Below are 72089 nucleotides of genomic sequence, written 5' to 3'. Positions count from 1 at the left end.
CATCGATAATACTTGTGCAAATTGATTTTCATTCCTTAGCCATTTGATTAAGAGATATTACAATATACTCTTATCACTATTCATACCATATATTTTCTTCCAGGAGATGATTAAATATTATGCCCACTTCAATGACTTCATGAATATGATTTTACATAATTTCCTTCAAGTAAAAGTAAAAATTTAAACATCTCTTTTGATTCTCTTCCTTCAGCCTCTCAGCAACCAAAATAAATCCCATATCAGTGCACTGACACAACACAACTGATATAACATTTACACCAAATTGTCAAACCCCATAAACATAAAAGGCAAATTACGCATAAATTACCAACAAAACAACCAAAATAAATAAAACCCAGAAAAAAATTCAAGAAACCTAGATCAAAACTCAAAGATCAGGACCAAATTAACAAAGCAGAACCACAAAAAAGCCATTTAAAAAAAAAGAAAAAAAGACACAGTCATAAACTTCAAAAAAAGCTGACCTTTGGTGGAACCAGTGATCAGAACGTTATAAGGAGGAAGCATGGGCTCTCTAGTATTAGAGGAGGAAGAAGATTCAGCACATACAATCTGAGAGCTGAAATTCACAGCAAAAGGTTTTTGGTTCTGGCGGGAAGAAACGGACAGAAAAGTGTAACGGTTGAATTGAGGAGTGGAGAGGTATGGTGGTTGAGAGAAAGGAGGGTGATGGGGTTTGGAGAAGAGAAGAGGAGAAGAGAGTGATGGGAATGTTGTGAAGTGGAGATAAGGAGTCATCGCCATTGGAATTGGTTCAAGACAAGGAACTCAAATCAAATGGATAAAATATAAAATATAAAATATAAAAGAGGAAGCTTCACATTCACAGTATATAAAGGCAGAAATGGAACCATGGCCCTCAAAATTTTAAATTTTATTTTAATAATATTATACATAAGCCAATATATATGAGATAAATTTACTATTTATCCGTTTGATTTTTGTTTGACAATTTTTTTTTTTTTTTTTTTTGAGTGGGGGTATGACAATTTAATACACAAACTTCAAATTGTTATATTTTGATCCCTTAAGGTTTGGACAAAAAAATAAATAAACTTAGGAATTTCATTGTAATTCAAAGTTAATGAGGTTAAATTGTGATAAAACCAAACCAAAATGGGATAAATTGTATAATTGAAATTTTGTATACAAAAAGAAAATTAAATTCATTTGAATAGAATCTTAAACATTTTCATTTTAATTCAATCTATGAGGATCAAAGTATAATAATTAAAATTTTATAGACTAAATTGTGATAGGATCAAACTACTAGGAGTAAATTGTCCTAATGTATTATATATGAGTTTAAATTTTGGTTTCAAAAATTACCTATGATCGCCTTTAAAAAAAATCAATTATTTTTTTGATGATTGTTTTTTATTGTCAAACTAAAATACAAATTGATTTTTGTTGTACGCGATAGTCGAATCTTAGATCTCTTATTCAAGAATAAGAAATTTTACTAATTAAGCTAACAAGAACTTACAAAATATTCAATTATTCTTAAAAAATAAATAATTAAATAATTAAAAAAAGAAAAGAGGCTAGCTAGCATGAGGTGTAGCTTTCTTGCAAAATGGGAAGCGAAAAATAATCATTTTCGTTTTAGCTAGTTAACAAATTCTAAGCTTTTGTAGCTACTAATTAACATCTCATAATATTTCCAATAAAAACATCCACAGATTAAATTTCTCTCTCTCTCTCTCTCTCTCTCTCTCACAATTTTGGGCAACAAATTAGCAAGCCTAAGACCCATAAAGTCAGCCTAAAGCCCACTGCCAGTGAGAATGAACACCTAAAATTGTTAACTTGGGCCCGCCAAATTATCCCAAGGCCCACCTATTTTACTAATTAAAAGGACCAAGTTTTCATTCAAATTGGCCCGTCACCCATGTAAATTAAAGCCTTAAAATTGGTCCAATATGGGTCTTCAAAATAACACATAAACCATGAAACAAAGCCCACAGCCAGTGTGCAACATGTGCAGTTTGCTAAATAGTAAGGAAAATGCGAGGGACACAACAAAAAATCCCACAATTTTTGCCACAACTTACCATGTGGAGAGCTATGAATGGTGGAGGTCAAATGGTAGGTCCACACCTCTATCACTCACAACTCGCCACGTGGCGAATTGTGACAAAAGTTTCTCTAACATTGCTCAAATAATAATTCTAGTAACACAACATTTCACACACACTTTATCAAAACTGTCCTACATGATAGACTGCAATTAGCATAAAAAAAATAATAGGTCCATGTAATAGTGAAAGATGGTCAATCACAAACTACCGCATAGAATAATTATGACAAAATATTAAATATATAGTACTAGGTGTAAACACAAAATTTCTCAAAGTTTGAAAATCACAATCACCTCGCACCCTTGATGTGATAGTCACTCCACAAGTATAAATGCTTGTGGGGTGTGGGGGGTAAGGGCCGAGATTCAGGTCTTTAGGAGGGAGCTTCACATATATATACACTTAGATTAGGTTAGAGTAGAAATTCTATCTTGTATCAAAAAAATTAAAAATTAAAAATCAAACAATTTGAAAAGTGTTCCACAAATATATTTTTGTATTAATCAAGTAGCATGTACAATCTCTATTTAGATTTTTTTACAAAAGAATACTCCTCTAATTCTATCTTCTTTGAACTTGACCTGATAAGAAATCCTCTTGGCTTTGGTTAGAAGATGGATTGAACGGTCTTCACAACAAATCTTTTTCTTTGAGCTTGTTAGAGATTTGTTGCTCTTCAAGTTCTTCAAGTCCTTCAAATGTTCTCCTAGTTCTTCAAAACTTTGGCTTCTTGAAAACTTGGGTCCAGAAAATGATTGGAGATGTCCTCTATTTATAGTGATTTCAGAGGATAAGCTCCACTTTGAATTAATATGATTGAAGATATATAGTAGACTCTGATTGGCCCAAATTTTAATTAGAGATAATTATTTCTATTTATCTATTTTGATAAAGATCATATTTTGATAAAGATAATAATCAACAAAGATAAATAATTATCTCTATTTTATTTATTTTAATAAAGATAATTATCAATCAGTAGGAAATTTATCATTATTTTATTTATTTATTTCAATTAAGATAATTATCCATCAATTTTGAATATGAAATTTATTTTTATCTTGCGAGCCAAATGATATGTGGCAAATTTTAATATACCAATGTGATGTTAATTTGGATGATACATGTCATCATTTGTTTAATTAATTTAATGACACATAAATTTAGAATTTATGACTAAATTTTGACATGGCATATTGTAATTGGCTTGACAAATTTTTGCCTTATTCATAATCCCAACAAAGAAAACCCCCATAGCCAACCCATGAAGATGCCACTAACATGCCCACGTGTAGTTCAAAAAGGCCTAAATAAGCCCTACAAAAATTCAATGTAAGCCTGCCCATATCTAAACAAAAAGTTCTTTTACCACCATAAACAAACAAACAACTCTAACAACTCTTTTACATGACTAAATGTAATTGATTATTTTTTATTTTTATATGAACCAACCATTTTTTTCTCTACTAATCATAGCCAATTACATGGAGAGTTGCGACAAAAATTATGCTTTTTTTTTTTTAAACTAGATTTTTTGGTAAACATATCATCGTTCTTTTTTATAAACCTTCTTTTATGTACATTACACCAGAGTTTGACCTCTCTCTCTCTCTCTCTCTCATAACAAACTCTTAGTAACCCTTATAACTTAATTCCTCCATTCCTTCCTCATGGTTGGCTACATATCATGGCTCCATAACCATGCCCCACTTCATAGCTATGGTTGTTATTCTTGCTTTTCTGATGTATGCATTCCAGAATTGGTGGTTTGTGACAACAACAACAATGAAGTTCAAAACACCTGCTGCTCCCTTTGCTTTTGTGAAATACCATTGTGATGCAAACTCAGACTTCCCTATAGAGTGTCATGAATTCTTCAATGGGCTTGAACCAGCTATATCAGCCAAGAGTAGAGATGAGTTGCTTATGGTTGCATTGCATGAGACTGCAACCATTTTCAAAGAAGGTATAAAAGGAGCTCATAGAGCTCATTCACGGTCCACCATTACCAGAGGATGTTGACTATGCTTTCAATGACTATGAGGATTGGTTCATGATCATCGAGTCTCAGCTACTTGACTGCTACGAGTCTAGACAGGCGTTGCGATTAGGTCTGACTTGGAAAATTCGGAGCTATACCAAGATAGATGCCTAAAAGATATAATTGAGGCAAGCCCTGATTATAGGGAGAAGTATTCAAAGCTTATGAGCATACAGAGTGTTTGTCTACTGGCTTTCATGTTTCTTGATTGTTGCTGAAGTCAACCAAAGCCCCAAAACATAGTACACTACAAACCCCATTATTATCAAGATCACGAGGGAGTTTTGACAGACTTTTTAGTTACAAATATAAATGTTTATGTTGACAATTGTTTTGTGTGTGTCTATATATATATATATATATATATATATATATATTAATTGTTTGTTAACGTGTAATAGGCTATGAGCTTTAGGCCCACCTTGTTTACTTATATAGCACGCATACTTATACTACACACTCTGTCTCCTATATAAAGGCACTCATGTATATTTTATTACTTGGTAAATACAATACTATTCATTCAGTAATTCTAACATAGTATCAAAGCCACTACTCTGAATTTTTTGGTGTGCAATCTGCAATCCTGTCTTCTCAATGTTCTCCGCTGCCTCTATCGTCGACGTCACCATTAGAATCATCGTCACCGTCGTTGTCTCACACTGAAGACCACTGCCATTCTAGTTGCTGCCATAAAATTTTTCCATGATCCTCTCGTCGTCGATACCATCAGAATCGCCTTCTTCCGATCTACATCATCGAAGAAGAATCGGCGTCATCAGGCATCTCACGCATCGCCCAAAGTAACCTGCATCGAAGACACGCACCACACATGCTCCACGCGCCGTCAAACGATTTTGCTTACGCTCCACGCACCTCACGCACCCGCGCACCTCCAGAAACCTACTGACGTCATCTGTGACATCATCCTACTTACATCAGTCACCACGTTAGCCCTTGCTTACGTTAGCTGCCACGTCAACGATAGTCTCTACTTATGTCATCATCTACGTCATCTTGCTGATGTCATTGCTCCGCTAGTTGACTTTGACCATTGACTTTTTTCCAAAGTTGACTTTTTGCTGTCCAAGTGTTCCTTACCCAGTTTTTTGCCTAGATTTCATTTTTGCAGTCTATTTTTGCATATTTTGCTTCTAAATAAGGAATAAGAATAGGTCTTCTTTTTATTACAACAATCATCACTAACAATCCAACAAACATTTTTGCAATTTTTGCAAACGTATTGGCCATAATATTGAGATTTGCTATCAACGCAACAAATCAGCTGTTTCCATTTCTGTTGCTACTGTTGCTAACACTGAAAGTATCCAACCAATGGCTCCCGTCTCCGCAAAGTCCAAGTCTTATGGATCCACTATCACCATTTCCACAATTGACCTTCAAAACATCATCGTTAATACCATTCATATGGTTGATAATGCATCTTATTACTCTTCTCTCTCAGTCTCATCTGGTATGCCTCCTTCCTCTTAGCTTATGGATTCTGCTTGTTGCAACCACATGACATCCCAGTTATCCTTATTTTCTCAACTTGAACTTGCACCACACCCTCTTAATATTCGCACAGCTAATGGATCCACAATGTTTGGTCATAATATAGGTTCTATCTCAACCTTCAACCTCTCAATTCCTGTGGTCTTTAATGTTCTTAACTTTTCTTACAATTTATTTTCTGTGGGACAATTAACTGGGTTGGGTTATCGTATTACCTTTGATTATTCTCAATGTATTGTGCAAGATCTGAGGACGGGACAGTAGCTTGGGACCGGTCCCAGAGTTGGGCGTATGTTTCCCGTGGACAACCTCCGTCTTCCACATGTTGCTCATATTTTTGCTGCTGCTACAGTGCTGCAGTTTCTTCAATTCCTTCCCTTGCACTTTAGCACGCCTGACTTGGTCACGCATCCTCCTCTCGGGTACAACACTTGGCTGATAGAGGTTTGTTAGGTTCAATGTCCACAAAAATTTTGATTGTATTTCATGTCAGTGAGGAAATCAACCAGCTTTGCCTTTCAATATTAGTGAATTAATGTCCACTGATATCATTGACCTAATTCATTATGATGTCTGGAGGCCTTTCTCTGTCTCTAGTATTAGTGGATCTCGATATTTTGTTGTCTTTGTTGATGATTATTCCCGCTATAGCTGGATTTTTCACATGAAACATTGTTCTGAATTATTGCAAGTATATTCTAATTTTACAAAAATTGTTGAAATTCAATTTTCCAAACGAATCAAAATTTTTCGATTTGATAATGCTCTTGAAAATACTCAATATATTTTCCAAGCTATTTTTACATTCCTATGACATTATTCATTAACTAGCTTGTCCAGGTACCTCTTAGCAAAATGGTAGAGTTGAACGAAAACTTCGTCATATTCTTGACACTGTTCGTGCTCTCCTTCTCTTTGCCAAAGTTCCTGCTTCTTTTTAGGGGAAAACCGCTCTTTATGCAGCTCATGCTATTAATCGCATTCTCAGTCCTATCATCCAAAATCTTACTCCATATGAGCACCTTTTTGGGTCACCTCCAGACTATCACCACCTTTGCTTCTTCAGTTCTGCTTGTTTCGTTTTGCATGTTTCGTTCTTCTTCAACCGCATAAGCATAACAAACTTGAGCCTCGGTCTAAACTTTGTTATTTTCTTGGCTATGGCGAAACTCAAAAGGGGTATCGATGTTATGATCCTGTCTCTCATCGTCTTCGTATCTCCCACAATGTTGTCTTTTGGAAACATCCTCCTTTGTCGATTTTTCTCACTTCCGTGCCTCCCTATCTACCTCATCTATCTAAGATCTTTTTTCAGATGAGCCACATATTCACTCTATAGTTGCTCCTAATCCTTATATAGACTTCTCTGTCCAACCACCAAATATTTTTTACGCATCCCCTAGATCACCCTTTAATGAACAGGTGAAAGATGAGTAGGTCGGAGACGAGCCGCCTAACCCTAAGCTTGGGTCCCCTGCTCCTGCTCCGTCTGAATATCTTACACAAGACATTCTACCTTATCACTCAACTCAGGTAAGATCCATTCCTGCACATTTACTTGACTATCATTGTTACACTGCCCTTGCTACACTGCACGAGCCTCACACCTATCATGAGACCTCCATTTAGGGCTGTAAATGAACCAAGCTGTTCATAAACAGGTCGGGCTTAACTTGATAAAAAACTCGTTCATATGTGTTTGTTTATAAACAAGTCAAGGTTAAGCTTTAGTTTTAGGCTTGTTTAATAAACAAGCCAAGCCCGAGTAAAAAATATTGTTCATGAACAAGCTTGTGAACACCAATGCTCAATACAAAAGTAATAAAACAAGTTAATCCTAAGCTTATTTATGAGTTTGGTAATAAAATTGATATGAGCTTGACAAGTAAACTCATATCCTTCTAAAACTTTAATTAATTATAAGTTGAGACCACTCATCTAAACCAAATAGGTTAGATAATAAACTTGATATAGACTTGATAATATACTTGTTTGGGCTTGATATTAAGCTCGAGCTTGGCTTGACTAATGAATCAAGCCAAGCCAAGCCGAGCTCAAACTTTTATACTTTATAACAAGCTCAAGCCTAAACATTATTTGTAGGTTCGTATCAAGCTCAAGCCAAGCTTGAACATTCTACTTTTGCTATTGAGCTGAGTTTGAACATTCACTACTCGACAAAGCTCAGCTCGTTTACAACCCTACCTCCACTAATCCTTTATGGCAGATTGCAATGAAAGAGGAACTTAATGCATTATCTAAAAACCATACTTGGGATTTGGTGACTCTCCCCCCTGGAAAATCTATGATTAATTGTAAGTGGTTCTACAAGATCAAGACTTACTCCGATGGGTCCATTGAGCGATATAAAGCTCGTCTTGTTGCAAAAAAATTTACATAAGAGTATGGGATTGATTATGAAATGACATTTGCTCCGTTTTCTCGAATCTCATCTGTTCGTGCCCTCTTAGTTGTTGCCGCTGCCAGTAAATGGGACCTTTTTTAGATGGATGTCAAAAATGCCTTCCTTAATGAGAATTTAAGTGAAGAAATTTATATGCAACCCCCTCCTAGTCTCTCTATTGAACCGAACAAGATTTGTCACCTTCGACATGCATTTTATGGTCTTAAACAAGCTCCACAAGCTTGGTTTGTCAAGTTTAGCTCTACCATCTCTTGCTTGGGTTACATTGCCAGTCATTATGATTCTCTCTTATTTCTTCGTCGCACTGACAAAGGCATTATTATGCTTATCCTATATGTGGATGATATGATCATAACTAGTGATGACCTCACTCTAGTTGAACTTAAAGCGCATCTGGCTCCCTCAGGGGTGAAAACCATTGTTCAATCCCTCTCTTTATAGACGCTTGGTTGCCAACCTAGTTTATCTCACTATCACTCATCCAGACATTTCCTATGCTATTTACCAGGTGAGCCAGTATATGTCTGCTCCACGATCGACTCAGTATGCTATTGTTCTACGCATTCTTTGATACCTGAAGGGTACTATCTTCCATGGCCTTTTCTACTCTACTCAATCTCCTATTATTCTCCGTGCATTCTTTGATGCTAATTGGGCAAGAGATCCCACCGATCGTAGGTCCACCATTGGCTATTGTTTTCTTCTTGGTTCTTCTCTGATTTCTTGGCGAAGTAAGAAACAAACCCTTGTGGCCCACTCCAGTACTGAAGCAGAATATCGTGCCATTGCTGATACCACATCTGAGCTCCTTTGGGTACAATGGCTTTTTAAGAACTTAGGTGTGTCCATATCCTCTACTACTCCTATTTATTATGACAAATAGAGTGTCATTCGTATTGCTCACAATGATGTCTTCCATGAACGGACTAAACACATCGAGATTGACTATCATTTTATCCGTTATCATCTTGTCCATGGTGCTCTCAAGTTATTCTCAATCTCCTTTAAAGATCAACTTTCAGATATCTTCATTAAGTCACATCCTAAGGGACGCCTTCGTGCTTTGGTTGACAACCTCAAGTTGGTCTCACACCCACCTTGAGTTTGAGGGGAGTTGTTAACGAGTAATAAGTTGTGGGCTTTAGGCCCACTTTGTTTACTTGTATAGCTCACATACTTGTACTACACACTTTGCTTCCTATATAAAGGCACTCATGTATATTTTATTACTTGGGAAATATAATACTATTCATTCAGTATTTCTAACATTGTTAATTGGAAACACTAATTAATTTTTTACTTTTTAGTTAGAAGAATATTAGATATTTGATGACATATTACATATTTTGATCAGTAGACAAGTTGGGTTTGAAGTAATGTCACTCTAATCTTATAGTTTTTGGTTGGAAGCAAATTTTGACAATCATAGTTTGGACTAAATTTTTTTCTTATTCCTTTTATATTTTTGAAAATTTTGATGATAATCAAATCGATATATATATATATATATATATATATATATATATATATAAGTAGAGACCTCATGCAGGAGTGCATGAAGTCTTGCCATGTGACGCTCTAATTTTGCATTTAAAATTTTTTTACCTCTTTTCATTAAATATTTTTTATTGTTACCCAAAAGTTTACATTAAATTATATTTTACCGTTATCTCATTAATCTCCCATTGATTGTCTAACATTATACCACACATTTCTTTCTTCTTCATGTCTTTTAGTATACCCACCATTTTAGTATTAAAAACAAAAGAAAAAAAAATTAAGGACTAATAGTAATAACTAACTAGATAAGGCACTGGGGAGAGATAGAGAAACATGAAAATTTTGTGAACTATTAAATGAAATGCACTGTTTCACTATTACCAAAATAAAATACCTGAGTTTGACAAAGTATTTGTAAGAGATAGAAAGGGGAATCTGAGGGGCCACCACCTTTTTCATATTGGCCTCCCACCACCATCAAGCTGTTGAAATCTCTGAGTGGCCACCATCTCTTTCATATTGGCCTCCCACCACCATCAAGCTGTTGAAATCTCTACGGGTGATTTCTTTTTTTTTTTTTTTTTTTTTTTTTTTTTTTTTTTTTTTTTACCATGGTTTTAAATCATTTATAAGATACATGCATATGCACTTGCTCACATTATATTTTAATGTCGCACTATCGATGAGTGGAAGGCAGCAAAAGAGTTGGACATACTTTCATTTCATGGTATGCAATCCGTGAACACAACACAAATTAGTTGATTTTCATGGTCTTGTTACTCTTTTGCATTTATTTTTGGTTTCATGATTTAAAAAAAATAAAAACAACACTTACCTTGAGAAGGCTACAAATGTGTAGTGAAGTTACTAAACTAATTTTTAATATCTCAAAATGTATATATACATTTTTTTATTCAAATTTAAAGACCTCATGCGGGAATGTATGACGTCTTGTCATGTGACGCCCTAATTTTGCATTTAGCCATTTTACCTCCTTTTATTAAGTTTTTTTTTTTTTAATTTTTTTTATTGTTACCTAATAGATCATAGTAATTAATTTTTACTGTTATATAAAATATGGGCTGCTCTTGACAATTAGGCCAAATGTTATTCTCTACAAAATGGACTAGCTTTTAAAAATAGACCAAATCTTATGAAACCCAACCCCAATTATTACCTTATATATTATGACACAAGTCTAACCCTTCCCACGTGTAAATCAAAGCCTCTTAGCCACTTACAAACTCTCTTCCTCCTCCCGCACGTAAACATAATACTTCTAGAAAATTTCATTCTCATGAAATCATGTCTTCATTTTTTTTCTCAATTTCAATTCAATACGCTTTTGTCTATTAATAATGTTCTATGCAATTTACGCAGGCAAATTCTCTTTGTCATCAACCAATGCAACAAAAATATATATAAATCTTGATATTCCTAAGGTTGCTGAAATAATTGACGAGTGCATATTTCTAAAATTTAAAATAACAAAAAGTCTAATAAATAGCACATATTATCTTAAAAAATGTCTTTTACATAATATTTTCTTTAAAAAAAAATTAAATGATAGGAATGGTAAAAATCATGATCTTATACGAGAAATTCCAAAAATACAGACAAAACAATTTTCATTGGAGGATTTATCTTTAAAGAATATGAAGACAGTAATTCATTGAATAGGATCCTACGAAATAGGTTTGTTAATCATTTCAAATTGTACTCATCATTTATATAAAATAATAATAATAATAATATATCATATTATTTACATAAAAAAAATAATACATATTAATTTCAAAGTTCATTGCATGATGTGAACTGCTAGAGTTTTGTAGTAATAAGCAACATTGATACAATGATGGGTTGGTATTACATTTCATGCGTGCTTTGTGGAAGGAATGTCAAACCACAATCAGGATCATTTTGATGAAACAAAAACAAATTTCCCTACCCCAAGGTTAGAGGCACTCACATTAATTACATACTCTCCAAATATATATAAAATATTCATCTCACTATAACTCTTATATATACAATTGCAAACTACATCAAATACAGGATTCAAATTGAAGTTTTTTATACAACTAACAAAACAAATTTTGTAATATTTGATCAAAATGCTGAGAAAATCCTAAAGAAATCTACAAGAGATCTTGTTGAAAAATAAACTAAGATACAACTTATTTAAATTATTAAATTATTGCAAAACTATTGATCATAACATATATTAAATTCCTTATATGCAAATTAATATTGGAGAAAGAATCCCACATGATTTGAAGAAAATTTAGGAAAAAAAATGCATTTTCCTACTTCATTTGAATGAATTCAATTTAAAGGATGGTTTTAAAAATTACACAATTGATAAGATTTTTGATATCCAATCAAGAATCTTCCAATGTCAATTCATTAGTAATTAACACAAATGATGCAACAAAAGGAAATGAGTGATGAAAGCTTAAAAATTGAACAAATAGGGACAAACCAAACTTCAGACATTGAAGATGAAGAAACGAATGATGATAACATACCCCTCAACAAGCTTTACAAGCGTTTCCATACCGCAATAACAAAGTATTGAAGAAACAAAAAAAAAAAAAAAAAGATTTCGTAATGAAGCTCTTTATTACATCACATAATAATGATCAATAATATGGAATGAATTAATATGCTTTTATCAACTTTTGTTATACAATATTACTCCAAAGTTGTTGTTTTTTATTGCTCATTACTTGAATAGAATAATTGTAATGAATATATGTGTGCAATTTATAATTTTTGCTTCTTATGATGAACTCATTACTAACAAAATTTTGTAACAAATATACTATAATATATGTACAACATTCTCCAAAAAAAATTTTACATAAAACATTATAACATTATTCGTGCACTGCACGAGCAACTTACTAGTTGAATTTTAATTGTAGTTGGTTTTCTAGCTAAGATTGAGATTCGTAAATTAGTAGCAGATATTTCATGTCCATACAAGAAGTCAAATATTGTACAAAATTATTCTTAGATCAACATACAATTAAAATGGGAAATAAATGCATCATCAACCAAATATGCTCATAAAGAAATTGGGTGAATAAAATCATATGAATGCCCAGGAGAAAATTCAATGAACCTAAAAGCCTAAAAGATATGTATGTCTTAAATTCTTCCTCTTCAACCACTCAAAAGGTTCTATATACACATTCCATAGTACTATAAACTATAGCATGTTTCTTCAAGATAAAAAAAGCACAAAAGTACCAATAGAAACAATTTTAAGTAGCTGAACGCGGTTGTTGATTCACATAAGCTGACAATACACATGTGATTTGAGTCATAATAGCATTACATATTTAAATATGCCTCGTAGAAGACAAAAATAGGGGGATATCACAAGATCAAATATATTCAAACAATTTATCTATCATAAATATAAGCTTCTTGTAATTAACATTATAATTAGATGTACTGCAAAAGCCAATAAAGACCATTTAGCTTGAACTGAGGAATTAAGAAGATGACCCAGGAATTTTAATACACGCACTAAATAAGTAATTGGCTGCTCCTTTTTCAATATCCACGGTTTTAGAGCTTCTTTTTATTATCTTTCAATCTTTTTTGATGAACTATTATCTTTCAATCTCTTCTATCATTTACTCAATTTGTTGTTTATATTTTAGCAGAAAAATGATAATATAAATGTCAAATGGAAATATCAAATGCCATAAAAGGATAATATAAATCCATAACAAAAATTATGCTTTTAACAATACTAACACGACTACTACAATTAAAAGCATAACAATGGTTTCAATTCATTCATAACATTAATGACTTCTCAGTAAGATATCACATTTGCACCATCAAGTAAAGCAAGGTTCTCCATGTAAGTAGCAATAACTAAAGGATGTATAGCTTGAATACTAGTCTCCTTCTCATATAGAGTTTTGGGGTCAATTAAAACATACTTATCTTCCAAGCTGCAAAACTCTTGGGACTTCTTTTGGATTAAGAGTGATCCATACTTGGTGAAACCAATGAAACAAGTATGAGTTTTAATTGGTACAACACAAAGTTTATTCCATGATTCACACACACCGTACTCCGTCATCACCCATACACAACATAGCATGCCATGTGGTGGTTGTTCAAATTTTGCTAAAGCTAGTTTTTCCTTGACTGACGTAAAACATTTCCCATCTTTGAAAGAGTGATCATCAGGTAGAGGTAACTCTTTGAATTTCTCACTATTGACATCAAATGACAATATCATTTCAACATAGCGTCTCTTGTCCTCCTCCCTCTTCTATCATATCTAGCATCCAATGCAAATGTCCACTAACAAATGGGAATGGCTTAACACAACTAAATTTGTAGAAAATGACATTGGGTCTCCATGAGATTCCAATTCTTTTCCATGAATCTGAACTTAATGTATACACCTCAGCCTCAGGGGGAGGCATAGGTTCGGTAAAAGGCCTAGAGATCCTCACAACCTTGTAATCATTTTTTTGAGAATGGTGAGCAAATCCAAGTTTAGCAAGATGTAATTGGCCCAAACAAGTATCAAGCAACTTCTTAAATTTTCTAATGCTGGGGTTCCACAAGTATACATCATTAAACCCAAAGAATACATTATTACTTATGGAGTTTTGCAGCCTAAAATTGCTGAAACACAATAGTCCATTGCATGAACCGACTAAAAAGGCAAGCCCAGATTGAAAACTAAAGGGGATTTTAAACTCAGATATACCACCAAACGTGCGGTCACAAGCGACCTTCAAGTCTTGATTGTCAAGATTAATTGATGGCATATGTATGACATAACCTCTATTATGGCACAACAACATATTAAGGTGGGCGGAAATGAAATTGGGGCTGGTGATGCGAAAGTACCAGGATTTGCGAACACACCTGAATCTTAGGAGTGATTTCACGGGTAGCCTTGCTAGGATGTCCAACACGATGTCATCTAGGAGATGGTTCTTCCTCTGTTGGAGGATCGGTGATTGTGGTCGTGCTTCTTTCATTTGGGATATTTTCCACCACAAGAAGGGGATGCCAAAGAGAGAGAGTGAGCAACACTACTTTTGGAATTCACATCGATAATTGATGAGGGATCAATAAGTTTTTCAAAATAGGCTTAATAAAATTTTGTTAATTTTTCTCAACATTAATTCATTGGTATGCTCTCTTGGATGTATAAGTCTAATTAAATACTTTGCAAATGTATCTTTTTTGAACACTATATCTCGGCGAATCGCATCTTATGTTTGGTAGAGTATATTTGTTTGTGTTAACTGTTATACTTTTTCAAAGATAGTTTTTCAAGTTTCCAAATTTTCTAATGTAGGTCATAGGAAAACTAAAATTTGGTAAACAAAAATCCTTAATGAAAATTTGGCTTATTCTTAAGAGGTTGTTTTCTGTGTTTATTTTATGAAAAACATTTTCATTCTCATAGTTTCTTTTTCATGTTTTGAATTATGCAATAAATGCATGTTCTTAATTTTCTATGTGTACTAGATACCAAAAAAAAAAAAAATCTCCAACTCATTTTCAAGTTTGCTACCAAATACAAGAAAATGAGACATTTTTCAAGAAAATTTATTTTGGAAAATGACGCATTTTCCAAAAAAGAAAAATTGTTTTCTATCAAAACAAGCAAAGCAAATATCGTAAAACATTTTCCAACTCATTATACAAGAATTTTTCTTAATTTTCTACGTGTATCGGATATCATAAAACATTTTCCAGCTCATTTTCAACGTTGCTACCTAATATAAGAATATGGGACAAATTTCCAGAAAATGTATTTTGGAAAATGGCTCATTTTCCAAAAAAATTAAAATATAAAAAATGTTTTCTATCAAAACAAGAAGATGGGAGAAGCGTGGCAGGTTGGATTATCAAATCTATTTAGTAAGAAAAATTTAGGTGTTTAGCATGACAAGTAAAAATTTTCAAGCAAACCACCAAAACCGATAACCAAACTGTCAGCAACCATCAGCAGAGCAATGACTTTGGTGATTGGATTGCCAACACCTATGTCCGGTCTGATGGTTGGAATGGAAGTTTCAGTTATTGGACCTCTATAACTAAACAGTGTCTCCAATTATCAAAACCCCGACACCAACCTCTAGAGTGGCAACTTCAGCCACTGAAACACCGGCACAAATCACTGGAGCAGTGGCTTCTATCGTTGCAATTGTGGCTCCGATGATCAGAATGCCAGCATTGGCTACCCAACTTCTCGAACTGGTAACCTAGCCACCAGTTGGGATGAAGGGAAGCCACTGTATTTTTCTGTAAAATGTTTTACCAAATTTTTAAAGGTAAAACATTTTATAACTTCTATAAAGGATTTTACAATCAACATAAAATATTTACTTTACTTCAAAGCAAATGGAGCATTATCCTGTGGATAGGGTGGCGAAAAATGTAGCAATTTCATGTTACTTTGCATATCCATCCCTTTTGCGTCCTTTAATATATATAAAATGTTATTCGTATCAATTAACAAGTCAAATTGTCCTTTGGGTTGGATGTTTCATAAAACACTTGGAAAAGACTACAAGCAACTTACAAACTACCATAATAATGAATATAATCGATACCACTTTCATAACTAAAAATAAATATTTAAATTATCTTTTTGTACTTACGTAGTAAAATTAGCGTAGCCCTATCAACACTCTTATAAAGATAACAATTTTAAAATGTTCATTTTAAAAACATGGATTTTAAAATCCTAAATAAGAGTTTGGAAAAACTAATGAAGAAGTGTTATTTATGTCAATTGAGCCTTTGGATAACAATGATGTAAAATTGATATTTTGAATACAAATTATCAAAAAGATTTTTTTACTAATGTAGTTAAGGTTATCTTATCATTCTTTTAATAAAGCCAAAGCTAAAAATTGCAATATTAATAAAAAAAACAATAACAGCAATAACAATAAAGATATTCTAATCATTATTGTTAAAGAAATTTCATGAATTCATAGAGAGAAATACATTAAGTCATTAAAAAAAAAAAAAAAAGGATTTCATTGTATGTCACAAACAATTCACAATCTCCATACTAACCAATACATTACAACAAAAATACTATTACCATTATATTAAAAATATTCTAAATTAGAAATAATAAAAAAAATTATTGACAAGGAGTGAGAAGTAACGCTACAAATTTGGCAAATCTAATTCTTTTATGTCAGTTCAGTGAAAAAAAATAGAAAAGAATGTCACTACTAATAGTTATTTCATAAGAATTCATTACAAGTCAAATGCATTAATTTAATCAGCATTCAAATATTCTATATAAATATATTCTTATTCTTTGAAGATAAATAAAAATATCCGTACACAAAATTTACCCAATATATAAACACACATACATTTTCCCAGTAGGCCATTACTGCAATTCCAATGCCATGATACATCAAATTGCCCACCACCAATATCATATCCACCAAAATGTTCTCTTGAATATGGTTCTCAGCCACTAATGCAAACTCCAACTGAAAAACAATAATAATAATAATAATGATAGAACTAAATTATTCAATTATACATCTAATATACAGACATATTGTAAAGAGCAAGTCAATATTATAGAGCTCAGTTAGCACAATTATTAGATGGTCAAACTTGGTACTATGAAGTTCAGAACACCAAACCAGTAGCATACACTACAAACCCATATTGTCAACAAAACTAAACAAAACCACCTCCTCCTAACTAGAAAATTACACCAAAATAAAGCGAACAAACTCTCCAGCTAACCTACTACACTCCAACTCGAGGACTCAAAACTAATTAGCTGTAGAATTCAGAACAGCAAATCCAAAACAAAAGCTACAACACTATGAAGGTAGCAAGCACGAGATAAGTGATTCACCAACTCCATTTCCTATTTGCAAAATCTTCTTCTTTTTTGAGTGCTAACAACCCCACCATCACCAAACCAGTCATAACCAAGCTACATATTGTCTAACTGCCCCCAGCCATAACACCTTATCTTTCACATATAATACTGCCAATTGTTGTGATCCTTTCAGGCACAAAAGCCCCTATTTTACATTCTATTTCCAAAAGAAAAAAAAATCTTTTAACCATTTTTTCTTCAGTCAACAACTCAACATAATTTATTAAAATTTAAAAGTGTTCCTATAATACCCCCCCCCCCCCAAAAAAAAAAAAAAAAAAAAAGAGAGAGAGAGACTTTGAAGGTGGGTTATTTAAGTAAATCTTTTTGTGGGTCAATTTTATAATTAATATTATTAAGGGAGTTTTTAGAAAAATTAGGTTGAAACTCTAGCTATATATAACTAATTAATTGTGTTTGAGGAAGAATCACATCTATTCACACTATATGTAGCAATGTGTTGTGACATGGTTTGGTAGGTGAGTTTGGTTTAACTTTTTGAAATTGTGCTTTAAGTGTGTATTTGTTTGTTAAAGTTGTGTTGGGTGGGTGTCCTTTCTCTTTTGGTGTGTATTTGTTTGTTAAACAAGAAATAAGAAGGGCAATTTTGATATAACAATCAAAAAATCCAGCTGTAATATCACTACAAAAAACTAGGGTATAGCAGCGTTTTTAAACCGCGGTTATGGCCCCAAAAACCGCTGGTATAGTCCCAAAATGGACTATCTCGGCGCTTTTTTCCCTGACACTTCTTAGCATTGCCCAACGAGTGTGACAATAGGTCTCGGCAGTTTTGAAACCCTATCCTAGCACATTTTTAGAAGTGTTGGGATATCCTTCATCAGCAATTTCAAACCTTATACCGGTGCTTTTTAAATATGAAAAATGTCATTGTAGGAGCACCTATAATAGTGGTTTTAAAACAGTTGCTATAAGACTTTTTATATTTTTCTCATTTTACATTTAATGGTGGTTTTCGATACCCTATACCAGCGTTTTTTTTGCTTCTTCAAACCACTGTAATAGGTCAAGCCTACGCCTGCAGTTTCAAAACCGCCACGGTAGGAAATTCAAGGAAATATAAATATATCTTATACCAGCGGTTTCAAAACCACTGTAATAGGCCCAGCCTACGCCTGCGGTTTCAAAACCGCCACTATAAGAAATTCAAGGAAATAAAAATATATCCTATATCAGCGGTTTTAAAATTGCTATAATAGGCCAAGCCTACGTGAAATAGAAATATATCTTATACCAACGATTTTAGAACTGCTGCTATAGGGTGTTTTTTTTATTTTTTATTTTTTATAATTTCCAAACACTTATCATGCATTCGGATTGGGCATTTTGCCCAATCTGTGCGTCTGTGTTTTTTTAGTGGGTCCCACGGGTACTGTTCACTGACCCACAAAGTCAGCAAAACACAGATTTCTGGGTAAATTTGGGTCCCATAGCACTATTCACACCTTTAAAAATTATTTTGCTACAGTGTTTTCAGTAATAAATTTTCAATTTTCAGCAAATAAAAGGTATCCAAACACGCCCTTATATTGTTTTCTTGCACTTTACTTTAACATCCTGTTTATAGGTAATCAAAATACATTACCAAATACGCAAAAGGATCCATTGCAAGGGCATATATGCTAATTCACTATGAAAAATACTTACAATTTTGCGTTGCATTTTTTGGGGTCCATTACACAAACGCGATTTTCTCCCCAATAATCACATTTTGTAAAGCTTACCAAACACATAAATTTGCATTTTAGCGTGAGTTTGGATAAAGCTAAAACTTACTTTCAACTGCGTTTGCGTCAAAATCAACGGGCCCTATGCACTGTTCACGGGACCCACAAGTACTTTTTTTAGCAAAATTTTTATTAAAACTGGGTCTCATGGCACTATTCACATATTTAAAAATTATTTTGCTACAATATTTTCAATTTTCAATTTAAACAAATGAGCACGCATAGGAACAATAACAAACAATTTCATAGCCCTTCAAAAATGGATCCACAGGAAGTGCACAAAGGTAAAGTCCAATTGCTATAGATCATTAGCTAGATTGGGAAACAATTAATAAGAGTAATATATATTTCATACGGTTGAGTGCAACAACCGTACTTGCACACGGACTTTGCACTGAATTATGACTTACGGTCATGAATTAAATCACGAATTTTGTGCAAAGTGTGTGCGCGTACGGTTTGTGTGCAACAACCAAGTGTGCATTAGTATTTAGCCAATAAGAAAATTACCCGCACCAGGAATCCTTCAATCCCATCCTACCCTTCGTTAAAATAATTTTAATGCAGCCTGGGGCCCACAAAAAGCCTGTGCTGCGGCAGTATGCAGAAATCACAATGAAGATTTGCATTTTGTGCATAGAAATGACACAAGCAATAGATTCATTAGTGGCAGCATATGCTCAAGACTTGGGAGTGTCAAAGGCAATTAAACTAGACTATCCTAGTCTAATTATTTAAGAAGATGCTATTATCTTCATTCAGCCTATTGGCGATGTAGCAAAGTATTTGTTGTCTGCCAATGTGAACTGACAGGCTCAACGAATTTGTTTCTTATCTTTTGCCTCTAATACAAACTTACTTTTTAGTTTTTACACCCCACGCCCAAAAAAAGAAAAAGGAAAAAAAAAATTTTTGAGTTCAGCGAATCAGTTCCTGTAAATTACAAGTTATATTGTAATTAGACAATAAATTTACAGAAATCAATGTGATTCAGTTTCTTACTACATAAAATGTAGCCAAGAAATTGTCAAAATTGACCACCAAAAAAGATTCTTATATACATAAATCACATTTCCACTATCTCAACTACCCCCCCCCCCCCCCCCCAACACCCCCTTTTTTCCTTCTCCTCTACCATGAAAACTAAAAAAGAACAAAAAAAAAAAAAAATCCTAATTTTACAACTTTTTCTTCCCACTCTAATAGTACATGGTATATATATCACTGGGAGATTCATATTTCCTCCATTGATGTCAATTATTAATCAGTAACGAGGAAGCACGCTTGTGCAGTTAAGCTCACCTCTCAAATAATTGACCCTATACTATATTTTCATGTAAGGGCAACATTGCATAAACAGGGACAATAAACCATGGAAGGTAACATCTCAAATAAGTAAATTTGAGGAGAAGGCATCATCAACGGCCCTTTGATCTCCTGCGTTTTCCAAGAAGTTTCAACATGTTGTCAGTGACATCAGGTGGAGAGTGATCATCTCCGTCCCTACTGTTGTCAGAAGTGTGAGTCAACCAGGCTAGTGCCTCTATAGCAGCATCCCTCTCTGCAAGCTGCTTGTTTTTCTTGGGTTTCCCTACGAATTGCATTCCCTTGAACTCTACCAGCGCCCTGAACTCATTTGTCTTAAGGTGTTTCGTTTTGTATTTAGGGGGGCTGTGTCCTGCTCTCATCAACAGTGTTTGTAGCAAGCTCTTAGGATTTGTTCCATCTTTTGTGAACCTGTTTTCATTAGACTCCCTCGGCTTCTTGTTTTCACGTCCAAATACAAATCTACCTTCACATTGGTCCCCTGATACAAGCTCTTGAATTGCAAGCATAAGGTACTTCCCCTCCTTGTGAATGTCAAGGTTAGGATCTTCAAGCTGCATCATCACAAGGGCATTATGAGCAAAAACAATATCCATTAGTGAAACCTTCCTCTCATTTTACTTAAATAACGTAGACCATTACAATAAATAGAAAATGTCAGGCAGTAAGCAATATATCAAAATATGCTTGTGATGTTACTGTTGTTTCCTAACCTTCTTCTGGATATGAATCTCAAGTTCTTCCTTGAGCTTCAAGTAGCACTCCGCCATACTAGGATCGATGAAAAAGTCAACGTACCCATCCAACATTTTCAAATGGCCAGCCTGAAATAACAAGAGATTAGATACACTAAAATCCCAGACTCAAATTCCTTCAAAAAAACGAAAGGTATTATAGATATGTATATAGGTAATTCACCTGTACACCTTGGCTTAGAGCACCACCAAAAAGCATCAGTATGGAATCGGATACACCAGTGGAATCTCGTATGAAAACTGTATTGACCTTCACTTTTTCACCAAACACCAGCCATGGGTAAGGAATTGTCTGGTAATGTGCATTGACAGAATTCTGAAGCAAAACCCTCGTATATATCAAATAACTGCTCAATACTGAAGAATTTATGTGCATTGACAGAATTTGGAAGCAAAACCCTCACATATATCAAATAACTGCTTGATACCAAAGAATTTTGACAGGATCAAAATACCAATAAGAAATTATTATATCCATAACAACTGCATTAAAATAAGTCTTCAAAAACGAGTCTCGTTTTTTATCCAAAAACTTTTTCCCCATGAATTTACAGTTTTTGCAATCCAACAATTAGGCACTGTAGGGAAGTAAAAACCCACAACTTCCAGGATAGAAATTGAAGAACATCCTTGAATTCCCAAGTACACTGATAAACCAGAAAGGCTTTTAGAGAGATATCTGTCAAGTCCTCCCTTTGTCTCTTTAAAAGACAAGAATTTGATTTTACAGATTTCACAATTTAAAAATTTATGCACTGAATGGGCGCTCAAAACCCATAACTTATGGGATAGATATATAAGTATATCCTTGAATCTTATGTGCATTGAAAATCCAGCATGGTTTTAGGGAGACAACACCCCCCCCACCAAGGGTGTGTGCGTACAAATATATGAATGCGTATGTCAACAGATGTACTTATGTGCACTTACTAAGAAAAGGAAAGTTAAATATGAGAGCTTCCTAAAAAATTACACAAGTCAATTCAAATGATCCATGAAATCAGCTAAAGTGTTAAAAAAATCCCCACTTAATGCACCACAAAAGCCACCACACAAAAAAAAAAAAATCGAAAAACAAAAAAAACAAAAAACAAAAAACAAAAAACAAAAAACAGAAACAAACAAAAAAACACAAAGGACTCCAAATTATGAACAATTGTGCAATAGTGTGATAGATGGTTCACAGATTCACCACTTCTTTTGTACATACAACACAAATTACCGGTGGTGTATTACTCTTTTTAAGATTGACCTTCTTAAGATTGTCTTATAGTCATGATTTTACCCAAGGTAGCTGTTCACATAAAGAAAGGCACTTGCTTAGGCGTCTTATTACTCTGTATACTTTTCCAAGGAAAACATGTGCTGCTGGAGCCTCCTAAATAATCATAATAAGATCAAAGACTAAATTTTACCATGGCTACTCAGAAGCCATCTCACACAATCATTACCTCCAAACAAGTTAAGGTTAGTATAACAGGTCCATCAGAAAATCCAAGCCCTCCAACTCCCAATCATAAAAATTACAAATAAATCTCAGATTCCAACAATGAGACCCATCCTCCCCATGAAAACCAATCAAAGAAGATACTGAAGCATCTTTTCCCTCTGCAGCCACAACAGATCTCCAAAAGCAATCACTATCCTCACTCCTAAACCTAAAATCTCCACCTCCCCTTCTCCACAAAAAGTTCCTTTGAATCTTCTACTTTCTATTAGCCACATGAGTAGGTATAGTGAACCAAAAAGAAAATGTGTTGGGAGACTAAAGAGTGTACTTTTAAGTAGTGTAATACAGCCTCCCTTTGATAAATTAAAATTTTTTTTTTCATCCAGCCAAGCATCTCCATCTTTTCTAAAACTGAGTTTCACGTTGAAGTAACTTTAGGAAAAGAACCCAACATGTCTAAACATGTTGTATGCTAGTTTTTCCTTCATGTGTTATGTGGACTATTTGGGGCAATTAGCGGGCACAAAGGAAGACTTCTGATGGTGTAAGAGACAAATTTTGTAATCAAAGAGTGTCTTTTGAGGTCTCTGTAGGATTGGATGACTGCTTTGGGTAGCATACCCTAAATGTCATTTGTTGACTTTATAGATTTTTTTACTTTGTGATTGTATTCCTTTGAAAGGGATAGAGTCACATCCCTTGTAAGTCTCCTTCCCTTCTTATGTTCAAATAAAATTATTTACTTATCAAAAAAAATTTCCTCTCAGCCACAAATTATTCAGATGCCATTGACATTTGTAGTAAACCAGGCTACAGTTGCAGAAAATATACAATTATAAAGCTGTAGAGAGAGATTTTTCCTGCTTATCATTTTTGAACGGAAGGCAAAAATAAGCAAAAGGTATTTGTTTCTTTATGCTTCATTCCCAACCTAAAAGTACAACCCCAAAACTAGTACCACTATATGAACAAATAAGGAGAGTTTTATTGTAAGCCTCAATTAATATGTCCCACAAAAATTTAAGAATATGCAGAAAATGTAAACAGGACGTTTTTTTTTTTTTTTTTTTTTTAATCTAGACCTGATTCATATCAGCAACTCAGATATATTGTATTGTACTGTATGTTATGAACCATGTATCATAAAATAGAGACAACCATGGAAAACAGCTTCATCCTGCAGAACTGATCTTAAGAAAAAGGTCCCTTCTAAATAAGATCTAAATCATGTCATGTTAAATGAAATTTAGATGTCTATTGACATTGTATCATGCAAATTGGATTTCATTAAATCAGAATTTATAGCAACTGAGCAGATAAAATAAAAATTCACCTAAAGTCACTACCATTTAGTACCCCAAAAAATTGTTTTGGTAAGGAGTTGCCACTTTTACACTTACCGCATAGAGTAAAACCTGGCCATCATCCATTGTTTTAAAAGACATGGATGTTTCTCTGTGCTGCACATGTAGCAAGAAAACAATATAAGTCAACTACTAAACTGAGGATTTTATAATAAAAAACTGAAAGTACACTTCCATGTACAGATACCTTACCACAACAGATGCAATGCCAGGAAAGAGGCCAGAACATATAATTGCACGAACCAATGACTGGTTGTGACTTAGTCTGTTGTTAATGCTTGCATCTGCATCTACCAAGCCAGCATCTTTCAAAATGAAGCTAAACTGCTTTCGAAGAGAGTGGATAGCCTGAAGTGTTTGGGCAGAGAGGAAATTCCTCCAGCAATACTCGTATGCAGATCCTTCTCTTTCCGCATCTTTCCATCCTTCATACGCACGAACAAGAGCCATGTGATCACTGTAATCTTTTGCAGAAAATCTAGACTTTGCTGTCCCTGCCAACTGAATCAGAGAGGTAATAGCAAATATTAGTTAATGTGTTTCTCCACAATCTATGCGTGACAAGACAATTGGTAATTGGTAACTCAAAGGAACAATTCATGAACACTGGGAAAAATATTCAAGTGTGTATAGGTTAACAAGCACTGTAATCATATAGAATAAATGAACAGGACACGAAGTGACCAGTATAGTGCCTCAGTTGATACAAGTAACAGTTTATTCCTGCCTTTAAGGAGGTTAGCTTATAAATGTACTGACAAAGAGTTTAAGCCAGGAGTTACTAAAGTAATGTAACTTGTAAAGAGCCCTGACTGTTTATGCTAAGCTCCTGGAACTTTCCACTTTGAAAGCTCACAATACAATTACAAATCAATTCAATATTATCATCTCCCATCTGTACCTATTTAACAGATCTCTGGTTTCTGAGGGCCCTTGTTTATAGCTTGGACTTTAATTTAACTGCTTGAAAGTATAAGAAACTCTTTCTTCAACAAGCAAAGAAAAAGTAAATGAACCAACATCAGACGTTTATATAGACATCCTTCTCCTTATCAGCTAAACTTCTAGTTCATACCAACTAAAGCATCGTGAGCTTCATAATTATTGTAGGATAATTAGTAGAGCATTACATTTTTCCAGAATTTACAGAAGTCTTGGGTCAACTAGACCTGCTAGAGTGGTTAAACCACTTTTCTTTTCTTTTTTTGGCTAACTGTTAAACCACTTGACCCATCAATGGTGATTGTCATGGACTCCTAGGAACATGGTATCTCAAGCAACCAGGGTATCCTATAACTAGAAAGAGAAGAAAACAGAAGGAAATGAACATGTACTTGATGTTTGATATGAATATTGTAAAAGAATTGGCAGCTAAATGGCAAGATAATTATTCATTTCAAGATTCTTTTAGCAAGTAAATGTTTTCTTTTCATCTCACAGACCTAAGAACTTCCTCCTGCTTTGACCTCTAATTTTCTATAAAATTGTTTTGAACTCTTGTATAGCCTAGTTTAAGTAAAATGAATTGGTTGAATAAAAACCAGTTGCAATTAATTGGTTTGGGAAGGAAAAATGACAAAAAAAACTATCAGATAACGTTTCAAGAGGCATTATCCAATTAAGCATAGAGAACAGGAAGCAGAAAGAGTGCAATGCACTCTACCGTGGAATACTAATTTTAAAGTTGACACCACTTTTATTTTCTTTTACTTCTTCACATTGTCTTTGCTGATTAGTTTTACATGGCACAGATGTATACTACTATACTTGAAACAATGCCCAAGGTACATAATGTAGGAGCATAACCAAAAGTTATTTCAATATTTCATTTTAGATTTTCAGTGGATAATTTCAGATTGTAACATAGTTATTTGTTTAGTTTGGATTGGTATTTGAGTTTGGTTAGGATTAGTAGTTTATCATTATCATTTGTTTAGAATTATTGGATTAGTATTTGAAATTGTTTAGGATTATCAGATTAGTATTTGAAATTGTTTAGGATTTGTTTAGGAGAGTTTATCCTTATTTTTGTGATTCCTAGAAGCTGCATATAAAGCTCCAGATGATTTCTTTTGTAGGACAGACTATTATTATTATTAAGATTATTTGCAGAAATTGCATATTATTTGTTTGGTGGTGATTCCAAACACCTTAGGTGGGAAGCCTAAGGTTCTTCGGTAAGACTAATCTAGGTGGGAAGCCTAGGTTGTCCTACATCAACTTGGTATCAGAGCCCAACCCGATCGCCCCTTTCAGCAACCCAAAATCCATCGTTCTTTCAATCACTGTCAATCCAGCATCACCGTGAACCCAGCCTTTCAAGCCAAACAAGAAAAACATCTAGCCACTTTGATCAACTCTACGGCCCAACCACCCGTACAACCCTCTATGAGCAACACTCCAAGTATGCCTCACAAGATCTTTGCAATTACCACAAACCAAGCCGTTACTACTCAAAAATAGAGAATATAAATTCCACCCAAAAAAAAAAAAAAAATCAGACCCACAACTTCAACCCGCCAGATTGAGAACAAGAGAGTTGAAAGCCAACACCAAGCCACCGATCCCACCAACGAAATGACGCCATTGCACAACCCGCTGCCGACACACCGTCACTATCACTCCCACCATGCCGCTTCACGAGTTCCGAGATCTGACTCACCAGCTCCGATCTCTACCTTCGAGTGCCGTTGACAGTCATCGCCGACGAGCCCAGGCCGCCTCTTCACCGTCGACTCCAGCGATGTTTCGTGCTTGCTCCACCGCTTCTTCTCTTTTCGTTTTCCTCTGTTTCTAGTTTCTTTAGTTTCAGTGTTAAATGTTTCAATTTGACGTGTTACTGTTTGACACTGGTAGATTTTCGTTTTATATTGTAGTCTTTCTTTATTGTATTTCAAAAAAAAAAAAAAAAAAGTCAAAGGCAGAAAAGTTCCAGCAGACACTAGAGTTCAATTACAAGCCACGCTTATCAAGCCCCACATAATGATCAGTACAGAGCACCAGCCAAAGCCCAGATTACCAAGCCCATGTTAATTTCAGATTGTTGAAAGTCCATTCCAGTGAATCATGGTAGTCTCAAAAGCACCAATATTTGATGGACGTCCAGATCCATGGACCTTCATTAATTGGTTAGATGAGATGGATCAATTCTTTGATCAAATATGTCTGCCAAATGCTAATAAGGTTAGGTTCGCCAGGTTGAAATTGAGAAGTAGAGCTAGAGACTTATGGCGTAGTATTGAGAATAATCTCAAAGGAAGGAGCAAGCCTGCCATAACTGATTGGAATGAAATGAAACAAATACTTAGAGAGAAATATGTCCCCCAATGCTATCAAGAGAATTATCAACCTCAATCCTCTCATGGGAATTTTCTACACCACAGAGACAGTATTCAGCAAGAAAACACCTCATCCTTCCGTCAAGAACTCACTGCCATAGCTCAAGACTTAAGAAAAATAATGGTTTTACTAGACTCTTCTACTCAGAAAAAGGATGCTCAGGTTCCACCAAAGACTAATGTTGAAATAGAGGTACAAGTGCCAATAGATGATGTTTCAACATTCATGCAGCAAGAAGAACCTATTATAGAGTCTACACAAGAAGAGAAATTTCAACAAGTGAGCGAAGATTTAGAGGGTGCACTTGATGAGGAGGTTGATTCTGATGAAAGTGGTATTGAGCCCTTCATGATCCATGAGGTTGATGAACATCTATAGGTTGTTGAAGTCCAAAAGGTTGATACTATGATTCAAGATAAAATTGTGCCTGTTCAACACATTGATTTTGTGTTTCCAGAGGAGTTCTATGGTGTAATGGAATTGAAGGTTATTCTACTCTCAGTGCTTCCTAGGGTGATTTCTGATTTGAAGGAAGTATTAAGCACCAAAGTCTTAATTCTTCATCACTACAAAACTCGAGGTCGAGTTTTCTTAAACCAGGGGAGTATAATGTAGGAGCATAACCAAAAGTTATTTCAATATTTCATTTTAGATTTTCAGTGGATAATTTCAGATTGTAACATAGTTATTTGTTTAGTTTGGATTGGTATTTGAGTTTGGTTAAAATTAGTAGTTTATCATTATCATTTGTTTAGGATTATTGGATAAGTATTTGAGATTGTTTAGGATTATCAGATTAGTATTTGAAATTGTTTAGGATTTGTTTAGGAGAGTTTATCCTTATTTTTGTGATTCCTAGAAGCTGCATATAAAGCTTCAAATGATTTCTTTTGTAGGACAGACTATTATTATTATTATTGAGATTATTTGCAAAAATTGCATATTATTTGTTTGGTGGTGATTCCAAACACCTTAGGTGGGAAGCCTAAGGTTCTTCGGTAGGACTAATCTAGGTGGGAAGCCTAGGTTGTCCTACATCAGTACAGGTCTATGTTCATAATTACAGAGGTACGCATCAAGATAAAGAAGAAGAGGTTGAAAAGACTTTGATGCATCAACAGCTCATATGTTGAACTTGGTACTTACATCCTTTTTGTCTTGGGGCAAAAGGAAAGGATCCCTGACACTAAGCCCAGATACTACTGTAAGAACAGGATCAAAGCACCGAAAGACAGCACCCATAATTAGCATTTTCCCAAGCTTGGGATCTACTGGAAGCATGGACAAAAACTTTCCTGAATGGATATTACAAAAAGAAAAAATGAGTGAGAACAATGAATTAACCATTAAAAATATACAAATGATGAACACAATTAAGTACAAAAAGCTAAACTGACAAGAGTCAAGAGACTAACCAAGATTTGTCAGACTTTCCTTCTCATCTAGTGCCCCAATCATTTTCAGAAAATCAACGGCATTTTGTACCTGTCATCCCATTGAAGTTGTCAATTTACGCCATTGACTCAAAGGTAAATGATAAAATTGAAGTATCAAATCACTGCACTACTTAACATTGAAGGGTTACAAAAGAAATATCACAATTAAGAAATTTCCAAAACAATAATATCCAAATATTAATGACATGAACAATTAAAAAAAGGCATCATTTTCAATTAAATTTAAGTACAAAGCAACATATCAGTAAAAGTGCATGGGATAATCAATAAGCAATATTACTTACAGCCAATGGCTTTGGTGGCTGCAGAGCTGAAGACAAGAAATTTCCTATACTTTCAACTTGCAAACTTTTAATTTGCAAGCAAAGAGAGTTCAAAGGAGTTCTCAAAAGTTCAGGAAGCTGATATTCGGAGAAAGCTTCATAAACACAATTGGGGTACAGGTGGAAACATTCACCAGGTAGCACACGTCCTGCCCTACCCCTTCTCTGCAGCCAAATATAATCCGATGAAATATAAGATAGCCATTTGCAAATTACATGTATATCCGTAAACAAGTAAAAAAAAAAAATGAATATGCAACAGATAAGGCAAGAAAAGATGTCAAATAACTTCATAAGATGTGCTACATGCAATCAGCCACATACTGCCAACTCTTCAATCGGTCAGCATGAAATGGTTCTAGGTCATACAAATCACCAAGCAAGACCAGATTCAATCCCATAAAAGTCAACAGAACCTCTTACTCATAAACAAACATGTCCATACACATATCCACCAACAGGAAAATAATCATATCCAGAAAAATTTCTTTTTTTTTTTTTCTGATTTTAATGACCAGGAAATTTGAATTAAGGAAGAAAGAAAGAAATAACAAAAAAAATGAGAGCAAGGTTCACAGCATCCATTTTATCACTACATGCACAACAACAAACCAAAGTGGAGTAAGACCTAGTGATGCAAGACAAACCAAAACTTTGCAACAAGAAAAATAAAGATAGAACCCAGGGGTCAGCACCAAGCAAAGAAAACCACAAGGAGTCAACACCAAGATCCCATTATCTGTCTTCTATGTGGGAAGTAGTAATCTCATTGTGTTCTGTCACCGTTGGTACCCCCATTGAAGGAAGTTGGTTCTTCATTTGTTTAATCTGACTAGTCAAGTCTTGAACAGCTTTCATTAGATTTTCTAAGGTTGGCTCCGTGGTGGACAACAATGGAGTGGGCTTGGACTAGAAACTGCACTGCCATTTATCTTTTTTTCTTCAAATTGTGTAATTGGTTAGCTGTTCTTTTGCCTCATACTGTCTCTTTGATTTTTTGAAAAGCGCCAAGATAAGAGTGGGATAGATAACTCTGTAGATAAAATTGTGGTAAATATTTTTTTCTAGAGTTGGCTCTCATTTTTTCCTAAGTTTTAAAAAATCCTCAGGAGTGAGTATGGAGAATTCAAGAGCTCCTCCTGCTGTTGGTGGTCAAGGGGCTGGTTCTCTGGCAGTGTATGACCTGCAGCTCTCTCACTCCTCCCGTCCCTCTGGTTCTGGAGTCAATCCCACCTCATCTGTTGGTCCGAAATCCCTTCCAAATCTGCCTGTGATGCTAGGCCTTGTGGCCATCCTTGCCAGCATTTATTATGGTTTGGGCACTGTTGCCCAAGAGAAAGTGCGTCCAGGCCAGTGATTTAAAGAACAATAAAATTTAAAGTGAACCAATTATAGTTTCAGTACTCCAAAGCTCTACCAGCAACTCACGTTTTGGTGAGACCAACTTTGTCGTGTTCAATTGACACACCAAATGTTCAAACAATTGGTCTATTTCAAATAACCAAATGTTGAAAATCAATGGATTTGACTCTTAATAACCCAAAAAAAAAAAGGTTTCTCAAATATTACCATGGTTCTCTAAAATAAAAGCTTCAACAAGAACTTGGATTGCCAACTAGTTCAAATGCTTTGAACTGACCATTGTTTGGGCCTTGAACTGCTGAAATTTCAGAACACCCTTATTGCACACGTGTGGGATCTGCGCTTTCAATTTTTTACCAATTGGCTCAGATTTGGGCTATTTAAAAAAAAAAAAAAAAAAAAAAAAAAAAAAAACCTAGATCTTTAAGGGCCACTATTTTATTTTATTTTTGATAGGTAAGTAGGGATTTTTTTTTTTTTTTTTGGATAAGTAAGAAAGATGTATATTCAAAAAACTGCTCTATGCAGAAAAAGCATAAAACAAAACAAGGAGTACAAAAAAGAGAAAACAAAAATTCAAAGAAAATCAATTACAAAGAAGAGAGCTAAGGAACATAGGGATAGAATCGCTAGACGTGAGTCCCCAAACCTTAGACCAATCAAAAAGAGAGCCACAAAATGAAGCAAGCAGCTGGTCATCAAATCTGTCCTTGTCCTCAAAAGAAAATACAAAAATATCATATGGCAGGTCTAAGAGAAACTGGGAACTCAGGGACGGATGAACAATTAGAAAAACCCCAACACCTTGACCAATCAAAAAGCATGTGTTGAAACACAGATTTTAATTGATCCAAGAAGTTTGCAGTGTCCTCAACCAGGCGACAATTCCACTACTTCCAAACAATCCACAAAAAACAACCTACTAAGCCATGCTTCCCAAACCAATTCCTCCAACAAAAAACATAAATTCACAACAGACCCAAGCATGACCCAATGAATCCCAAATATCTGAAATACATCCCCCCACAAAGCATGGGCAACATCACTATGAAGTAAGAGATGATCCACTAACTCCCCATTACTTCGACACATACATCACCAATTCACTGAATGCAACCCTTTTAGGAACTTTATTGGTCCAAATATCCTACCATGGAAAGAGGCATTTAGTAGCAACTCGAATCACCTGATAAAAAGATTGAGTATCAAACTTGCCACTTCCTTCTAGGAACCAATGAATCCTACCCCTCGCCTCACCCCCTGAAAACCGAGAATAAATATGATCAAGAAAAGAGAAGGCTACCTCTAATTCCCATTCATGAAAATCCCAATGAAATCTCAAGTTCCAACCCCTACAATCCCCATCCACCAAGTGACCCAAATCATCAAAGATAAAAGCTTCCTCATCACCTGAATACGCAAAAAGATCGAGGTACAGAAGCTTAAGAGGAATGTCTCCAGCCCACGCCAGAAGAGAATATGATTACCCTCTCCAACTTCGAATGCCAAATGTTGCAAAAAACTATCCCATCATGCTCTTAAACCACACCCATGAGCCCCCCTACTAACTTTAGTACGCCACCCCCCTGTCCTCCGCATATTTGGTAGCAATAATCTTCCGCCACAAATGAGATGTTTCATGCCCAAACCTCCACAACCATTTCCCTAACAATGCTTGATTAAACTACACAACCCTCCTGACCCCCAAGCCACCCACATCAACGGGTGAACAAACCTTGTCCCATGCCATCAAGGGATGGTAAATAAACCCCTCCTCTAAAGCCTCCCACAAGAAATTCCTCTGAATTGTTTCCAATCTATCAGCCACATATTTAGGGATGGTAAATAAAGATAAATAGCATATTGGAAGGCTTGACAAAGTACTCTTCAACAAAGTGGGTCTACCTCCCTTTAATAAGTAGAGTCACTTACAACCCAAAAATTTTCTTTCCATCTTCTCCAAAATGGGATTCCAAATAGATGTAGCCTTAAACAGGGCACCAAAAGGCATTTCTAATATTTCAATGGCAAACTACCCACCCTGCACTAAAGAATACTTGCTAAATCATCCAAGTTACTTACCTCCCCAATAGGAACAATTTCACTTTTTCCCGCATTAACCTTCAAACCAGCAAGTAGTAACTGCTTATTTTCATGCCACTATTTTATAACAGATCAGATATCTGGAGTTTCAAGTCAGTTCAGGTAAAGGTGGTCAAATGGGTCGAGAGGGGGTCTGTTTGTTTCTAAGTGGATAAGGTAAGAACTCGTCAAATGCTAAAGAGGCAGGAGGCACTCAAATGGGGTGTGCAATCAATTTCCTTCTAAGATTTCCTCCATGGCTTTGCGGTGTCGTGCAAGATCAAAGGCTGCCAGTGGGATTGCAGTGGCACAACACGGGGCAAGTCTGTGGCACAGCATCGAGAAGGGACAATGGTAACTGAAGGACTTTTTTGTGTCAATTGGCCTCAGTATGGACACTTGTACAACAGCAGTGTGTGGCGGTGGCTTTGAGGAGCTTGAAATTTTCAACTAAGGTCATCGGAGGTAAGCGACCTGACCTTTTGCTGGATCAGGCTATGCAGGTTGTTGATGGGTTAACAGTGGCAGGCTCTTCTCTCTCTCTCTCTCTCTCTCTCTCTCTCTCTCTCTCTCATTTTTGTGGGTAGAAAATACAATGGGGTGAAGGGATTTTTTTTTACTTTTAATCTTTTCTGGTTTTGGCTTGACCAGCAATGCTTCAATAGCATCAAATGGACCCAATTTTACTGGGGTACCAAATTTGATGTAGGACAAGCCAGAATTTTGTAATAGGAAAATAAAGATAGAACCTAAGAGTCAGCACCTACGCTTGCTTGGAGTTATCACCAAGCAAAAAAAACACACCACCTAGGGTTAGAATCGACACTAGACCATAAAGACAATTTCAACATAAATTTTATTTATCAAAATAATATTCCTTTGATAGGAGTAAGGGATGCTTGTATCTCTGAGGTTTTGTGGATGCCAGATGGGGGTACTGTTAGAGTATGGGATTTAAGGTTCTATAGAGCTTTTGAAGATTGGGAGTTAGCTGCATCTTATTCTCTTCTCCAGCTTATCCAAACTCGCATTCCTCAGGGTGATAGGAGTGATACTCTTTGTTGGCGGTTGAAGGGTGATGGAAATTTTGATACCCGGTCTTATTACCATGCGATTCGGGGTACTTCGAATTCTTTGTTTCCTTGGAATGGTGTTTGGAAACCAAAGATTCCTAGGCCAGTGGCGTTCTTTTTGTGGACAGCTACTCATGGTCGGATCCTCACTTTGGACAATCTAATGCTTAGGGGTCGCCCATTGGCTACTTGGTGTTGTATGTGTTGTTGTGATGGGGAGTCAGTAGACCATCTTCTTCTTCATTGCCCTATTACTCATTCCCTTTGGACTTTTATGCTTCAGGACTTTGGTATTCATTGGGTTATGCCAAGATCAATGACGGGTTTGTTATCTTGTTGGCATCAGTGGCTCGGGAAACATAATTCAGACATCTGGAATTTGGTTCCAGGGTGCTTAATGTGGATTGTGTGGTTGGAACGAAATCGTCGTTCCTTTGAGGATAATGAGAAGATTTTGGATGAGTTAAAAGTTTTATGCCAACGTAGTCTTTGGGAGTGGTCTCGGTGTTGGGGTTTTACTGAATGTTCCTCTCTCTCTAAGTTTATGTCTTCACTTAGCTTAGTTTCCTGATTTCTTGTTTTGCTGTGTTGTTTGTTTTTTTTCTTCTTGTTCATCATCATGAACAACTTGTATTTTTCTTTTCTTTTTTCTCTTTATTAATAAATTTCTGATTACCTATCAAAAAAAAAAAAGGAGTACATTATTGTGCTCGTATAGACTACAAAACCTTAATTCAAACTGATGAAGGAAATATTACTTAATGAATTACAGAAAAAATAACCCTGATTTTAACAAAAATACTGATAATAAACCTACTTAGATACTAGGACCTAAAAATAATATACAATTGACCAAAAATACAATTACCTTGCAAAATTTAATACTAATAAATTAAAATAAATAGCTCTTTGAGCATCACACATCACCTAGATTATCAAAAGAAAGAAAGAATAAATGGATGAAAGCAAGTTGAGCTTCATAGCATGCATTTTATCTTTACAAGTGCAAGGGGAAGCCAATGTATATAAGCCTGCCTAGGATACGATAGACTTACTTGACGAGCAGATGCTTGTGATATCCAAGAAGGTAGCAGACAAGGTGTATTATTCAAAGCATCATAGGTAGTCTCTTTTGCTTTTCCACAATCTACCACAAAAACTACATCATTGATTGTTATACTTGCCTCTGCCATATTTGTAGCAAGAACTATTTTACGAACATTTGGTGGTGGTTTCTCAAATATAAGTTTCTGCAGGAAATGACAACAGAAAACAATGGATAATATGATATGAAATCAGCAACCCCATATGAAATGCAAATCATGTTACAAAAGCACATTATAAATGATACGTTTTAAACTACACAACGATATGAAAGCAAAATGAACCCTCAAAAGCAGCAAGAATTAGAGGCATGGTCACAAGCTTTGAATGCTATTCTTTCAATGTATAAAGCCTTTGTAAATTACAACTTTAACTGTAAGAAGTATTAATGGATGAATACATCCTCAAAAAGCATGCAACAATTATGATGCACCACTTCCGAAATATCATCAATAGACACAATACCTCAACCAGAATACCAAGTACACACATTTGAAGAAAGAGTTGATAACCCATATCAAACATCTGAGGAATATTTTGCACACAATCCACTAACAACAAGTCTCCTTGAACAAGTGATATCTAACAGATTCTCTGCACAAATCAATTTCACAATCCTGAGAATAACTTCAAAAGTAGACCAGTCAACCCCAATTTCTTCCAACAAGACATAATTGCAAACCTAAGCATTGTAATCAAATACATTTCTATACAAATTAGTATCACGAGAAAAGGAGAAGCCCCAATCACAGACCTCACTGTATCCAGATACTATTTAGTATTTCACCACTTCTGCAAAAAAGGTGCCTATTTTTGAGATATCCCTAACCATGACCAAAACTAGTAGTAGTAATAGTTTCTAATCTATACATTTTAATCAAATGCATTTCTATACAAATCAGGATTATATAAAAAGATGTACCAATCACAAATGTCACTGTATCCAGTTACTGTTTAATATTTTGTGGAGCAAGATAACAGGGATATGCCTCAAGTCAATGATCAGGAATTAAATGTACGTTTGGTTTTAAAATTGGGGCCAAATGGAAAGTGGGAGGTAAAGTGGGCTGACGTTGAGGAGGCAAGCCCAATGAAAACAGTGAAGTCCTTAAAACTATCAAGATGACATTGGGTCAATGGTTGTTTGTCCTGATGTATCTGGTACGACTGGGCGGGTGTGTGGGTTCGGATGAGGGTGGGGGAATGGATGTGAGCGTGTGCTGGAACTGGACTGTCCCTCAAAAGGAACTAAGTCTTGCCTAATGGGCTCCAGTGGGATCGGTTGTTGAGAAGGTGTTTTCTTTGGGCTTGTTGAAGTCTTAGGCCTCCAAACCATATTAGAAGCTAAGCCCACTAACTGGACAGAGTCTTTGAAAAACTTTTGGTTTATATCTGGGATAGTGGACTCCATTGTTTTCACTGGGCCTGCAGAAACCAACCCACTTTACCTCCCACTTCCCATTTGGCCCCAATTTTAAATCTAAACGTTCATTTAATTCCTGATCATTGACTAGAGGCGTATTCCTGTTATCTCGCTCCACAAAATCAGCTCTTTCCTTCCCCAAAGTCATTGGAGTAATTACGTTGTTAATCACTACGTTTTTGTGAGACAGTGATTCATGCAATTTGTTATTCTCCATCACCACTAGTGTTTTCCGACCAATGTCAACCACCGTGGTAGCCATCGTCCCTTTGCTACCCGAGGCTAAAATACTTTGTATTTTCTGGTATATTACCTTCCATTCCCATCGGTTCTTACCCTCCAGAATGACAATAGACCCCTTGCTATTTTTTGCCCCATATTCCAATACCGATATATATCGACCCCTCTCATTCTTATTCTTCTGAAATATCATCACCCACCCTGCCTCTCAAAAAGTTTTAACCACATTTTGTTCTGACGGTAGGGCAACAACTTCTTCCATAGAAGCACAAAACCACTGTATTCCTACCTTGCCAAAAATTATGTTATTCATGCTCTTTCTTAACCTTTCAAAAATTTGCAAATGACGGTTACTCCCACCCACTAATAAAAGCAATTCGTAGAATTTTGATTCTACTTGAAAAAAATTTCTGCCCCTACTTTCCCCATCTCGCTCCCTAATCCCTTCCTTTCTTGGTTTGGAAGGCTCCTTGGGGGCATGGTTGGCCAGGGGTTTAACTAGAACATGTAGATTGGACCTGTTTTACTCGAAAGATTTGGTCTGTATTTGAAGGGGGTGGTTTATCGATATTGGATGGTGGCTAATTGGGTTGGATGTGTGTGTGTTGGTTTGGTTGGTTTGTATTTGTTTGGGATGGTTTAGTTTTTGGTTCGAGTGGTTGGCTAGGTGGTTCAAAAAGTGGTGTGGGATGTGACTGGGGGATGGTCCTTGGAAAAAAGGGATTGAAAATATATTGGTAAGGAAACTGTTGTGAGAAAAATGGGTGGAATGGTATAGAGGTTAGAGGTGGTGGTGGTGATTGTGGTGATGGAGGCAAGTGAGAAGTTGGTGAGGAAGAGACGGGAAGAGAAGACTGAATTACATTAAGAAATTACAACTTACCAAATTAACGGGGTAAAAAAAAAATTAAAATTAAAAGAGAGAGAACTTATCTATTCACATATAACAAACTTGCACTTTTTAAGGACTTAGTGTTAAGAATGTATCTTTAATACAGTGAATGATCATACAATACGGAGGATCTTATGGAGGAAATTCAAATTGAAAAATATAGTCATGCAAGAGATAAGGAATTTTAATGGGAAATAAGATTTCCAAAATTTGTTAGGTCTTGGCTTCTTTTCTCCATGTGGTATGCATTATCATTATTATTATTAATTTTTTTTTTTTTTTTGATAGGTAAAAAATAAAAAATAAATAAATAAATAAATAAAGAAGAAAGTTTGACAGAACTTTTTTTTTATTGAGTTTTCAACTTATTTGACAGAACTCTTTGTACCTTTTCTAAGCTTGTTTTCTAAATCATATAAAAGAAAGTTGAGCAAGATGGAGGGTGAGGTTGTGGATTCAAGACCCATTAGGTGCACGTGTATTACCAATAATAAATAAATAAATAAACAAGAAACTTCTAACTGAATTTTGGACTCAAATGCAATATACTAACATCCATAAGATTTTCTATCAAATCCAGATATTGGTTCAAATAGTTCAATTCAAAATCAGACTCTACTGAGAGCTTACCAAATTTGACAAATTGACTCCCCTAACTATTACCATGATGTTTTGAATAATAAAATCAATTGACTAAAGGCATGGACAGCAAAGCTAACCTTCAAGCAGAAATGAAATTTCCTAAAACTTCATGATTTAATCAAATTTCAAGTCCTTATGGAAACCAGGAGACAGTGATAACCAACCTGTTCAGATGTTGCCATCGATCCATGGCATGTTAGAAGCAGCACCCGGTTAGGATCTCCTAGTAGGGGATGAGCTTTAAGTTGATCTCTCAAACAGCTAATATCCTCCCAACCAGTCATGAATACTAAGACCGCACCTGGTCTTTCCTTTCGACAGATATGACACAAAACAGCCTCAATAAGATTAAATCCAATGCATTCAGGCATCCAACATGCTAGAGAATCACGTGTCCTGGAGCTATACTTCTCAAAGCTTGATTTGTTAAGAGCATCCTGTGCAAGAATGACAAGATAACTAAGAGCATACAACAATAATCAGAAAAATCTTCAATCAGCTTCTGCCATAGTCTTGCGATTTTTTTTTTTCAATGGAAACAAATACATTGCAGTAATTTTAGTTTCCTTCAATTAAATTCAACCATTATATAGAACAACCAAAAAGATTAATTTACAAAAAGCTATTACTCAATTAATTTCTAGATGTTTCAGAGAACATTTAACTCAACCCACATGGAGGTCGACATGTGAGTTGGTGTCATCTATGCAAATGCAGTGAGGAGACAATGACCATCTTTTGATACATTAAACGTCGTGAGGAGACAGTGAGCCATCTTTCGATACATATTAGTGTGGAATTTGAGCTGCGGAGTTATGTATTTAGGTCCTTTGGGATTCAGTTGGTATTACCAGCTAAGGTCTTTGATCTATTATGTCGGTGGCAGAATGGGTGAGCTAATTATTCTTCAAATATATACAATCTTGTATTTTTACTTTTATTGTGGACTATATGGAGGGAAGGAATCGATGTACTTTTGAAAATGTGGAATGCACGAGGACTCAATTGCTTGCAATCTTCAACAGTTCCTTATATGAGTGGTCTTATGCTTCGGGTCTTACAGATAGTGATTCTGTTGAATCATTCAAAGAGTCATTATATATGAAAATAATTCTTTTCTTTGTAATTCTTTAGGCTCCTTCATGTCATTTGAGCATGAAGTGGTCTCTATTCAATAAAACTATTCTTATCTATCAAAAAAAAAAAAAATTTCTTCTCTTTTTTTTTTTTTTTTTGGCTAACATTTAGAATTTTCAATTTCTCCTTGTATCCACTCCTGTGAACCTGGATAGCACTCCTTTGCCTTTTAAAAAAAAATGAATTATTTACTGTTAAATAAAAAGGCATATTTGAGATCATTATTTGTGTGGTTCCGCACCTTTGGCACAAATGACATGCATTCTGTGATAGATCTTATTAATTTCCTCTCTTTTTTAATGTAATAATTTGACTATGTAATTTTTTAGGACTATTTTTTGAATACATCTTGTGTACATGTGGTGAGGTATCTCCTGCATTCTAATAAAATCTTATTCATTATAAAAGAGGGAAAAAAAATCAAGTATCAAAATGATCACAAATATCCCATGATCTTTATGCAAAGCCAATGCAAATTTTTTACCAAAATTTTGGATTTAAGATTTTTATATTACATTTCAAATGTTTCTGAAATACCCCATATGAAATCCAAGTTGTTGACAAATGCACATACCTCAACAAGGGCAGTAATCTGGCTTTTCCTTTTCCGTGGCACTAGCTGCTTCTGTGTTTTCCACATTTTGTCTTGGCCATAATCATCAATTTGGTTGAAAGAGGTCAACTTATATCCTGTCATTTCCAGAACATCTTCTAAAAAGTGTGCTCTCACTGGATATGTAAAGCCCTATAATATCCAAATGCAGTTAAATCATATGGAGAAAAACTTACATGAATTAGTCTTTATTTTACATGCAAAGCACAATATAAAACCTAAATGTAACTCTCAAGTCACTAAATAAAAGAATACCAAAATATATATACAGGACGCTGGCAGCTGAATTGTGACTAAAATCAATGGCAACATGGCATGTTTAGGGCTTATATTATGTGCGACTACTAAAAGTGAAGCAGCCAAAGAAGAAAAATAGAAGGCAATAGGACTGCTGGTAAATGTTCAAAATGATTGACACAGCTTGCTGCAGACTAGGATAATATGTTCACAAATCAATGTACTCATAAATGAACTCAAATTTTTTAGCTTACAGGAATGTGAAATGTTGGTGCTCCGCCAAAGTAGCTGGAGAAAAGCTCAGCATTTAGAGTGGCACTCATTAAAACCAATCTCAAATCTCGACGGCGTGGAAGAAGATCCTTCAAGACAATTAATAGGAAGTCTGTAAAAATGAAACCAAAAGAAAATTTAATAGTTATAATCAGTTGTTTCTTTAGCAAGTCAGATATTGAAGCAGACGTAATAGGAAATGCACCTTCATTCATGCCTCGCTCATGAATTTCATCAACAAAAACATGGGTTATACCATTCAGATTGCGATCACTCAGCAGCCGCCGAAGTAAAATACCACTGGTACAAAAAAGCAGATGGGTGTTTTTTCCTTTCATTCCCTCTAATCGAACTTTATAGCCAACCTACCAAAAAATTCTCTGTTGTGGTATAGCAGCAAGAATAAAAAGCTTTCAATCTTAAATGTCTATTGAAAAAAAATATAATGCTTGTGTCCATGTGTATATGTGTGTTTTCAAGGAGGCAAGGCTCACTGTATCCCCAAGAGGCTCTCCTCTCTCTGCAGACACTCTTTCTGCAACAGCCATGGCAGATATTCTTCGAGGCTGGGTACAGATTATGCTACAGAATGCTCCACGACCAGATTCTATTTCTGACTCTAATATATATTGGGGAAGCTGAGTGGTCTTACCGCATCCAGTCTCTCCAGATATTACTATCACCTATCAGTTCAACAACTTGTTTAGAATATCAGAATGAAATATGAAGATATATAATTTCCACAGAAATCTCTGTAATAAACTTAATATATGAATATCAAGTGTAACTAAGATAGCAAAGAAGAAATTGCTTTGCAGCAATTTGAAAATCTAATTCCCTCAAAAAATTCAAAGTACACATGTAAGTTGAAAAACTCTAAAATGCTGATCAAACCTCCTAATCTAGCATTTTTAACTGCATTGCACAGTAAATGGCTTCCATACTGTGGCCCAATATTTAGAATTGTATACAAAAAAAAAAAAAAAGTACATGGCAAATGATGCAGATACATTAAGGAAGAATAAAATATTTTAATATTTTATGTTGTTTTCTTCTTTCATAGTTGAGTTAGGGTTTTAATTGTTTTTCTTTTCCAAGTTAAATTGTTTTTCCTTTTTCAAGTAGACGTAGGTTTATTATGTCTTTTCCTAAAAGGAGTAGGAGAAATTCTATTCCTATAAATACTCTTTATAGAGAGGTTGATTAATGTTATGTGTGTTTTGAATAAAAGTTTGCTAGAGAGGTTTTCTCTATTACTGTGCCTATTAGCCTAGTGTTCTTGTAGAACTTAGGTTTAGTGGAAGAGTTGTAGTATTTATGTGTTTTAGATTCTGCTTCTACACGCCTACGCTGCATCAGCAAATCAAAACATGCAAATTAAAAATATAATTATATAAAATAAAACATTAAAAGTAGGCTACAGTCCTCAAATAAATCCAGAAGCTTCAAAAACTCCTTATTAAGAACAGAAATAAGATCCCAACCTGTAAGCCACATTTTTATTTAAACACCACAAGTGTGCTTCTGTGACACAAAATTGAAAAGTTGTTGCAAGGAAACAGGGGACTTAGAGCCCACGCAGTGTAAAAAGCAAAAATGAAAGTAGATCATATAATTGTCTAAAATAAACGGTATTTCCTCCAACAAGAATGGATCAAGAGGAGGTGTGGATCAAAATCCACTGGATTCTGTACCTTACCAATCAAGAAAAATATTGTCTAGAATAAATGTTGGCTAACACTGGATTCTGATTAATGGTAGTCCTTCAGATTTCTTTGGCAGCTCTAGGGGGATTCGGCAAGGGGATCCTTTATCCCCGTTGCTATTTGATGTTGTCATGGAGGCTTTGAGCCGTATGTTGGATGTGGCTGCAAATACTGGACAGTTGTCGGGATTTTATGTAGGTAATACGGCTGGTATTTCAATGATGGTGACTCACCTCTTATTCGCAGATGACACCCTTATTTTCTGTGATGCTATCCCTAATCAGTTAGTTATTTTAAGGGAGATATTGACTAGATTTGAGGAGGTTTCAGGTTTAAGAATTAATTTGGAGAAATCAGAGATGATTCCAGTTGGAGATGTGCACAATCTAGATGATCTAGTGGGATTATTAAAGTGTACGCATTCTTCCCTTCCTTTTAAATATCTAGGCCTTCCTTTAGGTGCAAAATTCAAGGAGCTCTCAGTATGGAATCCTATTTTAGAGAAGATGGAGCGGAGACTAGCAGGTTGGAAGAGGCTTTATCTATCTAAAGGGGGTAAGGTAACTCTTATTAAAAGTACTCTTTCCTCCTTACCTACTTATTTTCTTTCCATTCTTCCTATTCCAAGGAAGGTGGCTAATCGCATTGAGAAATTACAAAGAGATTTTCTTTGGAGTGGTATTGGTGGTGATTCTAAATTAAACCTGGTGAAATGGGCTGAGGTTTGTAGGCCTGTGCAGGTTGGGGGGCTAGGTATAAGACGTTTGAGAAATTTTAACTCTGCCTTGTTAGGCAAGTGGTTATGGAGGTATGGTATAGAGACAGATGCTTTATGGAGGAAGGTTATAGAGGCGAAATATGGGAATGTTTGGGGTGGTTGGTGCACAAAAAAGGTGACAAGTGCATATGGTGTTAGCCTTTGGAGGTATATTAGAAGTGGCTGGTTGATCTTTTCTAAACTCCTACGGTATGAGGTGGGGGATGGTACTAGAGTGAAGTTTTGGAAACATGTGTGGTGTGGGGATTGTACCCTCAAAAAGGCTTTTCCAGAACTTTACTGTCTTAGTAGGGCAAGAGATGCTTCGGTGGCAGAGGTGATGGGTTGGTCTGGTGGGAGGATTCATTGGGATGTTAGATTTCGTCATCCACCTCAGGATTGGGAGCAAGAATCTTTTGATCGGTTTATGGGCATTGTCTACTCTTCGACTGTGAGGGGGGTTGGCCCTGACAAAGTTTGTTGGAAAACAACTAGGAGTAGAGGTTTTGAGGTTAGAGGATTCTATCTTTCTCTCTGCCCTCCTACTCTTCTTTCCCTTGGAGAATGGTGTGGCAATCGAAGGTTCCTACAAGGGTAGCTTTTTTCTCATGGTCTGCTTCCTTAGGTAAAATCCTTACAACAGATAACCTTCGCAAAAGGCGTATTATTGTTCTTGATTGGTGTTATATGTGTAAGAGGTGTGGGGAGTCGGTGGATCATCTTCTTCTTCATTACCCCATAGCTTTTGAGTTATGGTCTTTGGTGTTTTGTTTGTTTGGAATTCACTGGGTTATGCCACATAAGGTAATTGAGGTGTTTGAATCTTGGCAAGGTAAGTTTGGACGTCACCGCAATATAGGCCTTTGGAGACTAGTGCCGCATTGTTTAATGTGGTGCATTTGGAGTGAAAGGAATGCTAGATGTTTTGAGGGATGTGAACGGTCCTTGCTAGAGATTAAATCTTTTTTCTGTCACACTCTCCTTGCTTGGAGTGTGGCTTTATCGCATTTTACTTGTTCTTCCATTCCAGTTTTATTTGATCATTGTAATTTTGTTTCTTGATTTTTGCCCCCACAGTACATCCCCAATGTACTCGGGTTGGCTACTTTTTTAATAAAATTTTTCGTTATCTATCCAAAAAAAAAAAAAAAAATCTAGCCCAATAGCATATCCAACTAAATCAAGAAAGCTATGATATAACCAATGTAAAACATGAACACCAAAAATACCAAATTCAGTCCATTGATTTCCACATCTAAATACATGATGGAAGAGAAAACCTAGAAAAAAAAAATTACATAACATAAAATTATTGTTCACATATATTGTAAAAGTGCTTTTTTATTAGTATTTACAAATGCACTCAACAGGTTTCAAACACACAACCTCACCCTCCACCTTGCTCTTAAAAGGAAAGGACGTGTCATTTAAGCTAGAGCTTATTGGTGTACTATAACAATATTGTTCACAGTATTGTAGCAACAATACTGTTCATGGAAATGTTAGCAGTTATATAGGCTGTGTTTGTTTCAGGTGAAAAACATACATAGAAAATATTTTACACCCGACTGGGTGATTAGGTGGACCAGAAAAAATATGTAAATTTCAGTTTGACCATAAAATTGGGGTCCCTACAGTGTAAAATCTTTTACAATTCTATTTTACCTTCAACCGAATTACACTTCTATTTTTCAGCCTCTACCCAAACCAAGAGAGAGAGAGAGAGGGAGAGAGAAGCTCCAACCGTGTGTATTTCCGGCATACATACATATTTTCTGGTAATAATTTTACGTGCAAACCAAACACTAGAAACCATTTTCTGGCGTATTTTCTAGAACACAACCAAACAACTAAAAATATTTTCCTTTTCAAAAAATATTTTCACCTGAAAAAATTTTACACTCAGAAAACATTTTACATCAAGCCAAACACAGCCTTAGAATTATCAATTGTCCTGGAATAATTAGGTTTTTTAAGACTATTTTGGTTTTTTATTTATTTTCATTTTAAGTTGATGTAATTCAGGTTATGGTTTAATGTTACTACATTTTCAGGGTTCCATCCTCTATTGAATAGAGGTTATGACAGTTTTGTAAGACAGCTTGGCTTTTATTATAAACAAAAATTTAACCTTTGGCTTTAAACTTAAGAACTTAATGTTTGCTTAATTATGCTCTTAAGAAGAGTTATCTCCTTTATTTCCCTCAAAGAAACCTAGACTTCGATGGACAATCTAATTAAATCCTTAATCTCATCACTTATTATTCCACGTTAATTCCCATCAAAGCCAAAGATGATCCATCCATTCGCAACGAAAAAAAAAAAGTTGCAAAATCTGTAAAATAGTAAGATATCAAACTCCGACTAGAGTTGATATTGGAATAAACATCTAAGTGCCTTAACAAATTTGAAGCTTATACGGAGATTCCAAAAGGGTGATTCCTTTGACATATCAAAAGGTCATCTAGAGGTTGAAAGCAATTAAATAAAGGAAGAAAATTTATATACAGCACGAGGAAATGAAGGATTAAAAATTGCAGGAATTTGTATAAATCTATAATGTCTGATCTGACAATGGAAATTTGATCCATACATATTAAAACTATGAAGAGAATGATACAGACCAAGCATGTGATGCAAGTCTCAAAAGTATTCTATTAGACATGGAAGGTTTGCATACACATGATATTTGATTATAGCCGGCATGATAAAATTTAGGAAGATTAGATGTTCTTTCAACAAATATCGCATTGTATGATGGGCTTGGTTCGCATTATAATTAAGAGGTGATATATGATCAAATATGGGAGAAGTTACAGCAAGGGTATAGCTTTGAAAAAATTGTAAGGATGCAAAGATGATGGTAGTCCAAAGTTTAGAAGAAAGCTGTCAAAAACTCAATGATATAACGCTACAGACCACCCTCAAAATCTACTAAAGAGAAACAAAATGTTGAATTTTCAGCAAAGGAATAAATTATTTGTTTGTGTTGGACACCATAGGAAGAAGGGTTAGAAATCATTTTTTAAAGATCTGATTGACCAGGGAAAATTTAATTAAAACTAGAGGTTTATCCACAAGCATAATACAGTACCATAATTATGGTCTGTCCATGACACTGTTGTAGGTATTTAGAAGTATCATTTGTGCTAGATGCATGTAGTCGTAGTAGTCAACTCAGACCAGATCCTGGCTATCCGAAAAATGCAGACTGTCTTTCAGTTTACTTTAACTTAAGTTGATGTGTCTGGCTAGGATTAGGTATAATTATGGGTTATGATTTAATTTTAATGTGACTAGGGTTTTAGGGTTCAATCAACTTATAAGAGAAGTTATGACAGTTTTATAAGACAGTTATCGTTTAGCCTTTGGCTTAAAACCTAAAAGTTCTCCAAAAACTGTTTGCTTAAGCAACTAAGAAGTGTTTGCTTTAGGTTTTAATGAACAACCAACATCTCGTGTCACTCCACCCTGTTTAACATGACCAAGAAGATAAGGAGAAAGGACCAAGCAGGATTTCTTACGAAAGAGAAGACAAATAGCTGAAGGTGAGGATGGAAGTTCTATAGTCAGACCTGATTTTGTGCTATTGCTTGGAGCAGCCTTTCTCTCTCCTTGAATGCCGGTAGAGATCTTCGGAAGTCCAGCATCTTCTTACCTTCAGGTGATTCCTGTAGATCAAAAGGTGACAAAGAGCTAAGAGGACAAATTGAAAAACAAAATAACACCATTACTTCCTGAGAGGAGAGAGAGTTATAGGATACAAAGAGCTAAGAGGGAGAGAGGAAGTGGGGGAGAAAGTGGGAAAGATAGTTATAGTTTTTTTTTTTTTTTTTAAGTATAGATAATTATAATAGCCCTAAAAATTTATTTCACAAAAAGGTTAGTTGTAGAAGAAGGGATTTTTAGGAATATTTGGTTTTTTTTTATATAAGTAATATTTGGTGATAAAATTAATAATTGAAAACTACCCAAGAGTTCTCTTACATAGTAATAGAGATGACACCAAATCAAAAAAATTTGATAGCAAACAACAAAGATTAGCAAATATACCCGCCAAGTTCTTTGCATATTTCGCATTCGCAAACTCCTTCTCTGAAGAACCTTTTCCATAACGGACCCATCTACAAAAGAATCAGTGTTCTCATCCAGATTCACATCTTTGACCTGATCAATGGGTTTAGCATCATCTGAACCATCATTTTCCTTTCCAGAATTTAACATGACTCGATCAAGGTGCTCCTGAAGTAAACCCTCAACCCTCCTTTGCAAGCTTAGCGGGATTACCACCTGCACAAATTGAGCATCAAAAGTTTCAAGGTCTTGACTGACATCACTCATAGTGGTAACATACATAAATGCTCTTCAAGAGCCACTGGAGTATATTACCTCTCTTTGCGGACGCTTATCATCCAAATCTGGCCTGTAATTAGGAAGAGGAACCTTGCTTGCAACAACCACTTTTCCATACAGTTCACTACAAGTACAATTAACAGTGTTGTAAGGTGAACTATGACCTACCAATCAATGTTCTGGACAGAAAAATCAAATGCCTATAATGCTTCTCTACCTGTAAAGTCCCATCCTTTTGGCTAGATTAGAGATTTGTTCATAGTCTCTCCTATCTCTCTTATCTCTGGATACAATCTCTTGGTCCTTTTCACTACGCAACAGCATGCTGAGCTTCCATTTCCACTCATCTATGTTGACCACCGAAGATGATGCCTGCAGTTATAAATACATTCTGTTAAAACTGCCAAGTAAGTTCCCCACATTTGATTTAAATGTGGTAAAAAGCTACTGCCCAGTGAATGGGTTCATAACCGATTTGATTATGAACTTCTGAAGCAAAAATCTTATATCTTATACAGCCTACTCTTCAAACTCCACACATTGACAATGTGCAGACTCATCTACTATCTATTCTCTCAGTTCCTTCCCTTACAAAATCAATGAGTTCCTAATTTTGCAAATCAATTATTTATCAAAAAAATATATAAATATATTTGTTTTTACTGTTATGGACCTATGCTCATTTGCAATCTAATGCCCATTTCCATAAAAAGGAAATAAATATGAAAACTTTACATATTTCAATGTCTCAAAAAGACTATAACAATTGCAACGTTGTGGATTCCAATTAACTCAACCAGTAAAATCTCTTGTAATCGAAAAAATAACCTGGCTTTGAATCTCACCTACCACAAAAACCAATTGGCCTCTTGGCCTAATGATGCCACAAGTTCAAATCTTATCATATCTATCAAATGTTTGGTGGCTTGAACTGAACCATTTTGCAGCATTAAGTAAAGAGTTGAGCTAAAAATTCCAAACCCAATTGTTCTTTTTTATTTTTATTTCTTTTTCCTACACTAGCTTATCAAAATAACTGAGAACAACCTCAAACTCAAATTCGAAGAAATGAAACAATCTTGTAACAAAACAAAACACACCTTATTGTTGTCGAAATCGCAGTCGTACTCGTCGTCAGAGAACTGTTCCGCGGCGTAGCCGCAGAAACCTCGGTTGGAGAAGAAGTATCTGGCATTGGATACGGAAGAAGAATGAGGAGAAGAAGAAGGAGGAGGGAAAGGGAGGAGTAGAAGGAGATTAAGCAAGGGGCGGTGGGGGCTTTGATTGTGAGTGTTGTTGGAGATTGAGATTGACTTGGCGTATCCAAAAAGGAGACCCACCACTGCTTTTGGATTTTGCATTCTAACGGAGGAGCTTCGGCCTTTCAGGCATGGCGGTTTTTGCCGAACGGTGCAATAAGAAACACAGTATAGAGAGAGAGAGAGAGACTAGTGAGTCTCTGACATGGTTTCTTACTTTGTTGCAGCAGCATGGTTTTGAGTTGGGCCGGGTCCAATTCGAGTTGGGTCTGAATTTGCCCCGTTTATCATAGTGACTTTTTTTAAGGTCAAAAGTAAAAACCAAAAAATAATAATAATAATATAATAATTTTTATCCCCACTAATTTTAGAATTTGCATTTTACATTCTTGCCTATTAAGTCAATACCAGAATCCCCCCCCCCCCCTTTTTTTCTAAATTCACTAGTTACAACGGGAGAGTTTCAATTATACAAAGCTCAAGAAAGAATGTCATTTTTTTAAATATTTGGGGAAAATGTTATTTGGGAGTTACCAAAATGTTTGGGGAATTTTTTGGGGCCCATACACATGTCGCACTTTATTACATTGGTGATTAGAGTTGAAGTTATTGGGGAGTCAAGTCTAAAACTCTCGGCAATGATCTTTACTGACATGTTTTCTCAAGACAAGGAAAATATGAAACATCATAATGAGTATATGAAATGAGATAATGAATGTTGTACAAATTAGTGATAAATATATTTGTAAGTCGAATATAACAAAAAATAATACTTTTGTATAAGAGAGAGTTGAAATAATAATGTACAAGACTTGTAGATTTGGGATTATTTGATTTTGAAACCAATTGATTGACTTTGATGAAAATGATGGTACAAACACAAGCTACTCAACAGTGGTGAAAAGTATTCAATGGTAATTGATGAGATATTATGCCAAGGTTGAAGGCATTTAGTAGAACTACTTTTAGGTAATTAGCAAATAACAACATGAATCATTTGGTGATGACACCATGAAAAAGATAGCGGCATAGTATGAGTTATTAAGAGGTTGTTTGGATTTAGTGTTTTCAATAACTCATCACTCTGTTTTCATCACTCATCATTCAAAATATGTGAGTCCCATGCATGCAACCCTTGTTTGGCTCTGTTTCCATTTTTTGTTTCCATCACTCATATTTCACATTTTTGAGTTATGAGTTAGTGAATTCAGAAACAAAAAATTGTTGTTTTGAGTTATAAAAACCGAGTTACGATGGCATGATGGTAAATTCCCTCACACTATGGACCCCATAGTCAATGTATTGTCCCATCACACCAACACATCACACCAACAACATTATTTTGAGTTCAAACCATTACTTCACTTTCTTTTCTCATTTCATTCACCCATTCCTTTACCCATTACACATTTCTTCATCTCCTAAGCTCCACGAAATAATTCCATACCCACCATGCCCTCCCATTTCGGTCTAACACTCCAGCTACTCAAGAAGGTAAGGAAGTTTGGTGCTGAAGGCCTGGCTTGTTCCCCATCTAACATAGTCTCCTTCATCGAACGATGGGCAAGCTCAAATGCTCCTCCTCTAGCTGTGACTGCCACCCATGATGGGGAAGAGGTCAAGCACGAAACTCAAACTTCACCAATTCCGAATTTCAACCTCCACAAGGTAGATCCACACTCTCTTCCTTGATCTGTTGGTGCTGGGTCTCTTTTTTTTCTTTTGTTATGTTTTCTCAATTTCTTATGTGGATGTTTGGTCGGTTAGCTTTATTCCTAAATATAGAAGTGTGGATATGTTTCTTATGGCAAATACAAACCATTGTTTGTCGATTTAGTTTTCTTGATTGATATCACCTCATGCGTGCATCAAGAAGTAACTTGGATTAAGAGGTAATTTGTTATTAACAAATTTTTGCACAAGAAGGGTGTAAACCGATTGGTTTGAACTATATAAAATACATAGCAATTTGGGGAAATGTTTTACAAATTTGACAAAATAGACACAGTGAACAAATGAGCGTTTAATGCCATTTATATTTGGATCATCCATGGTACACAAAAAAATGGGTTGAAAAAAAAAAAATCTGATGGACACTGGCACAAAGTCTCAGTGCTAATGATATAATTAAATAACCAAGAATAATTTCATAGGTACATGTTGTTGATACCAATTTTCACGACACATTTTCTACAAGCCCGATTCAACCAAGCCCAACTCCTTGTGGGCTCAATTCATATATTATATTTTATTTTATTCTTTTAAGCATGGCTCAGGCCCATGTGACTTATGGGGAAAATTGAGGAAGTGTGGTTTGGAGGGTATAGGTTGGTTTCTTTCGGACCTTTTGCATGAGCCCAGACCAAGCGTGCTACCAAGTGGGTAAGGGACACTGGTAGCACCTCAAACTCGTGGAGGAGGTCTTGTACCCAAAATTTCCACCTCAAGAGAGCTTTCATGCTTTGGGTGACTGTGCCCCTAATTTTCAGCCCAACTCGATTTTCCACACCAAAACACAGCTGATTCTAAGAAAAAGGTTGAATAGCCTAGCCCACTCAGCCACCCAAATGTAGTTTTCCAAGGTCTACAAAGACTAGAGATAGTAGCAATGAAGGGGAAACAACTTTGTTTCCAAAATCATGCTAAAAGCATGCCAAACTCTTCTCTAAACAAAAGCAACCCAAGCCAAAACACCAAATTAGTATCATAGGGGCTAAAAGCCTCTTCCATTACTCAAAAATCAGTTATTAGCAACACCCCAAACTCTATATAAAACTCTATCATCAATTCAAAACAAACTAACGACGTTCTACTCACATACCTGAAACTTCAGAGCAAAAGCTCATTTAGCCAGTCAACAATCTCACAATTCCGAAACTTAGGGGTGGAAATATGGGTACAAGGGAACCTTCCCTTTTTTCCTCACAAACTCTCTCAATTTTCTCTTCTCGCTAACTGTGGGTCAAAATTTCAAACCTATTGAACCACGTTTTCCCCATAAAACTGAAACTAGAGAGCAAAAACCCACTGAGCCAAGAAACATTCTTACAATTCTGAACCTTAGGGGTGGAAATATGGGTATAGGGGAACCTTCCATCTCTTCTTCACAACCTCTCTCATTTCCTCTTCTCGGTGACTATGGGTTGAAGTTTTAGACCTGTTATGTTTTTATGCTTTTTTTGCACTTTTTTTATTAGCATTTTGATTTTCTCTTGTCAAAGCACCATTAGCCTTTTGTTCATTATACATTTGGAATTTTGGACTTGATTCTCAACAATAAGCACTTCTAAAGAACCCAAAGGGAGATTTGGGCCGCTCTTGCATTTTTGGCCCTTATTGCAAAAATGTCCCCGACACATGTTAATAGGGTTGATGTATTTTGGCTACAATTGTATGGATCAAATAACCTCGGTATAAATGTACATCTAAAGTATTCAGTGATGTGAAGATTAAGGAAGATAAGTGGTGAAGGAAATACTATGTGAACAAATCTATACTTGATATCACTAATGTAGATTACAACTGTGAACTTGTGTTTGTAAGAAGTCTGATGGCATTACATTCATATGTGGAAAATGATACACTTGTCACCTAATATGGCATTACATTCATGTATATGTTGTTGTTTAAAAGTGTTACTTACATGATGGGTGAAATTGGTGTTAAATGGCGGCGGAGTTGACAAGGTGTGATAAGAATTGTGTAGATGAATTGTGTGATATTGTGTTTGGTCAATTTCTGCTTGGGATGTGGTGTCTTGTTCCCTATGACCCTATGTGGGATTTGATCACACACACTCTTAATGTTTGAATTGGGAAGGCTTTTCGGAAGAGTCAGGTTGTTAGGAAGTTCATTTCAATCTAAATGAGGTATTGCAGAATGTCGAGAGTTTGTAGGTATTCTCAGTCAGGGAATGGAGACCTGGTGTTCCCTGCCCGACAGGGGCATTGTTGAAGCATTGTAGTGCATGTTCATTTTGTTTCTGCTAACTTATTTTGTTCTCATTATGGTTTGTAGACCATTCTGGTATTATTAGCATATACTTTCGCATGCACTGACCAATGGCTATTAGTGACCACTATGTTAGTAAATCAATGCTTCAATGTATTATCTAATGACAGAGGAATATTTGATTAAACCTTTGTGTATTATTGTACATGTACTAGATGTTGACTTATGGATACCTGGCAGCAAAAACTGAACAACCTATTAAATGAATTTATTTACCTGTTGATACAATGTGTCTTCTGCTTACCATGTGAGAAATTTGTATTAGATGGCACATGAATCACAAGAGGCAGATGACAAACTGTAGCCTCCCCATTTAGAACATATATTTATTGAGATTATGTTGAAAGAACAAATAAAGGGTAATATGGAGAATAGTGTATTTAAGGGTCCTATGTGGCAATCAATGACAAAGGAACTTAATGAATGGATCAATAAAAATTTTCTCATTAAGAAAGTTATTCAAAAGCACAATAGGCTCCGGTTAAAACAACGCAAGTGGAGTCAATTGCTAAAACATACAAGACTGGGGTGGGATGAGATCACCTAAACAATTACTAGTCCTAACAATGTTTAGGCACATGTGGTGGCAGTATGTTATTTATTTCATTTAATATTTGATGGTAAATTTTTACGCATTGGCATTGTTGTAATTACTTGTATGTCTAATTATTGTGTCCATGTTGTTGTAGGGAGATCGTCATGCAACCAACTTATGAAAGAAGGGATGTTCAAACTACGACAAGCTGAAACAGTTATTTGCCCCTAATACTACAACAGGGCACCTTCAGATATCTTCAAACATACCTGCCCTGAACAGCGACGAAAAGCGTGTCCTGGAGGAAGAACTTGCCAAAAATGGTGTTTCCACCCATTTGGATGATGACTATCACACTCCAAACTAGGAGAGCATACCTTAAATTATGGAGGAAACTGAAGTTCTTGACCAAACCCAAAGGGTTGGAAAACGTCTCATGCAAGATGTGAGTGCCAAAGGTAAGAAGGTGTCTAAGAAAGTGGATAGGGTAAGTGACATGATCGTGGCCTTAAAGGAGTATACCGCAATGACAAGAGAAGGGTTTAGCAATAAACGAAGCAAGTCAAGTGGTACCTCTAAACAATTTTCTCAATCTATAGTTGGAGGTAATCCTTGTTCTCTAAGGAAAGCAATTGAGGTGCTTAATCAGTATGAGGACTTAGGGAACAAGGCATATGTGAAGATCTTAAAGGCTCTCCAATAAAAGGATAATAAGGTGGTATTCATGGGCATGCCGGAGCATAGAAGGAAGACATGGATGGATGACATTGTTAACCCGGAGGAGGATTGAGCTGTTTTAGAAATTGTTATGTAGTACTTTCTACCATTTGTTTTTCTCGGTTTAAGTGTAGACTTTATAACAGCTTTGGAGATGTGTTGTGTGGTGTTTCTTTTATAAACTGTGGATGTTTGTTGGATTTTTGTGTGTGTGTGTGTGTGTGTTTTTTATTTTTTTTATTTTTTTTATTTTTTTTTATGATTTAATGTTATGCTATGTTGAACATTTATATTTGTGGAAGTTATTATTCGACCTACAATTTAACCCTATTTAGTATGCATGGTTCATTTTATAGATAGTACACAGGTGGATGTGTAGTTTGCCAAGTATGTCATACTTGAATTTATTTATTGCATACATTACATAGCTAAATAGTGTGTTATTCCAGTGTGTAGGTGATAATGGCGTTAGGAAATGAATGATTAGCTAAATTCTTAGAGTGTGACTTTGACGATGCATACTTCAATGACGTTAATTGTACTGATACTAATGAAGATAATGACAATGACTGATCAGATTCAGAGTGTGATAGTGAAGATGAAGCAGATTTTGATTTTGCCAATCCAATAGTTGGAGAGATGTTTGCCTATTTGCAACGACATTACGATATACAGCCAATGCGTACAAGTATATTGATTGAGCATGGATATATGGAAGAACTCAATAAAGGTAATCCATTCAAGTGTTATGAGATGTTTTGCAAGACACGTTCGTTACTGCTTCATTTAGTGGATGAGTTGAGTCATCATGGTTATTTAAGGGATGGGCAGGGTGATGTGAATGCCACATAGGCGGTAGCCATGTTATTATACATACTTGGGCATAACACCCATATAAAATGTGCTGCTGACAGGTTTCAACACTCAACTGAAACGGTGTCCTGCCACTTTTGCAAGGCGTTGCAAGCTATTCACTCGTACACAAAACATTTGATTAAACCTAATCCAAATGTAGTTGGCCTCCCCGAACATCTTCAAGTGAACAAGTACTGGCTATGGTTCGAGGTATAATTGTTCCCTTACTTAAATAAATTTATGACAAAGTTATATATCCTAAATACGTTTGATATATTCTTATAATCGTTCATTGATATGTTTGATGTGTGTTATTTGTGATTTTTTGACATTATAATGTGTAGAAACGTGTAAGGGCAATTGATAGCACACATGTTAGTGCTCAGCCTCCTTCAAATGCAACTCAAGCATACAAGAGCCGCAAGAGTACCATAGCCACAAATGTGTTGTGTGTATGTAACATGGATATGCAGTTCACTTATGTTAATGTTGGGTATGAGAGCAATGTTAATGACTCAAGGGTGTTGGATGAAGCAATTAGTGACCTAAAGCATGGATTTTCATGGCCACCAACGGGTACTATAAATTGCATGTGAATTTATTTGTTATTCTGAATTTTTTATGTTTACAAAACTAATAATTAATCAATGGCATTCACACATAGGATCATACTATTTGGTGGATTCAGGCTTTTCAATTGGCACAAATTTTATTCCATCACATAAATCAACTAGGTACCATACTCAAGAGTTTCGTTCAAACAATAGGTAACCAACAACGAATAAAGAGTTATACAACTATAGACACTTATCATTGCGAATGGTTATTAAGTGATCATTTGGAGTGCTTAAGGCTCGTTTTCCAATTCTTAATTTAATGCCAAACTTCAAGCAAAGTAGACAGTGTTACATGAGTATTGTGTGCTATGCTTTACACAATTTCATACACATTAATAACCGAGGTGATGAATTGTTCAACACATGGAAAAAGGTTCAAGTTCAAGGAAGTTCTGTTGAAAGCCAAGCCAATGGCGATACTAAAGCATCTAGTAGCAATGCAACGCAAAGGCATGTTCTGGAAGTGTTAGATGAAGCAAAAAGACTCATGAACCAGTTTAGGGACGACATCACTGACCTTATGTGGGCTGATTATGTGGCCCGTGGTAATTAACTCATGAATCATTGTAAATGCTTTCATTTTGCAACTTATGAACTTGGTAGTGTTGGCTAAGCAATTAGCATTTACTTAGCGGATATCGGGGTTAGGAAATGTTGTAAGGTTATTTGTGTTATTTTGGAACCAAATATGTATGAAACACATATGTATGGATTATATATATTATCGGTATGATTATGAACTTCGCCACCATATTGTTTGATATATTTAGCATTTCAACATTATGAATGACTTGTCTATAAATATCCATACAAGTTTTATGACCAATAAGCAATAAATACAAAATCACATGTCCAAAATGCAACATATCAATACAAATTTTGCCATTACTTCATTGCATAGTGTAAAATATGTCCAAAATCACCTGCCCAAAATGTAACATGTCAAAAACATTGTCAACTATAGCTACATAAAACATGTTATGCGGTAACTAGAAAGGCTTCCATATGTTGTCAACTATAGCAAAAATAAAAAAAAACAATCATGTCCTACAACTAATGGCCTACATGTCTTACATATTGCGAGCATGCATGCAATGTAAACTCACAGCAAGCAAAGAATTGGCTATGTCCATGGCCCCCAAACATAATAGAAAATAGAAAATACAAACAAACTATAAGAGCATCACCAGCAGATTTTCCAAATTTTTGTAATGTTTGAAGAATGAACAATGATTTTTACCTTTTAACTACCAATTTTTTCAAATACACTTTCCAACAAATTCTCTATCACATTCTCTATCTCATTTAAATATTATTTTTTTATTCATTTTTTTTCTTTTTTTATCATCATTTATTCTTCCTATATTCATCCTCAACAATTATATTTTTCAATGAAAAGTGCTACATCCACAACATTTTTCGCAATACTTTCACAACAAAATTTATGTAAAAAGTTGTTACTAGTTCTAATTTTAATCTACCACTGAAATTATTTTTTTACTTACCAATATTAACTAATAACAATCTGTTACTTAAAATTTATTATGAAAATATTGTGGTAACATTTCTCAATTAGGATTTTTTATTCTTTAAATTATTTCTCTTTTCTCTCATTTCATTTCATTACTTTTTTTTTTCTTGTTTTTCTCCTCCACACACGTTGTCCTATCTCTATCCTGCCCCTCTTTTATTTTCTTTTTCTCCCTCATTCAAGAACATTCCAGCAGCTCTCATTTTTTTTTTTTCTCCAGCTCTCTCACTTTTTAATTTTTTTTTTACTTGATTCCAGAACATTCGTCCCCAACGCAGTCCAGATGGGTCATCTTCGTCCTGAAGCAGTTGCCCTAGCCTGAAGCCGTCGCTCATCTTTGTCCCCAACATAGTCCAAATGGGTCAAATGGTTTCTGTCTTCTATCTTCTTTCTTCTTCTTTTTTATTTTTTTTATTTTTTTTATTTTTATGATTTGATTAATTTTAAAATTGTGTTTTTGAGTTTGTATTCTGATAATCTGATTATGCTTGAGTTTAGAGATGTTTGAGAGAAAGTTTGTTTGTAACTGTGAGAGGAGAGAGAAATATTTTTTTTTTAATTTTTTTTTATTGAGATGTATGAATTTTTTAAGTATAAAAATTCATTTGGAGTCGCTACAGTGTTCTCTGTATCTAGAGAAGCACTGTAGCAACTTCAAAAAATATTTGGAAAAATTTTGGATTTAGAGAATCTGTTGGAGGGTGAACAGTGGGTGAATAGTGGAGTTTTCTCTCCAAAAAATAGATATAGACTATTTATTGGAGATGCTCTAAGTCAGGCCATAACAGCTGCAACCCTATACTTGTGCAATTTCTCTTTAGCAATTTCAAGTGCGAGCTTATGTTTGTTAGCCCTACACTTTGCTATCCGTTCTCACTCCCGTGCTTTTGTTTCCATTGCATGAATAACATCTCTCTCATTTTTAGCGGCCTCCACCTCAACTACCAGCCTTGTAAACCTTTCCCACGCAATTGGTGGTGATGCACGGCCACAAGGGCATGTGTTATTGTCCAACCATCTAAAGAACGTACAAGCCTGATTGGAGTCTTGCATCAAAATTCATGCCATATATATGATGGTCAGCTAAAAGCTTTACAAGTTCACATAAAAAGCTATTACGAAACTAAATGGCAATGAGGAGGTTGGTGTAATAGATCCCTAAGAGAGTTATTAAAATAAATGCATACCATGTTACACAAAGTCTTAAACTCTTTTACCCTTATTAACCCTTAAAAGAACATAGCTAAAATTAGCTTCAAAATACAAAAGAAACATCAGAAATGTTTCCAATCTCTTTAACTGAAGGAAGGATCAAGTATTCATCGCTAGTATAGACAAAATATTGGTCAGCTAAGTCAAAGGAAACAACAATATTTGATATTACTCCAACTTGATTTCTTCCCATATTCATAGTGAAATTTGACTGATCCAAATCCCTAATTCAATTTCATACCCTATATTCCCAACCCACATAGAATTTCAATCAAATGCTTCAAAATTAGAACCAATAACAAATTTAAGAACAAAATCAAAAGAACATCCATAATTTACAACAACAAAGTGGGTGAAATTTAACTCAATAATCAACATTCATCTTTGTCATATTCTCACCCATTTATTTCAATAGCATAAACACCCACATTTCTAATTCTAGTCTCTACTCAATAGTCCTATCCCACATAAAATCCCAACCAAATACTTCAAATTTGGAACCAACACCACAGTTGAAAAAAAAAAAAAAAAAAAAAAACCCAATTCATAACTTTATCCATTTCTCATTTCTATGAACAACGGAGCAACATAAAGAACTTGGACAAAAATGTGATCTTTATTGAATACCATGACATACCCAAGTTGGAGTACTAGGTGATGGTGAACTAAAAATCGAACCATCTCCAGCTCGTCCATAGAGTCGTCTAGGATAAAAAAGGTTAACCCAACATAAGAAGGTCATCCACCGTCAAGAGTTCGTCTATGAGTATGAAGATCGTCCATCAGGGAAGCACTTGGATGACCTCTCAACACTTAGAAAATTTTTAGAATGGATTTATGTACAAAAGCTTATAATGCGGACCACGTTCTACTATTTTGAAGTATGAGCAAAATCCTTGTTCATCGCTATAACTTCCTATTAAGTACTTAACTTCTAATGGCAATTATAGAAGATAAGATTGAATCTTCTAACTTCTACAGCAGTTGTGGAAGTTAAGTTTGAACCTTATAACTTCCGCACACGTTGAGGAAGTTACTAAACAAGTAACCATTCCAAGACTCACTATATAAGGACTCATCCACATCAAATGAAAGTAAGTTTCCACCACTCCTAAAGTCGGAATTCTTAAGTTCTAGAGAGAAAAACTAACTTAAGCATCGGAGTGTTCTTGGCCGGTTCACCCCGGTCACATTTGATCTTGTATTTCTTTCTTTTCAGGCCTTCCAAGCAACTTCTAGCCCATTGAAACCTGGAGCATTCAACCTACTAATTTTTGTGTATCATCACCGGGTTTTTTGCCTAATTTTTTAAAAAAGAGGAAGAAACATTCACACCTGAGAATATGGTAATTTTCAGATGAGTCAAAAACCTTGGAGTCGGAAGGGATGGCGACAGTGGTCGAGAAGTATAGGGAACAATGCTTTTAACGGCAGGAACAACGTGTGCTAATGCTCCAATAGTCGATGTAGCATGCTAATGTCGTCTGATTCAGCTTCTTCTCATCAACCACCAATGATCTAATTGAGGAGCAGAGCACGAAAGGGTTGTTTTGTGGGATCGGTTTCAAGGATGAGGATGTACGAAGGAGTTTTAGAACTATTTGTTGGGTTCAGATTCAGGGACAAAAATGAAGGAAGAAGGTAAGGAGATCGGCGCCACTAGGTGTCAATAGAGGAGATGATATAGGTTTGGTATAGGTTTTGGGAGATTTTGTGGGTTGAAGGAAATAAAAGGTAAAATGGGTTTGGGCTGAATGTCATGCGGGTATCCTAACTGTGAGCAGACACAATGCTCAGTCCATGGGTCCCACATAAAGTTGATTATTTTGAGTTTTGGGAATGAAATCTCTAACCGAGTTGTAGTGCCAAACATAGCTGGGGTCTAACTTGGGGATTTTTAAGTGATAAGAAATGAGTTATTGAGTGATGAGTGATGGGTGGTAGTGTTTCCGCTATCCAAACAATGCCTTAATGATGCACTGTGAGTTATAATGTAACACACATAATACACATAATAGACAATGTAACCTTTGTCATGGGCAGCTATTTGGCTCTTGAGAACTTTGTTGATGACTAATGCTAAGTTACTTAAGGCTAGAACTTGGTATGTGGGAGCTTCAATAGAAACTTGAGGAAAATGGGATCTAATGCGTAATAAGATAATAAAGAAATAGAATAATCAATTTGAAAGGGAGAGATAGAGATCTCATGGGTTCATGCTTAAGGGTAGTGTGTTTAGGATTTGATGAGATGTTTTTGGAATCTAACAAAAATGAGATAGATAAGGGAACAATGTGAGTAAGTCAAGGCATATTACTGTTCTTTTCACCCTTTTTTTTTTTTTTTTGGAACTTTGGTCCCTCTTTGATTCCCCATTTATAGTAAGAATGGCTTGGTTTCTAATGAATAAATAAGTCTTTAGTATATTGGACAAATCATGGTTCTTGCTGAGTTTCTCTGATGATATGGAGGGTTCAAAGTAGGAATGGCAATGGGGAGGTTTGCCCCATAAAATTATACTTTGTGTTAATTTGCTCCACATTTTTTATAATTTTTTTTAAATAAAACTTTTTTCATTAATATAAATATACTTGAAATTACAACTAAAGTTATCTCATCAAATTGAACTAATTTTTAGCAAGAATAGAATAAGTGTTTAACAAAACAATATCACAACAAAAATAAAATTTTTAATATTCACGCATTTAAATAAGTTGGTATTGATTTGTTTGTTTAAATAGTAGAGATTTAAGGTATGGATAATTTAAAATTATAGCTCTTAGCAACGCGGGATTGGGGTGGGGATGGAGCAAGATGGGGCTAAAATGTCTAAACCCATCCCCGTTCCATCACCTATGTGGGGTGGGGAAAACCTACTAGGGCGAAATGTGTAGGGGCGGGGCAATATCGCCATCCTTAATTAGGGCTTGCCTTATGCATTTAACTAGTTTTTATTTCCTAGTTGGGAATTTATTTAAGTAGAAGTAACATTTTAGTTTTTGTTGTAAAAGAAATATGCTTTTATTCAAGCATACTTGGCCTATGTAATGGCGAACTCAATAAGCATGAATGTTCTCAGAAAGGTGAATCGGTAGTTAGTGGTACTTAAGAGTTCCAAGTTTGTGGCATTGCAGAGGAGAGAGTCCAGTCTGTGGGCATTGAAGAGCTGAAGTGATCTTCTCTACCAAGATTCGCATGACCTAAGTTGAAGGGGAAAGGGGAAAATAACAAAGAATGTTACCATTACTAAATGGTGCTGTATTGAGTGAATAGTGGGCAAACTTTAACCAAATGTTGTCGCATTGGAGCTAAAGGGAGATTTTTAAGTTATTTTTTTTATAATAAAATGTGAGACCCATGAGCATAACAACTGGTACGCACTCAAAAAAGAAGCTGGTTTTTTCCAAAATTTATGGGCTCACAAATAGTGCAATAGGACCTTTGAATAATACAAAAAATAAGCTAAAAACTTATTTAAGCTAAAGCTTGTATCAGTTCCCAAATGCACTCTTTGTGTCCATTAGAAAACAACTTATTTAGCTTTTTGTTAATTTTTTTTTTTTTGCTAAAAGTGTGTTAAAATATATTTGTATCTTGAAAAAATTTGAAAACGTGAAGAAATGTGGGAAACTTTGTTGAAAGACTGTATATAAAAACTAAAAACTAAAAATTAAAAGCTGAAACTGAGGCCAAACAAATTTTTAATGCAGTGAATGTTAGCTTATATTAGTGTGAAAATTATGAGGGCAAAGATGGAACAAGCAATGAAGGCATGGCTGCTGACTAGAGGCAACCCATTTGTCATGTGTTCCAAGCTAACACATAAATTTAGAATTTTATTATTATTTTAAAAATCACTCCTTTTCTTGTCAAACCACTATTTCCCCCTTAGGGTCTGTTTGGATACCGTTTATTTTACTAAAATTGAAAACTTATTACTGAAAGTACTGTAAATAAATGTAAAAGTTAGCTGAAATAGTACAGTGAGGCCCATGAATAGTATCAAAAAGTGCAGTGGGGCTATGAATAGTAGCAAAAATAAGTTAAATAGTGAAATAATTTTCATTGGAATCCAAATGCACACTTAGGGTGTGTTTGGATACTACTTATTTTGCTGAAACTGAAAAATTATTGTTGAAAGTACTGCAGATAAAGGTAAAAGTTAGTTGAAATAGTATAGTGAGACCTATAAATAATACCAAAAAGTACAGTAGGACTCATGAATAGGAGCAAAAATAAGCTAAATAGTGAAATAATTTTCATTTTCATCTAAACCCAAACACACACTTATGTCACTATTTAGTTTATTTTTGCTACTATTCATGGGTTCACTGTATTTTTTGGCACTATTCATAGATTTCATTATATTATTTCAACTAAATTTTATCTTTGTCTACAATATTTTTAATAATAATTTTTTAATTTTAGTAAAATAAGCGGTATTTTAAATATACCCTATCGTAGACTCAAAACTTCGAAGTGCCTATATTAGGCCGTGGGTTAAAAAAGATTGAGCGATAACTTAGCGGGCCTGGTGCACTTGAAACATATGTGTTTGTTAAAAAAGAAAAACCCGGCCCATAAATTAAAAAGTGGCCAGATTTGAAGGCGTGAATATTTCAATTAAACGGTCCAGAACTCCAGATCATACCCAAAGACACTTAGAAATTCCTAGGTAGCAGAGGAACCGGGTTCTAGCTGCTGTTGGTTTCTTTTTTTGTTTGGTCTCTCACTTTCCCTCTCCTTTCCTACTTCGGAAGAAGACCCATACACATACATCTCTCTCTCTCTCTCTCTCTCTAAACTCCCAAAATCAAAACCCCTGGCTCAGAAATACAATAATCAACACCATGAACGCACCCATAATCGGTGAGTACCCACTCTCTCTCTAAAATATTTTTGATTTTGGCCGGAAATTTAGTCTTGAAATTATAATAATTTTTTGTATATATGTGTTTTTTGTGTAAAGATCCACTGCAAGGAGATTTTCCGGAGGTAATAGAAGAGTATTTGGAACATGGGGTCATGAAGTGCATTGCTTTCAATCGCCGTGGCACCCTTCTTGCTGGTATTCTTTTGTTTTTTTTCACAAACTTTACCACTTACTACTTGTTTTTTGTTCCTAACTTGTTTTATTGTTTATTAATTTCATTGCAAATTTTGAATTTTGATCATGGGTGCTACTAAAGTTGTGATTTTGGTTACCTTGAGAAGAGTTATGTTGTTTATGTTTCTGGGTTTATCTATATTCTTCTCCAAGTAGAACTGAATAATGTCTTTTAGTTTCGTTAGCTGCATTGCAAGTTTTTGCTTATGCTGTTTTGTTGGGTTTCTTGTCTTGGGTAACAAATTGTTGGGGAAGTTTGCAATTAATTAACAGGAACCTCTTGTGTAAATTTGGTATGCGCCCAGATCTTTAAACAAAGTGCGAAAGCAAATTCTGTAGTTTTTTTTTTTTTTGGGAACATAACAAAGGGAGCTAAAATGGCATGGGCTTCCCTCGTAAGAGCTAGGTGGAGGGTGAGGTCGTGCGTTCTAGACTGACTAGTGCATCTGCAACAGTGCAACTTAACAGTAAAAAAAAAAAAAAAAAAAAAACTTCATTGTTTGGTAGCATTGGTGGTCACTGTTATGTAAGATTAAAGGGATGGCACAACTGTGCGGTGGCAAATATACTCACTTTAAAAGAAAACCAAATGCATTGCATGCACTTAACTTGAGTGCCTATAAAAATTAACGTTGGTGCCTGGTAAGAACAAATTGAATAAATTAGTTATTGCAATATTCTTGAGAGGTATTATAAGTTCTTTACTGCTCATGTTGACACTGGTTTGATTGACCAGCTGGTTGCTCTGATGGAAACTGTGTTATCTGGGATTTCGAAACTAGGGGCATTGCTAAAGAGCTCCGTGACAAAGAGTGTAATGCTGCCATAACAAGTGTCTGTTGGTCCAAGTACGGTCACCGTATTCTTGTTTCTGCTGCTGACAAGTCGTTGACGCTTTGGGATGTTGTTAGTGGTGAAAGGATTACACGTACAACTTTGCAGCAAACCCCTTTACAAGCTCGTCTACATCCTGGTTCCTCTACTCCATCTCTCTGCCTGGCATGCCCCCTCTCATCTGCTCCCATGATAGTTGACTTGACCACTGGAAGCACAACTGTGCTGCCGGTTTCAGTCCCTGACGCGGGCAACGGACTTGTCCCTGCATCACGCAACAAATTCTCAGATGGAACTCCTCCATTCACTCCAACTGCTGCTTGCTTTAACAAGTATGGGGACCTTGTTTATGTAGGGAACTCCAAAGGGGAAATTTTGATAATAGATTACAAAACCATTCAAGTGCATGCCATGGTTCCTGTTACTGGGGGTGCTGTGATCAAGAACATAGTATTCAGCAGAAATGGGCAGTATCTGCTTACAAATTCGAATGATCGGACGCTTAGGATCTATGAAAACCTTTTGCCCTTGAAAGATGGGCGTAGAGCTCTTGATGACTTAGAGGAGACCCATAAAGAGCTACATGGTGTTGAGAAGTTGAAGGCGGTTGGATCAAAGTGCTTAACACTTTTCCGGGACTTTCAAGATTCTGTCACAAAGGTGCACTGGAAAGCACCTTGCTTTAGTGGTGATGGTGAGTGGGTAGTTGGTGGTTGTGCAAGCAAAGGAGAGCACAAGATTTATATATGGGATAGGGCTGGGCATCTTGTGAAAATCCTTGAAGGTCCAAAGGAAGCCTTGATTGACTTAGCATGGCATCCTGTTCACCCCATTGTTGTCTCTGTTTCCCTGACTGGCTTGGTTTATATTTGGGCTAAAGATTATACTGAGAACTGGAGTGCATTTGCTCCTGATTTCAAAGAGCTAGAGGAAAATGAGGAGTATGTAGAACGTGAAGATGAATTTGATCTAGTGCCTGAAACTGAAAAGGTGAGAGGCATTTAACCTGATAAGCAGATTATTTGTTCATTTCTTTATCTCTAAAATATATGTGTGCTTGCAGGTAAAAGAATCAGATGTTAATGAAGATGATGAAGTTGATATAGTGACATTGGAGAAGGATTCGGCTTTCAGTGATTCAGATATGTCCCAAGACGAATTGTGCTTCTTGCCGGCCATTCCTTCTCCTGATGTTCCTGAGCAGCAAGACAAGGGCGTAGAAAGCTCGTCAAAGTTGGTGGACAGTAATCATTCTGGATCTCCTCTTTCAGAAGAGGCTGGACCAAATGGACGTGCAACAAACCATGCATCTAGCCCTCTTGAAGGTAAAATTATGTCTTGTTTATATATTTTTCCAAGTAATAACATACCTTGAGTTGACCTTTACTAGGAACAACTGAACAAGTATTCCAGTAAGCTTTAGAAGTGAAGTTTGGATGTGTTTTTGATTCATATCTCATATCCAAAGTCTGGGTTCTAAAACTCCCACATTGATTTTGAAAACCTCAATTTCGAATCTACCTTTGTCTTGCACCTAAAAATTGTTGCCATAGCAATACATTACAAAGGAAAAAATGGGTGGCTCTGACAGTAATAGTTCCATTTTTAGCTTTTTAACCTCATGAAATATATATTAAACACCTTTATAACCTGCCTTACCTCTTCACTGCCTAAGCAAAAAACTAGTACAGAACATAAGTTCTTAAATTTGTTGATATGAAACAAGTTTCTTTAGTCCCACCCCATCCCTAAATAACAGGAAAGGTATTATGTGAAAAATTGTTAGTACCTTATTAGTACCTTTTACTCCTTTCCTTTCTCCCTTTGAACAGTGTCCTTCTGTAGACCTTGTGTACTTGGGTTTCACCCCCTTGTTTTTGGTGCTTCTAGTGATATTTTTTACAAAAAGGGGGGAAAAAAATTGGTTAGATCCTATAAGAAAAACTATTAAGTAAAGATAAAAATCGTTCTAATTAAAGTGTTACTTGAACTATGATCAGCCATTAAATATTGAGCTGGATATGAAATTCAATTGATTTTTGTGCTCGAAATGGTTGAGAATCAGATTTGTTGGGTGAGAAAGCATTGTCGTAAATGTTCTGAAAGTGATGCTTGATGTGCCTGTGTGTGTGTTTTTTTTTAATCTCAAAATCAGCAGTCCCAATTGATTTTCATGTCATATGCTAGAACTTTTCTTTTACATAATCTAGTGCCACTAAACATTTGAGAGAGTGGAACTTCCTACATTTAGTTTTTATAGCATTAAAGACAATAATTGAACTTTTTGCTGGGGAATTATGGAATGCTATCAAGACATAATAATCTAATCGAAAAAATTAGATTTTTTTATTGTACAAGATGTAAAGTTGTAAACATAACCTTTTTTGGGAGAAGTTGGGGGTGGGGGGGGGGGGGTGGTTGAATTTAAGGTTTGAAAAACCAAAATTTACTTAATCTCATATGCTTGTAAATAGAATGGAATTTCTTCTTAAGCTCAATGTTCTGTGTGAGATTCCTTCAAATGAGGCACTGACTCATGCTGTTATAGATAATTCTATTGCAGATGATGCAGGAGGATCACGCATGAAAAGGAAGCGGAAGCCTTCAGAGAAAATTTTGGAATTGCAGGCAGAGAAGGTCAAGAAACCCTTGAAGCCTTCTGGTAGATTGTCAAAAGTTAAAAATAAATCTGTGGCTGATCTGGATAACGGTAATGGTTTTCTTGGGGATGATGTTTCTGATTAGTACGATTAGATATTGAATCTTATATATTTTTCCATCTGTATTTCTGTAATCTCTTTTTCCTGTGGACAACTTAGAGGCTTAGGTTTTTTTGCCCCTTCTTTTTTTAAATTTGTGGTTGGCCTGGTGAAATATGTATATTTTCTTTGGATACTACTTAGTTTTGGTAGCATGATTTAGCAATGTTAAAGGTAGGTGTTACAGAGATTCTCCACATGTTTGCATCTTCTGATCAGTAAAACTTTGGGTCTTTGCCAAACTAGTTGTTATGATTTAGCAATAGTAAAGCAAGAAATTACAGAAAATTTTCCTAACTGGTTGTTAATAATAGGTTTGCATCTTTGCCAAGAGCCTTTGTAGCTCAATGACATTGTTAGTTTTCTTTTATGAGAAGAACTAGGTTTAAATTCTTTATTGTAATTATCGAAAAATAGTAGGTTTGTGTCTTTAGACCTATCAAGACCTATTTTATCTAATAAGAAATCTCCGCAAGTTTGGAAAAATATTATGACTTTGAGTGTCTGTAGGCTTAATGTGCCTAATACCAAGTTGTATATTTCACGTGTATAAGAGGCCTTTTCCGACTTTGTTATTGGCTGTTTTGATTATACTCCATGTACAGCAGAAGACAACAGTAACTTGTACATTTGAGAACTGGTAGACAACCAGTGGCTTCAACTAAAGCAGCCAGATTTTGAACAAGTATGAATTCGGGTGCAGGTCTAATATGGACTAAGAGATCTTGTTTCTCCAGTTATGCCACCCAACCTGCAACTGCATACAACACACTTCAACTGCACAGAACCATCCACTTTAACTGCACAGAACCATCCACTGTGACTTGGTAAATGGAGGCCTAAATCGATGATAAAGTTCGGAGTTTGGACGAAATAGATTGATCACTTTTCAGGGCGTTGGTAAAATAAAGTGCTCTTATTAAAGTTTGAACAAGCATTCATTTTTAGTATTTGAATGGTCTTCTCAGACAAGGCAACAAGGGCTTAACCCTTGAGCCGCGTTATTTTGGTTTTCCCAAAGCCTTGCCACAGCATTATCTATAATAATGGACTGTACTTAGTAGTTTAAATGAGAAGAGCAAAAAAAGTAAGTAAGTTTTCAACAGAAAACTGCATCTAATGGAATATGGAGTTAGTACTTTTTCCTTAATTAGGTTTTAATTGTACAATTGATGTCAATAAGTGGGAAAAGATAATAGGCAAAATTACAATGTTGATCTTTCAAATTTATTCTGGGAGCACAATTAATCCCTTAAGTTTAAAAAATGAGTTGGATTAGTCTTTTTACTAACTGTCATTAATAGTGTTACATGACTAATGGAATAATAACTTGACTTTTTTTTTTTTTTTTTTAATGATGTGACATTTTTTTATTTAAAAATTACAATAGTTAGTATAAACAAAGGCCATCCAAGATCACCCAAATGATGAGGAAAAATATTAGATTGTATATTTGTATGCTGCCTAACTAATTTTGACACATTCATAATTTCAAAATAAAATATTGATATTTCATTCAGACACAAGATCAACGGAACACAATCAAAGGTTTGACTTGGTTCTTGAACTCTCACTCAGAGTCTTTAGTTTATCTTCTCATCAAAGTTGCATCTCTTAGTCATCAGTGATGGGAGTCAAATCAAAAGGTGGAGCTAGAACTCATTAACATCGCAATCCAGAGACTTGTTGGGGACAGGAAAATCAAAGAAACCTCCAATACTAATGGCCTCGTCCAAGATGATGTTGTCGATGACCAGCTTCTCCTCTCCAAGTTGCTCTCTCAGATTTTATTTGATTACTTTTTAAAATCCCTAAAATGGGTTGCACAGCCACAAAGAGCGGAAAATAGCAATACTTGAGATGGGTTAGCCGGAGAGGAGAAGGGAGGTGGAGGGTAGTGGCTGTGCGGGCATGACTATGAAACAAAGTGGCTTATGGAGTATAATGTTGTCGCCATCATAGGGAGATGGCGTTGTGTGGAGGAGGACGATGGGTCTAGGGTTCAATCTATCACTCCTCCCCCCTCTCTCTTATCCGTTTCAGATTGTGGACTTGGAGATTCAGATTTGATTTGGTTGATTCGAGTTACTTGTTTGATTTGTGAGGGTTCTTATGTGTAAATTCAATTTTGTAATTTTTTAACAAATAGAAATGCCACATCATAAAAAAAAAAGGTCAGATCATTATTCTGTTAGCCACGTAAGCAACACCACTAATGGAATAATGACCTGACTTTTTATTTTATTTTATTTTATGATGTGGCATTTTTTTTTGTTAAAAAATTACAAAATTGAATTTACACATAAGAACCCTCACGAATCAAACAAGTAACCCGAATCAACCAAATCAAATCTGAATCTCCAAGTCCACAATCTGAAATGGGTAAGTTGTTGTCGGGGACGTTTTTGCGACAAGGGCCGAAAATGCGAGAATGGCCCAAATCTCCCTTTGGGTTCTTTAGAAGTGTTTATTTGTGGAAAATCAAGCCCAAAATTCCAAATGTATAATGAACAAAAGGCTAATGGTGCTTTGACAATAGAAAATCAAAATGCTAATAATGAAAGTGCAGAAAAAGCATAAAAACATAACAGGTCTGAAATTTCGACCCACAATCACACAGAAGAAGAAAATGAGGAAGGTCGTAAGGAAGAGAGGGAAGGTTCTCTTGTACCCAAATTTCCACCCCTAAGGTTCAGAATTGTGAGAATGTCTCTTGGCTTAGTGGGTTTTTGCTCTCAAGTTTCAGCTCTATAGGGAAAACGTGGTTTAATAGGTCTGAAATTTTGACCCACAGTCACACAGAAGAGGAAATTGAGGGAGGTCATAAGGAAGAGAGGAAAGGTTCCCCTATACCCATATTTCCACCCCCAAGCTTTGGAATTGTAAGATTGTTGAATAGCTGAATGAGTTTTTTGCTCTGAAGTTTCAGGGCTCTAGGTAGAACGTGACTCCCTTTTTAATGAGCTGAAGAGAGAGTTTTATATAGAGTTTGGGGTGTTGTTCTTGAATGGTTTTTGAGTAGTGGAAGAGGCTTTTATCCCCTATGATACCAATTTGGTGTTTTGGCTTGGGTTGCTTTTGTTAGGGAAGAGTTTGGTAAGTTTTTTACATAATTTTGGAAATAAAGGGGGTTTGCTCTAATTGGTTGCCTTTGGTCAGACATTTCAGATCATTGAAAGGCTTACCTAAGTGAGGCCTAGCAGATGGAGTTGGCCAATGGGAGCCAACTATGTTTTAAAGGTAAAAGTGGGTTAGGGCATAAACTTTAGGCCACAGTCACCCAGAGTATAAAAACTATTTTTGGGTGGAAATTTTGAATACAAAACCTCCTCCATGAGCCTGAGGTGCTACTAGTGTCCCTTGCCCACTTGGTAACATGCATGGGCTAAGCTCATGCAAAAGGTCCGAAAGGAACCGACCCATACCCTCCAAACCATACTTCCTCAATTTTCCCTTAAGTTGCATGGGCTTGGGCCATGCCTAAAAAAATAAAATTTAATATAATACATGAATTGAGCCCACAAGAAAGTCGGGCTTGTACAAAATGTGTCGCAAAAATGGGTACAACATTAGCCCCTCGAGCACGCGTGGCGCTTGCAGAATGTGGTATGAGTAGTTGATGTTTCCCATTGCCTGTAGATGCTGCGGTTTTGGGAATTAGTTTACCTAAACACTCTATTTTTTGTTGAGATGTCATGGATTGTGAAGCCAATCTTGCATAAAGACATTAGGTTGAAGAAGTTCGCTTTTAAAAATTTCGCGGGTCACGATCATAGACACATGATGGTTATTTGTTCCACTAAAGAACATCAATCGGCCAATATATGTAGCATCTTATGCATAATATGATTCAATGTACCTCAAGAAAAGCTATAAGGATTGGCTTTCATGCTTGCATGTAACTTTAGAATCTTCTCCTTGATGACTTTTGTGACCACCATGGTGATTTTAGCTAGCATCTCTTTATGTGTCTTTCATGCTACTTAAGGTAACTTTAGCCCTTTATAGCACTTAAATGGCTTGCCTTTCATGAAGGCCATGTAGCTTTAGCCCTGTTTTCTTTAAAGACTTTGGCCTTCATGCTACTCTCACATGTAACCCATATTGTCCTTTCTTGACTTTACATCTTAGCTTCCTTAGTTTTCCTGAAGCTTTCTCACGCCACTTATATCCTCCTTTTTATTTTCCTTAAACCAACGCACCATTTGCTCTACATTTTCAATAGCCGTTTCTCGTATGGCGGTGGGCCCTTTCTTAGTCTGGTTTGCTTCAGGCATGACTCCAAAATCTTTTACTTCTCTTAGTCTTTCAAGGTCGAACTCTTCAAATCAAGATTTGTAAAGCTTTTTTTTTTTTTTCTTTTTCAAAACCCTTCAAACTCCGTCAAATCTTGCAACACCCACTTTCAATCCTCCACCCATATTTGCTAAAACCAAAGGGAGACGAGATGATGGTGGGGAAACGGAGAAGATCTCTATTGATGGGGAGCAAGTGGGTTCCATTGGAAAATTTGTTGGCGCCAATGGTGGTGGTGGTGAAGCGATGCCGTCGGTGAAGAGAAAAGAACCGTCGTCACTAAGGAGCAAGGTTTTGTTGTAGGAGAAAAATGCTGAATAAGCTACCTAGATGTTGATTCCCTTCTTTGCGCAAGCTCGATAAAATCAGATGCGACCCACCCAACTGAGCTAATTTTGTTTTTGCTGATATCTTGGCTATATTTGGCATTGTGTTGAATAAATTGTTCAATTAAATTTGTAGAGTAGCTTTTTGTTGGAAAAATGATAGTCTCATTGCGTTGATTCATGAGGTTGAGCCATTGTTCTCATTGAAACCGAAGGTCATGTCGAAGCTGATTCCCATTGATTTCGATAGTCATGGAAATTAGTTTGCAATGCGGCTATGCTTGACTTTGTGTTGGAAGCAAATTGTCCCCATTGTTTGTTGTAAATTTGAATGAGCGAATTGGGTCCATATGAGGAGATGATGATGAAACGACATATTGAGGATGATTCAATATTTTAGTAGCTTTATTGTTGGCCAATTTGGTGAGATCGTGTTTGCCAAGATTAATTTCGATGAAGTCGTAGCCATGAGCGATACTACTGGCTATCTTGGGACAGCTTATTTGAGATAGAATGGAGCAAAAATATCACTTATTTGAGATAGAATGGAGCGAAAATATCACTCAGCGATGTAGTATAGGTGTGACATAGCTGCTGTATGTGCTGGCACTGGCAGCCCCTAGTATTGTGTTATCGTGGCGAATGCGAATAAAAATTTAGAGTCACAAATTGTTGTTGCTTCATGTTTGTTGTGATGATGAGGAGAGTGTTGGCGAAACCATTATTAATTTTTCCATAGAGCGTCTATTATTTGATCGTGGTATTGCCCATCTATAACAGCCCTCGCGTCTTGGGCCTTGATAGGACCAGATTGACCATGATAGCATGAGAGGTCGCCTTGTAAAATAGTTGTTGTGTACG

The 72089-nt window shown here is 35.6% G+C and overlaps 4 protein-coding genes across 9 annotated transcripts in view; 2 read left to right on the top strand and 2 right to left on the bottom strand.

Moving 5' to 3' along the window:
• LOC115986759 (chlorophyll(ide) b reductase NOL, chloroplastic) overlaps positions 1–806 on the bottom strand; it is a 12266-nt gene extending 11460 nt beyond the window's left edge. For all 3 annotated transcript variants that reach the window (XM_031110028.1, XM_031110027.1, XM_031110030.1), the window contains exon 1: positions 489–806. In XM_031110028.1, coding sequence (XP_030965888.1) covers positions 489–768 — 280 coding nt within the window. In that variant the 5' untranslated portion in view covers positions 769–806. The remainder of the gene's footprint in view (positions 1–488) is intronic.
• A 19567-nt stretch (positions 807–20373) lies between these two features.
• Positions 20374–48641, bottom strand: LOC115985511 (DExH-box ATP-dependent RNA helicase DExH3). Of its 3 annotated transcripts, XM_031108449.1 has the most exons (19): positions 48270–48638; positions 47387–47541; positions 47206–47293; positions 46870–47106; positions 46392–46487; positions 40848–41036; positions 40559–40718; positions 40335–40465; positions 39805–39975; positions 38258–38530; positions 34848–35042; positions 29237–29440; positions 28911–28980; positions 28642–28790; positions 24349–24657; positions 24193–24252; positions 21506–21658; positions 21301–21411; positions 20374–21141 (listed from the first exon to the last, which is right to left on the bottom strand). In XM_031108449.1, exons 1-19 carry the CDS (start codon positions 48528–48530, stop codon positions 20680–20682), a joined length of 3474 nt encoding a protein of 1157 aa, XP_030964309.1. In that variant the 5' UTR covers positions 48531–48638; the 3' UTR covers positions 20374–20679. The 3 variants fall into 3 exon arrangements, with proteins under 3 accessions (XP_030964309.1, XP_030964310.1, XP_030964311.1); XM_031108450.1 differs by lacking the exons at positions 20374–21141; positions 21301–21411 and having other exon boundaries at positions 21512–21658; positions 24344–24657; positions 48270–48641; XM_031108451.1 differs by lacking the exons at positions 20374–21141; positions 21301–21411; positions 21506–21658 and adding an exon at positions 21667–21759 and having other exon boundaries at positions 48270–48641.
• On the top strand, positions 27039–28529 carry LOC115985512. The gene has a single exon (XM_031108452.1). The coding sequence runs from the start codon at positions 27223–27225 to the stop codon at positions 27871–27873; it is 651 nt and encodes a 216-aa protein (XP_030964312.1). The 5' UTR covers positions 27039–27222; the 3' UTR covers positions 27874–28529.
• Positions 48642–62532: 13891 nt separating the features above from the next.
• On the top strand, positions 62533–66903 carry LOC115987520 (protein RBL). 2 transcript variants are annotated; one of them, XM_031111089.1, is made up of 5 exons: positions 62533–62775; positions 62876–62974; positions 63750–64837; positions 64911–65172; positions 66411–66903. In XM_031111089.1, the coding sequence occupies exons 1-5, from the start codon at positions 62757–62759 to the stop codon at positions 66590–66592; spliced, it is 1650 nt and encodes a 549-aa protein (XP_030966949.1). In that variant the 5' UTR covers positions 62533–62756; the 3' UTR covers positions 66593–66903. The 2 variants fall into 2 exon arrangements, with proteins under 2 accessions (XP_030966949.1, XP_030966948.1); XM_031111088.1 differs by having other exon boundaries at positions 62534–62775; positions 66396–66903.
• The last annotated feature ends 5186 nt before the right edge of the window (positions 66904–72089 follow it).

The sequence above is a fragment of the Quercus lobata genome, chromosome 4 (genome assembly GCF_001633185.2).
Source record: "Quercus lobata isolate SW786 chromosome 4, ValleyOak3.0 Primary Assembly, whole genome shotgun sequence".
NCBI lineage: Eukaryota > Viridiplantae > Streptophyta > Magnoliopsida > Fagales > Fagaceae > Quercus > Quercus lobata.
This window is presented reverse-complemented; position numbering and strand designations above follow the sequence as displayed.

Excerpts from the sequence above, each read along its gene's own strand:
- LOC115987520 (XM_031111088.1), top strand. Across the intron at positions 64,838-64,910 it reads TAGTGCCTGAAACTGAAAAG|GTAAAAGAATCAGATGTTAA; the intron begins GTGAGAGGCATT and ends GTGTGCTTGCAG. Across the intron at positions 65,173-66,395 it reads TGCATCTAGCCCTCTTGAAG|ATAATTCTATTGCAGATGAT; the intron begins GTAAAATTATGT and ends ATGCTGTTATAG.
- LOC115985512 (XM_031108452.1), top strand. The coding sequence starts at position 27,223 with ATGGTAGTCTCAAAAGCACCAATATTTGATGGACGTCCAGATCCATGG.
- LOC115985511 (XM_031108449.1), bottom strand. The coding sequence starts at position 48,530 with ATGCAAAATCCAAAAGCAGTGGTGGGTCTCCTTTTTGGATACGCCAAG. Across the intron at positions 47,542-48,269 it reads GCGATTTCGACAACAATAAG|GCATCATCTTCGGTGGTCAA; the intron begins GTGTGTTTTGTT and ends TTATAACTGCAG. Across the intron at positions 24,253-24,348 it reads CTGGCATTGCATCTGTTGTG|CACAGAGAAACATCCATGTC; the intron begins GTAAGGTATCTG and ends CTACATGTGCAG.